Genomic DNA, 72,089 nt, shown 5'->3' with positions numbered 1-72,089 from the left:
TGCTAGGATCAGCAGAGACCAAGTCAGGGGCCTGTAGTGCTCTGTCTATCATATTATGATACAGAATCTGTCTAAATATTTCTAGAGATCTAGGTTAACTATATAATTGTAACTGAATATAAATGATTTCTTGAGAGTTCTTTGTTGTTTTTGTAGTGGTAATGATAACCATCTCAATTAGAAAACTGTCTTTGTTGGATTTTGAATTGTTCCCTTTCCATAAATGTACCTACTGTGTTTGATAATGATTGAAGATATAAATGATAATTTTATTATTATGCATAATTATATAATCAAATGGACATAGAGAAGCATACTGTTTAGACCAAGCAGTTGGTTTATTCGTTCCTTCAGTGTACTAGTTCAATTCTGAGTGTCAGCAAACCTGGCAGCTGTCATCCTCTTACAGATTTTATTTAGTGCTCACAAGGACCAGACTTCTTGGACTCTTAACAGACATTTGCCTATGTAAAGCTTGTGCACTCTCAGCAGCTAAGTAAGGATGGCAGGCTTGATCTTCAGATGTTATTCTAATATTACTCAGTAGTGCTATTGAAAGTGTGTTCTATTCACAGACATCTTTGGAGCTTTGCTACCATTAGGAATGAGGAGAGGCAGGGGGTGAGGACTCACTCTTGCATTTGTATATTAAAAGCCCTGTGAACTCAGAAACTCATGTTGCTTGGATTTCTTTTGTGTGGGTTTTTGTTGTTTTTTTCTTCTGCTGGAAATTTATTTAGAGCATTTCCTGTATCTGGGGGAGAATGGTAGATTAGGGGAGTAGAACAGTGTCAGCTCATGGAAATTTAAGCTGTGATTGAATGTATGAAAAGAGATAGGCAAAGTTAATGGGGGCACAAGTATCTCTGGAAATGAATGTGAAACTGTCGTATCTTTGGTTCTCATAATCTTTAAAACCTCATCTTCTTCTGTTCATAAATCACGTGGTTGCTAATTTAGGTCTGCAAGGTTGAGACCACTCATCTTTTTTACCTAGTAGGGTGTTAACTTACAGTAAGTCTGCCACTAAGCTGCTGGTTTCTGATGTCATCTTGTGTGGTCTTCAGAACAGATTAGAAAATAGAAGTGTTGATTATCGATGAGAAATTGCTCTGAGAAGCTCATGCCTAAGAATGGGAAATAATTTATACTGTGCCTGTCTTCTCATATGAGCATATTTGTTGCAGCAGATTTTATCAAACATTTGGAATCTAATTTAAATAATCAAAATAGTATCTTCAATAATTAAAAAAAATATATGTTAAAAACACTTTTTTTCTCTCTCTTGAATGGGAAAAAAGCAGTGGAATTAGTCTCTTTACTCATATGTATTTGAATTCTCCCAGAAATTATCTCTCTTTCCTTTGATGGTACCTAAATGCTATTGGTTTTCCAAATATAGGAAGAGATGTAAAACACAGGATTATGTAAATAGGGGGCTGTGTTGGGGAAGGAGTTGGTCAATATTGAAGCTAAGCATATTTTGTTGGATGCTCAACTGTCAGAAAATAAATTTCTTTCATACTGAGAAGCACTTGTTTCATAATTAGTTATCCTTGTTTGTTATTGAGTGATCAAGCTGTATTGTAGTATTTTAACATATCTAAAAGTGGAAGAAGTCACTGATTTCAATAGAACTAACAACAGCCCATTCCCAACAGATCTCATCTGAGACCATGTCTGAGAAAGCATTTAAGCATGCATTTAAGCTCCAGACCGACTAATCTGGAGTGAAACTCTATGTCTACTGGAGTGCCTTTTCTGCATATGCTTCTTTTCTAGATAGGCTCCTCTGCTGCTAGTTTCTCTCACAAGGCAGACTTCAGTAATAAGAATTCAAGGACTTGAGTAGGCAGCATGATTCTGCTTCACTAATCTTTTACAAGGTAATGCTGCTGAATACTTGCAGGTATAGAGTGTGCAGTGGCTGAAAGTAGGTAATTGTTCTTGCATAGCTGCCTTACTCTGACACTGCAGAGGTCTTAACATACAAAGTCTTGGGCAAAATTTGAAATCCTGTTTTCCTCCCTGTAGAATATAGCGTTATTTTTACCTCATTGCCTGTATATGCCAGGTATATTATTCAGGCCCAGACTGAGACAGAAATCAGAACCCATTTCTAAGAGGTCATCTTGTTCTGCTCCTGAGAACTATATGCTCTAAAGGCTGAGTCTTCTGAGATAGCACAGGATTAATTCAAATTTTACTTGCCAGAACTCAGGCAGGCTTTCATCCCCACAGTCCTGTCCAAGGTGGAGCACTGTACAACATATAGAATCCAAAACTTCAGGGCAAAAAAGCGTTTTACAAGAGGAAGAATTTCATTGCCCATACAGAGCATGTGCGTTCTCAGGTATACCAATATGACAGAGTAATTATCTGTCTGTAATGCAAAGAAATGGATTAAAGAAACTCAGACTGAGGAATCCTTTTGTTTCTGCACCTAAATGTGCTAGACCCTAGCAAAGAGTTCCCTGTTCTTCAGGCACTGTAGCATCTGACTTGATACTACCTACAGAAATGTTGCATTAGTTTTTCACCATTTTCCTCAACTAGCCAGAGTGAGACAGAACTGTTACATTCAGAATGACACTGGATGATCATAACATTTTTCTTAACTAATACATAAACTTGTATGGGTTCCATCCCATAGTAGTGGAGCTGTATTTTGAATGGGTTAATGCCTCTGAATCAGAAAAAGTCCCCACCTAGATGAAATCTCAGTTCTATCTTCTTGCTCTTGCTTCTGCTTTTTTCCACAGGTTTCCACTACTGGTAGGGGTGACAGAGGCTTGAATGTTTTGTTTACCATATAAGTCCAATTTCACAATTCACTAAATGATACTAATGTAAAGAAGTAAGGTTTGAAAGTATTTTGGAGCAGATCCTAAATTTTAAGCTTGTAGAGGAAGGCTTTACATTTTTCTTGCACATTTCTAAATGCATTGTAAAATGCTGACTGATAGTGGGATTTTCCTGTGACAAGGATGCTGCGTGTGAGTTTCAGGGAAGAGAAGGAAGCAGACCAAAGAGAATGCAGTAAGATGAAAAAAAAAAAATCAAAACTATAGCAGGATGAAAGAAATGCAGTGAAAAAAAAAAAGAGGAAGGAAATTAAGCATGACATATATGGTAAGAGTGAGATAACCCTGGATGATAAATTGTCTTGAAGATTTTTCACTAGATTGATAAGGATATTTTTGTTTTCTGAAGGTTTTTAGAATCAGTTATATTCTGAAGAAAGAATAGAAGTCTGGGGTTGTCTTTACTTTTCTTTCCTGTGTATTTACAGACTGAATCAGTCACCACTTTGAGTGTCAGTACCAGTCAGTAGGGCAAGTTCTTTTCTCAGTTTCACTTATGAAGTCTTAGTTGGGAGTCCTTCTCTCTGCTCCTGTTTTGCTTTGTTTTTTTGTGTGCACTTCCTTGTCTGTGCTTATGTATTTAGCCCAAGAGTTGGAACAAATATTTTAGGGATAAGAACGAGTAATGTGAGAAGTTTTCACTGTGAAAGGTTTGTAATGAGCAGAAAACATGAAATAAGATGTTCAGCATCAAAGCTTTCAGTAAAGATCCCTGTGGTTTAGAGTGTCTCCCTCCTCACCCATCGTTATTCCTCTATGGCAAAACTACTGTTTCTTCTTTACAAGATCAGTTGAAGGAAGTTGTATTAAAAAGTTTTAGTTTGTGTTTTCCTATATTGTGTTTCTAAGTGGTATTTAATTTAAAAAATGAATGCTTGGTCCACTGTGAGCAGTTAAAATCAATACAAGGTATCCCCATTGTTTGAGTGTCCTTTGCTTTCTCTTGGCTCACACCTACTGCCAAGTAAAAAAATCTCCCAAAGCAACTGAAAATAAAGCCAAGCTCTTTTAGAGCTGTTTGTGTCATTGAAACTGCTCAAGACTGTTAATATAGTGATGGGCAGAAATATTTTTCACAATTTTTGACAAGTTGTTGTTGAACCACTTAAAAATTTTACTGCATATCTGAAACAGCAGTAGCAGCATCATAAAAATGAATATTATTTTATGTGATGAACAATGCTTTATCATATGGATATTCCAGCTGAGACATTTTTTGTCTGTCTCTGGAGAATGGGATTTCAGTTGTTTTTTTAACATGATGTTGTTGATCTTTGTGCATTCTGCAGATATATTGCACATCCAAAACACGTTCACAGACTATCTGTACTGGAACAGATGGAGCTTTGCACATAAATTGACAGCTGCAAGCAGTAGATTTTTATTGCCATTTCTTTATTAAATGCAAATTACATAAAGGAATGAAATCTGAAAGTTTCAAATACAGGATGGTTAGGAAATTCATGCTTATTGCTTTCTACAATCAAATGCAGTTGAACTGTAACGTTTAGAAGCTTAGCAGTTTCTTACACCTGTGAAATCAGGAGCTCTGCTGGGGATAAACTAGCAAGCTTTTCAGGTGTCTGGAGTTTTACCTAACAGCTCGCTAACTTTCAGGGTTATTTGCTGAAGTCCAGAAACAGAGGGGTGCAGTATACACTCATGATGCAGTGAGGACACGAGGAGCTAGATTAGATCCTTGATCAGAAATATTCATTATGTAGAGCTCAGTCCAAATGTGCAACTAAAGAATGTTGGAAGCCTGAGTCATGAGTACCTGTCAAATTATTTCATGGCAGACAACATAAGCTACAAATCCTGTTGCAGCAGAGCATTGTGTTCTGGTCTGTGAAAATCACATCTGCCCTGAAAAGCGACACGTGTTTTCATCTATAAGGACATCAAGCTGCTAAAATTCAGCAATGGGAATACCTCTTTTACCAGTATAATGAAGCTGATTTTAAAAGCATATTCAAAACAAGATATTGTTATACAAATACAAGGTAGGAAATTACTTGGTCAAACCCCAAAATATTAGGCTCCCCCTATGGTTTTCCGTATCCACTGGAGGTGTTGCTTTGTGAGTCGAGTGTAGACTCCAGGGCCATCAACAGTACCACACTTATTTGCCTTCCCAAAAGAAGTGATGCCCCTCATCACATTATTGCATCTTAAAGGTCCACCAGAATCCCCCTGAAAAAAGGGGAAAAAAAAATGTTATTCACAAATACTAAAAAATGCTTCTTTTAAATAGCATTTGCAGCAGTTGCACAGAGGAAATAAAAATCCAGACAGTGCTGTGGTGGATTTCTTTTTTTTTCCTCCTTGGAAGTGAAGCTTTTAATAAAAAAAAAAAAAAGAAAAATTTTTAAAAATCCTTTTGAATATGGAAAGAAAAGCTGGAAAACTTCCTCTTGAAAAGCAGAATGACTCTAGAAATTGGTACCTTTTTTGTAACTTTGTTAATTCAATATTCAAATCTTTTAAAATGTGGTAGTTGTTACACAGTTGTGCATTTGACTTGGAGCCCAGTAAAAATATACTTACAGAACATGAGTCCTTTCCTCCATTCTTAGCCCCTGCACATATCATGTTGTGTGTTATAACAGGGTTGTTTTTATAGTGGTTGTTGTCATTGCAAATTTGCCTACTAATGACAGTGATGTTGACCTCTCTCAGGGTATCAGAGGACTTTCTCTCACGATTATTAGTTTGTCCCCATCCTGCTACGGTGCAAGTTGTTCCTGGTTTGGGATCATCCTCTGAAGCAGGCAGCGGAATGAGTTGAACAGCTTTATTAATTTTTGCTCTTTTCTGAAGCTGTAGAAGAAATGGAAAATAGTTATTACAGGAGAGGGTCTAACAGAGGCCCCTGCATGTTAACCACTGGATCTTTTTCATTATGGTGATGGGACATTACTGCAACCCCTTTTTGAGAGTCCTCTGTTCTTTGTAACAGGATTTATGTAATCAATGTAAGAATAAGGAAGATAAGTATTCTTTGTCTCATTTAGCTTCTGCTGAAATACTAGCTCTAAAAAAATACCCTATTCTCTGTCTCTCAGACCATTGGGAAGACAAAATAACACTAATTAATGAAGCTGGCAAACTGACAATCAGAGAAGCCAGAGCTGTTTTTCAGGCAGAACGTCGAGGTTTTAAACCAAATTATTTCTATGTGTAATGTGCTTCTTTCAGTGTACAATCTTTATTCTTTTACTGAAAAGCCAGAATTTGAAATGATTTGATCAAGGTTCAGAATTGGCATGCATTACAGGAATTGTTGATTGCCTTAGCTCCCAGTGCATCGCAAGTTCTCCAGTCTGATGTATTAGCAGACCACACTATATCACCCCAGAAAAAAGTCACCAGAAACTCTCTTGGCTCGTATCCCTCACAGAAGGAAGAAACTGGTATATAACAGGCTGTCCATATTCCATAAGTGATATATAAGTCTATACCTGCAGCAGCATAAGGTCATGTTCCTTAGAATTGGAACAGTAGCAAGGGTAGCGAATTTGTTTGGTGATCTTAAAAACCTGTTTTTCACTTTCTCTTTTTTTCTGTGAATGAGCTCCAAGAATAACTTTGCCTCCATTCCTGAGAAGAGAAATGACATAGTTAGTGGGATTAACTTGCTGTAACTCTGTAATTCTTTGCTGTTAACTGTGGTGGTGCTATCATGTCCACCTGCTACCTGCTGCCCATCTTTTTTCCTGCCTGTATAGCAACAATAATTTAGAAAAATATAAAAGATTACCCTGTTTTTACAAGTAGTTAAAAAAAAAAAAAAAGATTAAGTGAATAAAAATCCATTTTATCCTATTTTCATCTTCCCAGGAGCATAGACAGTGTTCAGGTACTTGACTCTGAAACTACCCCTGTTGTTTCTCCTTGAGAACTGAATGAGGGATGGATGCATCAGTTTTATTGTTGGTAGTGGTCTCACCAACTATGCCCTCTGCAATTTGTGCTGAAAACTTAGGAGGATAGCCCATAGCACTGTTAGTTCAGAGATCATCATGACTGGACAGAATTGCACTGTTTCTTTCTCCTACCAGGAATTCAACACCATTTTCTGAGTCCATGTGAGATGTAGCTCATTCCCTTTCTCTAACTTGTTCTACAACTTTGTGTACTTACTAGGTACTGAAGTGGTGACAGTTGTGCCTGGTCAGGCTCTCTGGTATAGAAACCAGGAGTCTAGCACACCTTTGTCAAGGAGTCCAGGCAGACCTTTATTTCAGACCATGGGTATAGCTGTGGGAGGACAATGTACATTACAGCTGAAGGGGAGAATATTCTCTGAACAGGTGTTTAGGTTGGCCCTTGTTTGCAACTTTCTGCAGCAAACAAAGCCCTGAGGAAGAGGTTGGTCCTTTCCTTCAGTTATTAAGAGCTGTCTAACTGTTGGCTGAGCATCATTAGCTTAATTATTTGTCGTATTTTCTCTTAAATGTGATCTCATTTGGAAACACTCTATACTAATACTAACGCTTTTGGGCCCTGCATTTCCTTTGTGGTAGGGCCTGTATATCTGCCTCTGTTCACGGAGACAGGAGGGATGGATACATTTCTTTGATGTCTGCAAATCCAGTGAATCACTGGTCTGGAGCAGGGCATTGACAGAGCCTGTGTGAGGTCTGGCTCAGAAGCAGCTCCAGTCCTCCCCACAAAGGAGAGGGGTAGGATGGGTCATTTAAAACTCACATCTTCCCTCACTGAGGGACTCTGAGAGGCTACAGAGCCATTTGCATCTTGAGTTGGAGAGGAACAAGAAAGGCTGGCTGACAGACCAGCATATACAGTAGAGCAGTGATCTCTCACTGTCTCTTTTCACTTGTCTGGGGGATTTTCTCTCGTGTGACTGCATGCTGGTTCTGTTTGTGGTGAAAGGCATATCTGTTACAAAATAAAATGCTAAGATTCTATTTCTGGTTTCTAAGTAGCTATTTAGACTTGACAGTCCTTGGGCCATGGGCACTAGTTGACTGAGAAAACAGGGATAAACCTTTCCCCAAAATTCACTGCCTCAGTGTTGCTATTATGTGCTTGTGTGCAACTAGAAGCTTGTAAAGTATCTCTTCAGAAACAGTGAAGGTAGGTATACCTTGTTACATTGTTTTTTCCTTGCTGAAGAACATTTGTCAGTATAAATTATAAAACACAGTAGTCAGAACATAGTCATGCTAAATACACAAAAGCACCAGGAATATTCACTTTATAAAGGACAATCTCTGAATCAGAGAAGGAACTTACACATCACAGTGGGCTGCTGTTAGGACCCAGTTTTCCTTGATCAATGCTCCTCCACAAAGAGTTTTTCGTTTACCTCCCTCGATTAGGGCCATAAATGGCCTTGAGTGAGGTGCTACTTCATTTCCTCCAATGATATCCACACACAAACCTAAAATTAGAAATAAGCCACAATACACACAGTTGGGCTAATAAACACTGCAAGACACTTGAAGTCTCTTAGAAAAAAACAGTGAATGTAATTACAAAGTGTGCAGACACACAAGTATGTCATGATCCTGGTCTTCTGGGTGGGCTTTTAAAATTGCTCAGCAGTACTATTTCTGTGTTTTTTGATGGGACCTAAATTAGATCAGCGGGGTGAGCTTTTACAAGAAAAGCACCAAAGTATTGTTGCTTTTGTACAGCTTTCTCTGCCTCATGTTCCCTGTTATGGTCTATTTCTTAGCTTTCACCCTGAAATAACAGCGTCAGATGTGCCACATGATAAATGTACACCTGGAAACAGGTACATGAACCTCTTTTTCAGAAAAACAAAAAATTGAGTTATTAATATATGTGTATGGCTCCAGAGAAAAAGGTCAGAAAATCACGATGTTAAATCCTCTGAACTCCTCCAAATAGCCTGTCCTCTGTGCAGCTTTTATTAATGCTAACTGTTCAGAAACGATTTTGTTTCTACAAAAGATTGAACACATGCAGACAGTGGAAGAGAGCTAATAGTAACTCTAACTACTACAATTTATTCTTTTACATTAATACATGTTGGCTTAATTGGAACTTTTTATGCTAGCATTTATCTTCAAAAAGGATCAAACTGAGCACTTACTTACCTCCATGAATTAAGAGAAGAATGGCAGCAGCAGAGGTGGACAAAGTGAAGAAAGCTCCCATGATTTCTGTCTGGTGTTCCTCCTTACTCACTCTTTAATATTTATATGTAAATGAAAAGGATGTGGGTTTTGTTTTTCCTCTTAAGGAACTGTGTAACTGACAAAAGCAAGAAGCCTCCTCAACTAAATAGCCCACATCAGAGGTGTTAGTGAGAAATTGCATCGTCTGTTGTGGTGTGAAGACAGTATCTGCCCCCCTTCATGTTCTCTCTGTAGCATTTGCAGAGAGCTAATATGAGTACTGGGGTGAAACTTTGCAAGCCACTACGTGTCCAGTTACACAGTGGGACTCAACTCACGTAAATTTAGGCTTGATCCAGTTTCTTGCATGATGATGTACAGTTTCATTTTAGACACCCCAAGTGACTTCCAGGTCAGAGATTAAACCCAGAACTTTTCCCATTAGAAAGTTATCTGTGCTGTTGAGGAGCCTCTCAGGGCCAAGGAATCTGATGTTGTCACCTTTCAGCATGTGATCCTACCTCATTAGCTTTGCACTGGATGAGCATCTGTATAGCACTTAGTGTGGCTTAATGGCCTAGAAGTAAGTGTATAATGACGTTTGAAGTGTCTTAAGGTTTCTTCAATATGGCTTCTGGTGCAGAAGGCCATGGGTCTTCTGCAGGTGCTATGTCAGATTTATCAGCCCAGTGCCCACATCTGGGAAATCCAGGGTATACCAAATGTCGCCAAATGCCCAGTTTTAGGCAACTGAATTGGGCCCTGAAAAGGGAATTCGTCTTACTAGAGCCTCATAAAGACACAGTTTCTCACTTCCAAATAATAGAAATAGCTTTCATCAATATGAAATAATTTGGAATATCAAATACTTTATTAACTAACTAGGTACACTCAGTGAAGTGTCATTACCACACAGCTTGGGAAGTTTCTTGAAGACTTGAGCCTTACTACAGTCAGCCTACAGAAAGCTTCTGCGTTCTGGCTGTCACATCTTTGAGCTTGGCTGGCCCAGCCTGATGGCAGTTTTACCCATCCAGGACCCTGGACAGACAGATAGTTCAAATCTGCCTTCATCCTCCCTCCTGGGACAGAGGGTAATTCCTGATTTCTCTGAAGAAGGCAGATGTGGAACTTTTTTCAGAGACAGCAGAGCTCTTTGTCACTGCTGTGGCTCGTTGGAAACCCTGTCACCTATGTGACATGGTGACAGCTTCATGCACTGCAAAACCACACCAAGCATTTAATTTTCTTTCATTTTTCTCCTCATTACCTGCACATGCCCTGTAATTGTCAGCAGTTTTTAGCACTGGTGTTCTTTATTTTTTTCAATAGTCTTCCGAACACAGTATGTCCAGGTATCACAGGTATCATTCTTTTATTTATCACTTATAAATAGTTGCCAAAGTCTGATTTTATGACATTTTAATTAGTAGGTTTAGCATATTGAAACTATTTCCTCTCTGAACTGTGCGTGGATGAGCACTTGTGGGCAAAAATCCTGTATTCTGAGAACTGCTTGAACTCATTGTACTACCAAGATTCATCCTCGGATATTCCCATATGAGGTGCAATGTCCAGTGAAAAGAGGTTAGGTATGTATCATCCCATGATTATCTGTCTATTTTTAAGAAAAACCCATTTGGGAGACTACAAAACATTAGCAAATGTTCCTAGATGTTTTGCAGGCAACTGAGATAAATCTATACCCACCATTTAAAACCAAATATTTTATAGCCTGTTTATATTTTTTCAATATCTAAATGCACTGTTATTTACTTCAAAATCTTATATACCTCTGAAGATATTTTTCTGTAGCTCCATAAGATTAGCATAGCCATGCCTTTTTTAAAATCCACTCTAATCCTGAGAGATCCCATTTACATTGACAATTATGATTATACAGTCAAAAATACTGTTTGATAACATGGATTGCTTTCTGTGCAAGCTCCGTCCGAGAAACAGCTGTGACAATCACATGATCCTAAGATTGATTGCACAGGTATAAAAAGTCAGATTGATATGCACATAATCAGCCTTGATTTTGTACCTAAATGCTTTTGTCAAGAGTGTCCTTTTCAGCTGCTAACTAGTGTAGATGAAGCTGAAAAACTGACAAAATTTCAGTGTGTGCAACATGTTGGCTGGGCTCCTTTGGTTATGGTAATAGTTAATTTATGGTCAAGTTTAGATTTTATTGGCCTTTTGCAGATATATGGAAACCTCAAAGCAAAACTTCCCTCTCTGTGTGAGCACACTGTCAAATTATTTTATTAGCACCTCTTCTGCACAATCAATTGGTCTTCATGAGGACTGACATATATATAAGCAAAATGCTCCATCCTTTCTCCTGCAGGGCCCAGGAGGCATAGCCACTCAGCAGAAACCACTGCCTGTGTAAAAGAACAAGTCTACCCAGCTTCTGTGTCTAGCCTTTGCCTCTGAGGAAATTTCCCATGGGCATGGAGCCTATGGGTCAGTGGATCTCTTTTCAGCTCTGCTCTGTACTGTGTTGACTGCTTCTGTCCTGTATCTCATACCCAGTTTTTTGATAATTTTCCTTTCCCAGTGACTCTGCTCCTTTTTGCCTCGTGTTACTTTCTGCGGTACCTGGGGCTGGGGCAGGAGAGGGGTACAGAGTGGGTGGCTGCTAGGAGCACAGCAAAGAAGAGCTGGGGTGCCATCCCAGTGTCCAGTGCCTGGACACATCCCTCAGTCACTGCGGACACACTCCCGGGACTCTCTGGGGAACAGGCAGGACATATGTGGGGGATGTCTGCTTTGCTTTCTTCTCTGATACCAGTGTTTGGTGATATTTGCCAGTTGTTTTTTCTGTCTTAGCTACTTGTTCAGCTTCCCTGTTTTCACCTATTTACTGTGTGATATCAAAGAAAAATGTAGTAGCACAGAAATACAAGTAGATGTAATTAGCTCAGAGAATCCTTAAAACCTTGTGGTGAGTCATCTTTACTTCTATGAAGTTGAATGTACTTGGCAGAAAGAATCCAGCACTAGATATTATGCTCTCGAAACTGAAGCCTTCTTCTGTCTGGCCAGAACATGGGTCTATTGCCCACTTTGTCTCTTTTGCTGCTTTATAAGCTAGCCACCTAGTGGGAGGGCAAAGCCATAAAGGACTAGAATGTAATTATGCCTTTAGGATCCTCTTTGCAGAGATAACCTCCATTGGGTGAATAAACCTGGGATTAGCTAGAGGATGGAGAGTGACTTTTGGGTAAATAGAGCTGGATCTTTTATGAGCTGATGAATTCTAAGCCACGTGTTTTCTTTTAAAAGAGCTTTGGAAGAGTCTTCTGAAATATAAAATGTCTTACATTATGTTATAACTAGTAAGATTCTGTGCCATGGAAAGAAGCATTTCAATGCTATAACTTCATGCAACAGTATTGAGCTGCTTTTCTTTAGAATAATGTTGAGAGCTAGCTATATTGGGCAAATTACATTTCTTATTCTTTCTAAAGATACCTCAGATTGTAGCGGACACTTAAAGTTCTTCACACAAGGTCATGCTGGTGTTTTTTTGGTAGTTGTTTACCAGCAAGGTGTGCAAGACATGGGTGCAGACACAGAGGTTTACAATACAGAAGTATCTCTCTCACTACTGTGTATTTTTATCTTTTTATTGTGAGCACTGATTAGGTATTTTGTTCTCATTTGACACTTGCATGCTCTAGGGTTTTCTGCATCAGAGTCTTGCACCCTCAAATACTATTGCTAAGAAAATGCAAATTGCTCTGCCTTCTACATGTGTAGGCTTGTCTTTTGTGTCAGAAGTTCATAAACTTATCAGACACCAGATGCCTGCCAATTTGTAGTGGCTTTCATAAACTTAATATATAAATATTTTTTAATCTTTCAATGGCAAGTGTTTCCTGGACAGTATAATTCTGCAAAGAGTTTGCTGGCTGTTGCTGTGTCTTGGTCCACAATTTGGGAATGATTTCTCTACATACCCTGAGTTTTCCCTCTTGCTGGTGTTCCAAGATGCCTTTTCTGGTGGCCCTTGTATTCACCTGCTTGAAGATGGCCAGAAACGGCCAGTTGAATTCTTCTCATAAAACTCCCTCTTTCCCCCCCCCCCGCTAAAGTTGAAAGAACATTGAATTCCCAGAGGCACTTAGGTTTTATTGTACATTCATCCCATGCAATGCTCAGGATTTTTCTTTTGTGCTTGGTTTCTAACATAAAACCATGGTGAAGGGCTGCTGAAATTTCTGTAAGACTTGAACCAACTAATATTAACGTAAGAAACTGACAAGTTTTATAGAAACCTGAATAAAGAAATTAAAGAGGGCAAGTTGCAGTTAAAATAATACAATATGAGTGATGTAAAGGAAAACTTCAAGAGAGTGAGCTATAAATAAAACATTTCAACCACCATTTCCTGCAGGGACTTCTAAATAGAAAAGAGTGTGTCGTAATTTACGGTGTTCTTGTCAGTAAATAGCAGCTGCAATGACAAGCCACCTGTTAGCAGTCCTGCTCTCTCTAATTGCTGTTATCCTAGTCCCAAGATGTAAGTACTTCTCTAAGGATAAAAATACCCTGATTCCCACTTCTTCTGGGTAACATGTAACCTAATTGCTCTTCTCTTGCATTTCAGATAGCTGCACTGACCTTATCGGAGGACAAGTGCGCCCTCACTCCTGGCCGTCTATGGCTGAGCTCCAGACAGAGGTTAACTGTGTGTGGAGGAGCTCTCGTGGAAAAGCAATGGGTTTTGAGAGCAGTGCAATGCAAGTAAGTACCTTACACTGGGGCAATTCTGACTCTTCGCTGAGGTGGTGAATGGCATGCAAGCCTTTAAGTAAAGTGGTTATTGGTTTCTTAAGATTTGTTCAAAGCTGCAGTTCTGTCACTAAAATGGTCTCAGAATTTGTCATTTTGTTTTGTTTTGTAAATTACTGATCTGCATTGTGTACACTTACTTTCATTAGTCAGATCCTGCCAATGTTACAGCATACAGACTGTGCTTATAAAGGACCCAACTCATTATTCATGCATGAGAAACAGCAATGTCTTAGAGACAGGGAGATACTCTAAGGTGGTTTAACCCTATCTTACCTGTGTGCCTGGGACTCAGCTTCAAAACACCCTGAGAGATGAAAATGAATTAGATTTCAATTTCTCCCATTTTAAGTGACCTTGGCTCACAAAAACTGAATGTCAGTCGTGAGTATGACAGAATACTCATGTATAAACCTTGGGCTTTTTACAAGTCAAATGTGAGCACAAGCACCCCTTCCCCACATGGAACAGCCCAAGGCTGGCACAGCTTTTGAACAGCTAGCTCAGGAAAGAAGGACATCTACTACTTAGTTAGGAAGTGAGATGCTCCTATTTTTACTAAAATATTCTCTAAATTGTATTTTATTTATCAAATCTTTTTCCCTTGTATTTTGTGTAACAAAAAGAAAATTAATTACAATAAGCCTGTGCAGACCTGCCCTCCTCAAGCACAGTGTGGGCAGCTTGACCAGCCTTTTCCCATCAGTTAGTCTGAAATAGTAGATACAGCTCCTTCTTTTTAAGTCAGTTTGACTGCCACACTTCTTCAGCCGAATCAGGTTTGGTTGTATTCTTTGTAATGGCAGAACCTTGCATTCACATCCAGAATGTGCTGCCTTGGACATTTACAAAACAAATGCCAAGTCTCCATTTCAGAAACCAGGGATTTTTTGATGATAGATAAGAGTCTCTCTCTCTTTAATCAATGGGTTAGTGACATCCAGTTTAGTTATGGTTACAAAAATTCATATTTGGAAGCTATTCAGTGGAAAGGGCACTCATTGTCTCTGGTCCTGTGCAGAGGACAGCTCTGGAGGCCTTTTTGTTTTTGTGAAAAGCACATAGGTTTGGACTGACTTTGAGTCTTTGTCACTGGGCAAAATGAAACAATATCTGTCTTGTTTTCTTCTCCTGAGCTGTATGGTGATGCCCATGCAGAATCCACCCAGCTCTATCCTATATCTAGACTTTTCTTAGCAGGTGCAATTACAGTGTATGTAAGCTTTCAAAAACCAATAAATATTATGTGATAATCACTTCTGAAATATTTTTTGTCTTAGACAAAATAGCATGAATCCAGCAATGTGAATTTCTGTGGGGCCTGCAAACAACTTGTGAGAGACCTAGATGAGGTTGCAGTGGGTTTGGGGTTTTTCTTTTTGTTTATTTGTGGGTTTTTTTTCCTAAGCTCTGTATGCACAGTGACTGGTTGTATGGGCTTTCTGCAAATCCAGCAGTTGCACCTCTGTTGAGGAAGATACATGAAACAGTCCCAGGGATGGAGTTTTGTATTATATCATTCTCACTGTGTAAGCATGCTTTGTGGACAAAAAGAGAAGTTTTTAGGATCCAGCACTGCCTTTGCAGCTATTTTCATAAGCAAACTTTTGCATACAAATACATGAATTGTATCTTTCAGTGAGACATGCAGCTGGAATTAATTCCCCCCTCTCCCCCATTTGGGTTGAGAAAATTGCCATTCTGGTTTGAGTGAGTTGTCTTACATGTAGTGAGATTTTCTTCTGAAGATGGAGCACAGGGAATGAGCAGTATGCCTTTTGCCAATGTCGTCTTACTGGGCTGCATTATGTTTAGCAGGGCAAAATGAAGAACGACAAACTCTAATGAATACATATAACCCTCTCTGGGTTTTAGCAGTTTACCTATTAATATTCACTATAGGGGTGTCTTGAGTTAGGAAGAAGGATGGGTGTTGCCTTAATGGGCTGAATGCTGTATTTAGTGAAGTAAAAAATTCTTACTAATATTAAAGATGTCCACTTTAGCAGAGCACTTACCTGTTTGTGTAATGCTCAGAATGATTTTTTAATATCAATGTGTGTAATAACATTCCACTGATGTCAGCAAGACAACCTACGTGCTGTTAATCAGGTGAGTTTTAGTCCTTTGCAAGATTAGGTCGTAAGCCCGAAGGAGAACTTAAAAAAGATTTATGGAAGTCATCAGTGCCAGAAGTTCTTGTGCAAGGGGCTTTCCTTAAAAAGCCAGTAAGCTTTTTAATGAAATTAATTCCAAGCTCTGGAAATCCCTGAAGGTCTGCTCTAACACCACTATTTCATCAAACTAGGTTTACAGTAAAGCGGTGTTACTTTGTAGAGGAAAGTACAGGCGCATGTCAAAACATCAACATGAACAATGTCTTCCCTATATTTTAATCACAGTTTCATTTTACAATTACATGATTATTATGTCTTTTGATTATTTTGAGAGATGTTGCTCAGTTCCAGTAGTGACCTTCTCTCCTTGTACTTTCTTTAAATTACAGATTAAACAAATCAAAAGTTAGAGTTGTGCTTGGAGCCCATCAGCCATCCATCGCTGAAAAAGGACAGCAGATATTTAAGGTTATGGACTATTTTCCTAATCCTCAGTTTGGCAAGTCTTCCAGGGAAAATGATATAATGCTTCTCAATCCTGTTAATTACTGTTGTGTTATTATTAAAGGAATTTTGTGGATTATTGTTTTGACTATTCTTTGATATCAAAGAATACAATGTTTAGATAGCTGAACAGTATCACAGAACACCCTGCTTTCGGTTGTACTAATTTAGATAAGGTTACAGGATCACTGGCACTCTGGGCAGTGCATTCTGTGCTCTGAAACTCCCTTTAACCCACTCACTGCAGCAACCCCTCCAAAACCCTAAAACACATTCTTAGTAATTTTTCAAAGGCAGTACTCAGGTGATGTATACAATGGAGTCTGGGTCACAGCTGGGTCCCAAAGGGTTACCTTATGCTGGACTAAGCAAAAATGGGGATGAAACTTACTGTTAATTATTTGAGGTAACCGCATAAAGTAAAAGTATAGATAATACAGGACATAGATGAATTCAGCTCTAGGGGCACAGAATGGTCACTCAGTGAAGAGGGCTCAGGACACTGCAGAATGAAGCACAGAAGGGTGTCCTCTCTTGGGTGCCACAGTGGGACAGGGCTGTAAGAATTTCCTGCATACCAGCCCTTGCTCAGCCTGGCTCCTGCCTCTCGTGTCCCTGCACTGAAAACTCAGATAATCCAGCACTGAGATTGACAAGGAGGCAGCCATGGGTGTTTTGAACAGGGAGAGAGGGCAGACTATGCAGGAAATCTGTAGATGCGTATAAAGCATCAAAAGAGACAAAATGGCACTGCCTTCCTGGTACCAGCAGGTTCAGTGCTGATTCAAAGATCCTGAGAAAGATAAGACTCATACATCATCTTGCCTGTTCCTTTAGAAGCATCATGACTTCAGTACAATGCCCAAGAAATTGTGGATGCATCTTTATTCAAGCAACATTTGAATGTTACACCTGTGACAATGAAGAAATAGTTTATGTGAAAGTTCAATATGTATATTTAAAATAAATGACCAGGTACAGTATATTATGAATATCACCACAATTCTGAAATAATTAGTGGAATTATATGGAAAAGGGAGAGATTAATTGAACCTGATTTTTAATACTTAGATGCTATCACCTGTTTGATATGACAATGACACAGGGAGGAAACTGGCAATGTCCTTTTCTGGAACTAGTGGGTGCCTTTACAGGCATCTTTGCCCCCAGTGACTTAACACTGTCTAAGTGTGAGAAGCTCCATCCCACAGATGTTAGTGAGCATTCTCCAACTGTTTCATTGCAAAGAAAGGTTCATTTCACTGGCTTCTCCTGTGGCCATCAGCAGCTTATCAGGAACAATAGGTTATTTGTGAACATAGTATCAAAATGGATCACTAGGAAGTAGCATTTCTAGAGCTGAAAGTTAAAACTGTGTTCCAGAATTATTAGATACCCTGAAATCCTTTGTCTGAAATTGACACAGGAGCAGGGATTAGGATTAGCACCAGGGCTCACCTCCCATCTCTACAGTTCTGCTCTAAGGGAGTACTAAGTTACTTGAGATAAGCTTTCTATCTAGAAATTCCTGCCATCACTGGCGATAATAAAACTTGGGACATTTTTTTATAAGCTTGTGATTTGTTGGAGTGCCTTTTTAAACCGTATAAAGCCAGAATCATTTAAATGACAACCATTCAGCAACACACATAACCACCTGAGAAATGAATCATGAAGCAGTGATGCAAAACAGAAAATGTCTGTGCAGTAGCTGTGTGCCCTTACCAAGCATGCTGAATGTATGTATTAATGTTTTGCCATGTTTTCATTGACAGGTTTAAATTTGCCTTCAGGGTGAATCTTTCAGGTAAAGGCCAACACAGACAGTTGGGATCATTTAAGCCCTTTTGAATCTCTCAGAGCAAAAGCTTGGCAGTCTGATGGTTTCAAGACCTCACTTGTCCCCAGTCATGTTGCTGGTGTCATGTCTAATTGGTTATAGCTTTTGCTTTCATCTTTGTTACTGGGTATGTTGCACCATACTTTGGGACTTTTCTGTGTGTCAGTCAAATGCAAGTCTGATTTCAACACAAAAGTGGCAAGTCAGGTTCTGGAATAGGACATAGATCCAACAGTCTAACTCCTGTGCAGGTTTTTAATTCAGAATCACAGAATCCTAGGGGTTGGAAGGGACCTTGAAAGATCATCTAGTCCAACCCGCCTGCCAGAGCAGGGTCACCTACAGCACATCACACAGGAACACGTCCAGGCGGGTTTTGAATGTCTCCAGCGAAGGAGACTCCACAACCTCTCTGGGCAGCCTGTTCAGTGCTCTGTCACTCTCGCAGGAAAGACGTTTTTTCTGATGTTTACGTGGAACCTCCTGTGTTCCAGTTTGCACCCATTGCCCCTTGTCCTATCACTAGAAATGACTGAAAAATTCCCTACTGTAATCAAGAAGAAACTGGGCTTGAACTCATTACTGCTGCCATAGATAGGAAATCGCTATACAGAGAGCACAGAAATTCTTTTGGCTTTGCAAAGGGGCAGTTAAGCTAAAGATCGGTTCCTAAATACAGAAAAGTGATTTATAAGGAAAGTGTTGGTAAAGTGAGACTAAATGCCAGTTGAAACTAATTATATTTGCCTTCCTTTTTGCATGAGAAAGCTTTTTTTTTTTCTTCCCCCAGCTGAATGATACTGCAAAGCTGAAAAAATATGTGCATCTGCCTGACTATTATGAAGATATCAAATGTGGCACAACATGCAAGGTGGCTGGCTGGGGCATCACATCTTCAGGAAAGCCATAAAAATGTCTTCAGAAAGCAACAGTTAAAATTGTTGGTAGAAAAAGCTGTGAGAACAAATACAGAAAATACATAAAAATAACGAGCAACATGTTGTATGCTTGAAGGACCAATATAGTTTTTAAGAGAGATGCTTGCAAGGTAAGATGAAAAGTTACAAAGAGGAGGGTATGTTTTTTAAACAGTTATTCCCTTTTCACTCGGAACAAAGCAGCACTAGACTTAATGAGGCTGATCTGATTCACAGTGATTTTAACTACATTTATGAGAGACTTTATTGTTGTGGAAAATAAGTGTTAACGCTTCGAGTAGTTAGGTCAATGAACACAATGAGACCAAGAGTATGGGAATTTGAGGTCTGGAATTATCTCAGTTACCTTGAGGTGCATTTCTTTAACTAAAGTGCTGTCCATAATGACCGCCTCTTATTATTGAAGAAAAAGAAGAACTTTCACAGGCTGAATCATCTGATCCTTTCCAGATGTGACAGGGTGCACTCAAATGTGCTGTTTGGATCTTGCTTTTGGTGTCTTCAGTGCTGAGTCCAGAAGGCCAATTGCTAAAGGAGTGAGAATACATTTATACAGACAAAAAAACCCAACAACCTATTTTGAAATAGAATTATGACAGTATTGTGCTGGTCAACAACATTTACATCAAAGACTCCCTCAGGCTTTACAAGCAGCCTCTCCTTATACCTCATGCAGCTCTCATGAAGTGATGTAAACCAGCTGATCCATTTCATGGTTTGGAACAGATTAGAAGCAGCATTTGCAAACACGCTTATGCACTGCAGGTGGCACTGTATGCTTCTCTGGAGAGCAACAAACACTGATCGTTACTTCTGTTTTGTATTCCAGGGAGATTCAGGTGGACCGTTAATCTGTGCTGGTCGATACAGCGGGATTGTTTCTTTTGGAAAAGGGTGTGGAGGAAGAGACAGGCCTGGAGTTTATACACGACTGACTGAAAAATATATTAACTGAATAAGAGAAGTAGTTTCCCTTCACAGAGATCCATGAGACAGCAAAGACAGTTTTAATTAGTGCTGTGCATTAGAACTAGGTGCTGCTGCTTTAGTATGCCACCCTTAGGAAGTATCTCTCAACTTTACAGCTTTACTAACACCACCACAGCTTTATAAGAACAGTCTGAAATATTCCCCTTTATACAGATAATGTCTTTACTCACCTTTAGTAGGAAAATGCTTGTTTGATAAAGCAATTTGTTCTGGGCTCTGCCCTGCTTTTTAGCATGATGGGTAAGTACTGCTCACCTTATTCATTGTGCCTGGGGTGAGGCAACATTTTTTGAATGTGTCCTACAAGAAAATTAAATTTCAGACTGATAAAGAATGAGATGTCTGCTGAATAAGAATAAACAGAGTGAATGCATTTAGTGTTTAAATATTTATCTGTGACTTTATTCAAACCCGAATACTTCAGTTCTTCACTACTAAATAGGTATTTAACTAAATTAGTTTTCAAAGAGTTAAAGTATTATACAGATAAACATTTCACCAATTACTCTTCCATTATTTGAGACAAAACATATTTTGCTGGATTATGATCTCAATTTCTTTTTATTTCTTTTTTTTTTTTTGGTGATCAAATCAACAAAATCATCTCTTCTCACAGCTTGGTTTGTGATATCAGCCTTTCAGTGAATGTTTGGCTGAAAGCAGCATAAATTCTGATTGCAAAGGGAGCAATTATACTTCTCAATATACTTCTCTAACACAATGACTATCTAACATCTGTCAAACCATCAGGAATTCGCTAAGGATTTCAAGACCTCTACTAACAGAAGGACCTGCTGTGTGTCAGAAGAAGCCTGTGGTTAGCTTGGTGTAGGCCCTTATCTTCTGAATGTTCTTGAGGTCTTTTTTTGCCAACAGTTTAGAAGTGACCCTCTGCAGATTCTCTCTGCTTCTTTCATGAATGCATTATTATGTGCCAAATAACGAAAACTTTAGAATGTTGCAGAAGCATGAATAAATACTCCAGTACCTAACATACTGTCCTTGATTATTGACCAGTCACCTTGTTACTGTGCTGAACAGAGCAAGCCCTGTCTCATAATGTCTATACAGATAAAGAAGCAAATGGATACTGCAAATCTGGATTGGTTGTTGGCCATGGTGCAAGAAAACCTGCTAATGTGGTGTGCAAGGGCTTGGTCCAGTTCTCACTGAAGTACACGGGAAGATCTGAAGAGGTGTCAGTGAGAGTTGGCTCAGGCCTGGAACACAAACAGAAACAGGGAAAAAGGGAGGAAAAAATGGGGAAGCAACATAGAAGTGGGAAAAATAATATACAGCTGGTAACACTTTTCAGGGGTTGTCAGAGGATGCTGCAAACACAGATTACTAGTTTTTACGTTTGTAGTGTAAATACCAGCAAGGATATCCTTCTGCCCATCCCACAGGAGACTTTTCACGACCCTCAGCCCATTAACAACTAATTGGTGTTTAACATTTCAGAGGGAAAGTTTTCACTGTCTCTACTCATGTGAATAGTGCCTTTATCTCAGTCACTGTTGGTAAATAATGAGTGATAGAGTAAGGAAACCATAGCCCATCAGGTTAGTCCCATTTCAGGTACTGGTCTCTGTGTGTGTGATCTCCTGTCATGACTTCATCGTTTATTTCTTTTATGAGCAATGTAGCAGGTGGAAAGGCATTACTGCCAGGGTGCCAAAAGGCTAGACTGCCCCTGCCCAACCCCAAGGCTCCCCTGCCCACCCACACACAGCCCAAGACTTGTCAACACCTCAGGTCATCAGCCCCTGCCCCAGGAATGCCAGCAAAGCACCTGTCTCCAGCTCCCTGCAGCCTGGCCATGTCCTGCCATGGGCCTTGCTGAGCTGAGCTTGTCCACAGGCTGATGTCCTGGCCTCTCCTTGGAAGGTGCAGGAGCAGTGACCCAAGCAGTAACCTTGCCTCCTTTTCTGTCCCCACTGAGGCAAGCAGACTCCTTAGTCCCTCCACATGCAAGAGGAGGGAAGCTTTCTTAGTGTCAGAAACCCATGTCTTAAGAGAGAGTGGCTGCTCATCCACCCCTCTGGGTGAGAGACAGTCTGGGCCAGGGAGCGTGGCAGGAGTTTTGCAGTGGGGCTGCAAATTGGTCCACAATTCTGCATTTTGCTAGCATACATGAAAGCATACAGTGAAAGGATGACTGGTTCTGCAGCTGGAGGTAGCAAAGCTCAAGGAAAGGGTGTGTTGGCTAAATGCGTTGATCACTGGTGTCACTCAATGCTGAGACCACTGCTGGGCTGGTTCTCAGAACTGAGCTGAAAACAGGAAAACACAGCAGTTCCAGGTATGTTACAGTTATACACTGACAGACACCCACAAACCCTGTCAAAATTACGAATGAAATGCATTCTTGCTGGACTGAGAGGAGCTCACATTCAGCAGTTACTGGTGGAGTCTGCTACAGATTCCAGTTGTTTCCAGCACAGCATTTGTGATTCCACTTGCCTTCAGTAAGAAAAATCTAGTCTTGTCTCTTTTAAGGTATCACACCTCAGTGCTAATGTCTAGGTTCCTGTGAGGTATCCCCTTGTACATTACCTCCCAGTTTCCAACTACGGTCTTATTGTACCAGACCAACTTTCCTATCTGTTTTTATCTCTACTGGATGTTTTTGGGTGGATTAAAGGAGTCCTGCCCCAGGAATCCTGCCCGTGGCCAAGGCTGGGCTCCCATCTATGCTTGCACTTCACAGCATGGTCACTGCCGGGTTGACTTCTCTGTCAGACTTTGGCATCTTTTTTATTGGGGTCTTCCAGGTAAGTGGTATTTCTTAAGGACTATTTGCTGAGAAGTCTGACTTGCTCATCACCTGTCACAGTCACATTTGGGCAGGGAGAGCAACCCCTAAGGTTGACCAGGGGGTCATACGAAGACATGACAGAAGGCTGGCAGCTCTCTATCCAGCAGAGGGGGCTGACAACTCGTATTCACGTCACAAAGGGATGCAGATGCTGATTAACTTTAGTTCTTGAGTTCTTTCTGCCTTTCTGCTGGTTGGTAGTGGCTGATGTTTTACACTTGTTTTGGCTGTACATCTAATGCACTGTACGCTCAATGTGGGAATTTTTTTTTTTTTTCTTTTAAAATAAACTTCTAGTTCTCGGTACAGAAGGTTACATTATCTATTGACAGCAACTGCTATTTCCTGAAAGTGCAGTGGTATGTTTGGAGCATGGATTGCCTCCTCAGCTTCAAGTCAAAGTCTTTATTTTATCTTCTGACTACAGAACTACTTGCTATCTAGTGAGCTGTAAATGGACCCTTCCTTTTGGGCAACTCAATCGGGCATCAGGAAGAAATATTTAGAACACAGAGTTGAAAAATAATCAGATTTGCAAGATAATTTTGTTGGATACTTGCCAAAGATAAATAAAGATAAACTCCTAAGTCTGAATAGGTCAGTTCACCTCTGTCAGACAAATTACAGCAAGACATTTTATTATGTCTCTTACATCTTTTAATTATCATTTACTAGTGTCCAAAATTTATCCTCATCTCATTAGTGATCTGGCAGATGGTTCATCCCACTAGGTTTATAATCCCACAATCTTCTGATGAAGGTCTTTTTTAGTTGACTAATAATATTTAATAATCAACATCTAGCAGGTTGCATGTAGGTTACATTTAACTGCTACTCATGTCAAGGTGGCACAGATTGCTTCAAAGCCACTGAAATTAGCTCTGAAATTGCACTGAAAGTCACTGACTAATTTCTCAAAAATTCATGAAGTCTAAAAGCTGTACCAAGAAACCATAGAAAGATGAACAAAAAGTTGTTATTTTAATGAAAGACAGAACAGAAACTTACATGTCTTAGCTACTTCCAAATGCACAGATTAGATTCAACAGAGAAACAATGGAGTTTCACAAGATCCATTCTTATGTACATATGCTTATAAAAACCAAGGATCTTTGCCCTATTAACATGCTCTCACAAAACCTTTATTATGTTAAAACATCAAACCCCACTGCAACCAGATAGAAAATTAAGATAAGTCATAATTAAAACAGTAACAAAAACAGTAAATGAAAAAACCCCACAACTTACTTTAATAACTCTTAATCACTGCAGTCATAAAAAAATACTAGTCAAGAGTATTTAATGATCCATTTCCACTTAAAGAAATAAATGGCACATGGTTGTTGGTTTAGGTTATCTTGAAACCATATATAGGATATTACCTATCAGGATGTAGTGTCCAGGTTTCTTGAAACATCCCTATCTCAAGCTGTTATGACCAAAGCCCCGTTACACGTCCTTTCATGGAATAATGGAATTGTCAGAGTTGGAAGGGACCTCAAGAGATCATCTAGTCCAACTCCCCCACTAAAGCAGGATTGCCCAGAGCACATCACTCAGGGTTGCATCCAGGTGGGTCTTGAATATCTCCAGAGAAGGGGACTCCACAACCCCCCTGGGCAGCCTGTTCTTATGCTCTGTCACACTCACCATAAGGAAGTTTTTCTGCATATTTAAATGGGTCTTCCTATGTTCCAACTTGTGCCCATTGCCCCTCATTCTGTCCCTGGGAACCACTGAAAAGAGTCTGGCTCCATCCTCCTTGCACCCACCCTTTAGATACTTACAGGCATTAATAAGGTCTCCCCTCAGCCTTCGTTTCTCCAGGCTAGAGTCCCAGCTCTCTCAGCCTTTCCTCATAAGGGATGTGCTCCAATCCCCCAGTCATCTTTGTTGCCCTGTGCTGGAATCTTTCCAGAAGCCCCCTGTCTCTCTTCAACTGAGGAGTCCAAAACTGGACACAGTATTCCAGATGTGACCTCACCAGGGAAGAGTAGAGGGGGAGAATGACCTCTCACTTGTACTGGCCACACTCTTCCTTATGCACCCCAGGATTCCATCGTCCTTCTTGGCAACAAGGGCACACTGCTGGCTCATGGACAGTTTACTATCTACCAGGACTCCCAAATCCTTCTCCTGGGAACTGCTTTCCAGCAGATCTGCCCCTAACCTATATTGGTGCTTGGGGTTCTTCCTTCCCAGGTGCAGGACCCTACACTTGCCCTTGTTGAACCTCACTAGGATCTTCTCTGCCCAACTCTCCAGCCTGTCCAGGTCACGCTGGATGACAGCACAGCCCTCTGGAGTGTCAGCCACCCCTCTCAGTTTGGTATCATCATTGACCTTGCTGAGGATACACTCTGTCCCCTTTTCCAGGTCATTGATGAACGTGCTGCACAAGACCAGACTGAGTATTGGCATCTGGGGGACACCACTGGTTACAGGCTCCAACTCAACCCTGATCCATTGATCTGGTACCCCCTTGGTACCAGATAAAAGCAGATGCATGAAGAGAAGGGGGAGCTCTGGACTAGCATGTTTTCAAAACCTGTTACATTTACAAATGGCAATGCACTACAATGACAATGATGTGGGTTTCACTGATAAAACTCTGGGGCATGCACTTCCTGTGCCAAAAGCCACAGTCTTGTCCTAGCCCTTGTCTTAACATAATTCAAGTAACAAATAGTAACACTGACCACACAGTTTTCTCTGGGCTGAGACTTTGGGCATGCTGATGAAATGTTGTGGAGAAACTTGCACTGCTTCTATTCATTGGGGATCAGGAGAGTTCCCATCTTCCAAGGGGGTTCCAGCCAGATTTTTTCAATTAATTTCTGCTATCTACAATCTGCATCATAATGCAAAGAATAATGAGGGGGCAGCAACCATACTTGCAGCAGTAAGGATCTCACACACAATAGAGACAGAAAATAAGTTTGCTGCTATTGCTGTATAGTTAACTTATGTCCTGTAGTATTTCAAATAGATGAGTTCTAACTGCAAGTTTCCTTCAGGATGCCACTGCACTAAAATATGAGTATGCAACAACATGAGTGTGCTGAAAAGTGTGATAGAAGGGGCTGTGCTGCTCAGGATTCAAGGCACACAAACCTAGAAGCTTTCAGATCCAAAGCTGGAGGGCAGTGGTGTTTGTGCTCCTCCAGGAGTGGAGGCTGGTGCTTCCAGCTAACTTGCTGTCCTGTGAATTAATTTGTTGAGCTGTGAAATGAGACTCTGCTGCAGCAGCAATCAGCCAGGCAGTGCCATTATGAGATTTGATGGGGATTACAAATCAGAGCCCTGAATTATTAAAGTCAGTTGGTGTATTCTGTCTTACAAACAACGGTGTTGATCTTACCGGGGGGGTCTCACCATCATTATGCTGAGAATATGGACAGTATCTGCATGGGGTAAGAGTACAGATGGTGATAATACAGCGCAAGGACTATATTATTTGTCACCAAGAAGGCCAGTGGAATCCTGGGGTGCATAGGGATACTTTAAGTGTTTCTCTTTCAGGAGTCTTTTCCTCCCCTTGTTTGTCCTGCAACCAGTTACTAAAGTCAAGGTCAGAGTAACAGTTGCCAGTTTAGATATTCATATTTGGGACAGTGGTTTCTGGAGGAGTTTGTTATTTCACAAGCTCAGCCGGGTTGTGTTTTTCCCTTTTCGTGGTGTTTGGGCAGCACTCAGCTGCCTAGCCAAACACTGCTGGTGATTCTGGGTGGGTTTCAGTGGGCACAGCCAGTGGTTCCTGAGTTCTGTTTCAAGCATTTATCTTAGGCAATAGTCAAACAAAAAAATCCTTTCCCTCTATGTTGGTTGTAGGAACAGACCTATTTGTTTACTATCAATGCTTTATAAAAAGAAAAAAAAAAAAAATAAATAAATTGTGAAACAGAAAAAAACACTAAAGCCAGAACTGAAGATCTTATTACCCAGTTCTGGCCCATCTGGCCTCCTGGGATTCACATGAGGAATTTTCTTGTGTACCACAGCTTTGGGGGCTGTTTCCTACCATCAGCCACCATCTGTAGCTGACCTTCCTCTTGGTCTGCTTTGCAGCTTCTTGAAAGGCAGGATGAGAGACTCACCCAGCACCTGGCAGTGTATTACAGGCCAGCCCCTGGTGCAGTAAAGAGGATCCATGATACAGCATGGTGGGTAATAAGAACACATGATTGGGGGCTGAGAATTAACAATCTGGTTTTAATTAAATAATGTAAGAACATATATCTGATTGTGATCTATTTGCTTAAGTAGCTTATTCTATCAGGGAGAAATCATCTAGAATAATCCATGGCCAGACTATGACAATTGAGAAGATAAAGTGAAAGAGAAGATCACTATATCAGTATGGATAAATCACATGTTCAGTCTGTCAGCTTTATAATTCGTGAAGATAGCTGCGGCTTTGAATAATATAATCCATTTTTTTCACACACTTGTCTTAAAGGATTATATTTCTTGGCACTTGGTTAAATGGCTAAAAACTATAATCAAGTTTTAAAAATGAAATAATTAATGTTGATCTAGAAATAATAATAATAAAAAAGCAGCAGTGCAACTCACCTTATGTTATTTCCTTTTCTAAAATATATGGAATGGATATAAATACCTGTAAGTTATCGCATTTCTGAGTAAGAACACTAGCTTGTGTTCTCCACTAGTAGCATTGCCTAGGTATAAGACTGCCTTTCTTCTAGCAATATGTTAAGAAAGATGAGAAGAATGAGATGTGAGAAAAAAATAGATTTAGAAGTGATTAAGCTGGTTTTAGGTTTATGGCTTATAATTCTAAGCTTTCTGGCAGTTAATGAAACACAAACTTATCATAAGTAATTTGCAACTTACCCCTCATTCCTGTCTAATTAGAGGTTGATTGCAAACGTTTATTTCCTTACTTTGAGTAAAACACACACCCAAAGTCTTTGAACCGGCTTTGGATTCTTTACAGCAGAGAAAATTATAACACATTGAGTGTGTTGTGTGAAATCCTGGTTCCACTGAAATGAGTGGCAGCACATTTATGTGCACCCCAGGGGGAAAAAAAAATAAAATAAAAAGTACCCAACTATTTGAAAATACAGCCATATGATCGATGAGGTGAAGCACAAAGGATGTAGGAAGCATGTGCACGCATGAAAATCCTGCTGATGCCCTGGGGAAATAAATGGACCTGTGCTAGGTGCCTTCAAGTGCATTGTTCTAGGAGACCTTGACTGGTGTCTCTTTTCATGGAAACCAAGATATTGATTCTATTCATACCCAAACCTGTTCACTGAAGTAGATACCAATTGCATATAGCATGGAAAAGCCTGAAGACCAACCGTCAGAAATCTCCTTGAAGACTTTGCACCAAATACCCCAAACTCTCAAAGAGGCTTCAGTCGGGATAAATAAGATGGACAGACTGTGAGGACTGTGAATGAGACCAAGCAATAAAGATGGGGTGAAGGGATACTGTCTTGTTCCAGTCTTGTTAGGGTGTGTTTGATGTGTAGCCTAAGCAGACTTGAGAAGAATAAAGTTGCATATAAATCTGAGAGAGATGATATTTAAATGAAAAGATGAGAATGTCAGCAGTGACGAAAGACAGCTTAATGAGGTCTAAGGGTGAGCTGGAGAGATGTGTGGCAGAGAGAAGCCAGGATGAAACAACCACTCATCCTAAGAAATGAAAGTGTGTGTAACACTGTGGAAAATTCTTTAATAGTTGCCACTGGTGCTTTCCCTCATTTTGGCCTTTGGCTGGCTCTTCCCTGAAGTTTTATTACCTAGGAGATGCTGAAGTCCTCCTATGGCATTTCTGTGTCATCTAATTATTCTGGAAAGTGTTTATGCTTCACAGGTGGGTTCTTAAGAAAAGAAAGAGAAAATTCTTCTTTAAGAAAAATGATGATTGATACAAATCTGATAATTTTGCTTATCTAAATGTATTAGTTCAAATTTTTTTTTCTCTGCCAATGGAAAGGTTATTATCCTGGCAATATTGCAAAGAATACATGGAAATATTAGCTCATGAGGATGCCTAACCCAAACTCAAACAACTCAACATTTCACACATATGACCACAGATTTTCTTGTTAGCAACACATGGAGTACAACAAGAGCCGAGCTTTTAATGGCTTTGTCATTCATTACAGGAAATAGCTACTTAGTCAAGTTTAAACTATATATAAAGCATAGCTGAATCTTTTGCAGAAATGGTGAATGACAATAGCACCACCTCATTGCAACAAGGTTTTTAAAAAATTTATTAGTACAGAAAGCAGAAATCACAGTAATACCTAAGATATGGTTCTGTTCTCATGTCTATAGATGTCATCTTTTTGATCTCACATACCAAAGGTCAGAAGCAGCTTGAGTTGGAAGTAAGAAGACACTCCCCGCCAATCCTAAAATACTTCATTCTAAAATTTATACCTAGGATTTGAAAACCAAACAGTACACTTTGAGATTCTGCATAGGAACCAAGAACAAACATTTCTCAAATGGGAATTCGACTTCATTATCAGGGACTGATAGAATCAATTACCATTTGCACTGAGTGGAGAAAGGATATAATTCACAATATTTGTCATATTATTTACTGTTGTGCTACTGTTTATGTCACAAAAAAACTGATGAAAATGCTTGTTCCAGTGTAACATATTTGATTTTAGTTCTGCAGAGAACTACTGAAAGCACAGGCTGTATGGCAAAAGAGAAATGACTCTGTATTCGTATGTCAGTTAATTATGTCAAATAGTAAGAGAAAAAGTATACACTATATGTTCACATTATATCAGCATTAAAGCTGAGTACTATACAGGTAGAATATATACATCTAAGCACCTAAGCAGAACATGAAAGAACCATAATTCACATCTTGTTTTCTTTTATTGATAAAATTTTATTGATAATTTTATTTATTTTTATTTTTATTTTATTATTACCATTGATAAAAAAATACATGTAATGGAAGAAAAAAAAGTGATTTTTTTGTATAATATGAAGCCTATCAAATATATATAAAATATGTATTTTATTGATAATTCTCACCTCTGTGCCCAGAAAGATCATGGAGCAGATCCTCCCGGAAAGTCTGCTAAGGAACATGGAAAATAAAGAGCTGATTGGTGACAGCCAGCATGGCTTCACTAAGGGCAAGTCATGCCTGACCAATCTGGTGGCCTTCTACAACAAGGCTACAGAGATGGTAGATGGTGGCAGAGCAACTGACATCATCTACCTGGATTTGTGCAAGGTGTTTGACACTGTCCCACATGGCATCCTGGTCTCCAAACTGACAAGGCATGGATTTGACAGATGGACCACTGGGTGGATAAGAGATTGGCTGGATGGCCACACCCAGAGAGTTGTAGTCAATAGCTCAATGTCCAAATGGAGGCAGGTGATGAGTGGTGTCCTTCAGGGGTCAGTATTGGGACCAGTGCTGTTTAACATCTTTGTTGGAGACATGGACAGTGGGATTGACTGTATCCTCAGCAAGTTTGCTGATGATACCAAGCTATGTGGTGTGGTTGACACCTTAGAGGGAAGGGACACCATCCAGAGGGACCTTGACAGGCTGGAGAGGTGGGTCAGTGCCAACCTCATGAAGTTCAACAAGGCCAAGTGCAAGGTCCTGTGCCTGGGTCGGCACAAGCCCAGGCATAAATACAGGCTGGGGGAAGAATGGCTGGAGAGCAGTCCTGAGGAGAAGGACTTGGGGCTGGTAGTAGATGAGAAGCTCGACATGAGCTGCCAGTGTGTGCTGGAGCCCAGAGAGCCAAACACATCCTGGGCTGCATGAAAAGAAGTGTGGCCAGCAGGGCCAGGGAGGTGATTCTGCCCCTCTGCTCTGCTCTGGTCAGACCCCACCTGGAATTCTGTGTACAGTTCTGGTGTCCTCAGCACAAGAAAGATATGGAGCTTTTGGAGAGGGCCCAGAGAAGGGCCACCAAGATGATCCAAGGCCTGGAGCACCTCTGCTATGAAGGCGGGCTGAGAGACTTGGGGCTGTTCAGCCCAGAGAAGAGAAGGCTCTGGGGAGACCTTGTAGCACCTTCCAGTACTTGAAGGGGCTACAGGAAAGCTGGGGAGGGGCTTTTCATCAGAGAAGACAGTGATAGGACAAGGGGTAATGGTTTTAAACTGAGAGGGGAGATTTAGGTTAGATATTAGGAAGAAATTCTTCACTGTAAGGGTGGTGAGGAACTGGAATGGGTTGCCCAGGGAGGTTGTTGATGCCCCATCCCTGGAGGTTTTTAAGGCCAGGTTGGACGAGGTTTTGTGCAACCTGGTCTAGTGGTATGATTCTTCTTCTATGATTCTATAAAGAAACCATAAACTTGAAGATAATTTCTGAAATAGGTAGGTGTGTTTGTTTGTTTGTTTCCCCCCCTGTGGTTGAAAATCAATAACTATGAAAAACAGTGGAGATATTTTCCTATGTGGAAAGGCTTTTTTATTTTCCCCTAGGTGATTTAGATTTCCTAGGACTAATAGGTCTTGTAAAAGAAATAGCTACTGACAAAATGCTGATAATGGACAGAGGGGTGAGTGTGTGGGTGAAGGCAGAACATTGTTTTAGGCTGCTAGTGTTCAGTTAAGTTTATACAAGTAAATATTCTGAAGTACAGAGAAGGTATGTGTCTTTTTATTACTTTTAAAAAACTCTCTGATATAGATCTTGAGGTCCTGGGTACAGAAACTCCTTTCTTCGTATGGAAATATAGATGATTTGAAAGTAGTTAAGAGGAAAACCTTCAGCACAACAGAATCACAACCTATTTTTTCATCATTTCCCCCTGCTTTTATCAATGACCTGTTTGTTGCGTGTGACAAAACCAAACATGTTGGCCTTGGAGAAAACTGATCCCTATTGCCACGTAGTAGAGCTTCTCCATTGCTCCTTGATGCTTTTTGTCTCTTGAACATGTTCTCCAAGTACAGTGGCATTATTATCATTAATTAATTAATTGAGGGAAAGTCAGTGATTTCCGTTACGTAGATGATCACTATGCTTGCAAAATCACTGGGAATAGCCACACTGTGCAGGGACGATGCAGTGCAGATGTCCTTCACGTAGAGTCAGGTCATGACTGCAACCCATTGAGGAACAGGACTGTGCCATGTGGACTCAGTAGCACAGACCTGAGAGGTGCCCAGCACTGTTTGTATGGCCACAGGTCTGATGGAGGGAACTCAGAGCAGAAGTTATGTGCAGTCAGTATGGCATCCAGCTCCCGGTCTGGACATGCTATGTATTGGTAAACAGATATGCTCTGGACAAGCTATGGCTGTAGTTCCTGAGGTTTCCTGCAGATAACATCACTATACCCAGGCCTTTCTGTAGTAGCTACTGAAGGCAGGCAGCTTACCCAGTCCTCTGTGTAGCACCTTAGCTGCCTGGAGAAAGGATGTAAACACCTCTTGCCTTCAGCAAGTAGGAAATATCCCAAAGTATCTATTTTTACCTGAGTGAAGCTGAGTTGCCATGTTACAGTAGAAACAAAGAGTAATTAGCAATTCATTGAAAAGATACAAGAAAAGAAATCATACAAAGGGGAGTCCTTGCCGCTATCTCACTTTCCTGATTCTTATCTTTTACTTCCTATTTCTGGCTTTTCATTTTGGACTTTGCAGCTCAGTTTCCTTTTGGTGTTTCCCTTTGAATCTTTACTTCTCGTATAGCATTGTGCTTATGGCTTTTTGAAAGGAAGCCTGGGAAAAGGTTGGACAGTTCAGGAATGTACGGTAACATATTTTTAGTTTAGGGACTGCCTTTTGGAAGGGAGCAACAAGGGTCATGTGTTAAACCTTTTCCTATGTTTAAAGAGGTGTTAATGCTTCCTGCTTATCCCAGTTTCACATGTTCAAAAGACTGGATCAGAATGCTTAAGTTCAGAAGAACTTAAGTGAATGATACTCTATTTTAAGACTAAAATGGTTAAAGCCTTAGAGCACTGGCCTAATTAATGGACTGTTGCCATGTATCAGCACAGATTAATCATGCATAATTTGGCATGTAATTTCATGGGGATCTTTAACAGGTTGGATCAAACTTTCAGAGGGCATAAATACAACCTCAAGGCTCCCCTCCCCCAGATTGTTTCTGCTTGTGAAATGGATTATTTGCAAAATAACTAGAAAATTTGTGCTTTGAAATATCCAGCTGGAAACACAGTTCACAGTTCACTCATACTAAGCCAGTGATTGCTTGGTTCCCAGTAAAGTGTTGAACCTGTGGGTTGAAACATTTTCTGCTTCTAGAAGGAATGCCAAACTTTATATGTGATGATGTAGTTATGATGTAAACTGGCATAAAGACTATTTATACTGTAAATTTGGAAAAAAATGATTAGCACTGATCTGATCTGATCCAGAAAATCTTTCACATTTAAAGTGTATTTATACCACAAGTTAAACAACGGTGCCAGATTTTATGCTGTTGTTAACTAGGGAAGCTTCATAAATTCCCATTGCAGCAGTTTTTAAGGAAGAGCTTAGTTCAGGGCTTTACAGAATCAAGCTTTTCATTGGAAAGAAAGGTTTAATGGATTTAACAGGTAAAACAACAGAAAAATATGAAACCCAGAGCGAATGACATTGGACTTATTTCACTAATTAATCAGTGGGCAGTGTGGGAGATCATAGTACATTATTTCCTCAGCGATACTCACATAAAGACAGACCTCTATCTTTTCATATTTTTTTCTTCCATTACATGTATTTTTTGATAGATGGTAATAATTTACTTTGGCTTCCAGCTCCAAGTACAGAATACAGTTTCCTTCTTATTCCAAATAATATTGGCTAGTTGCTAGGGGAGTGTGCTGATTTCTTTTATGATTTCTTTTCCTCAACACATCTGTGTATGTTTTCTTATTTATCATCTCCCTAGGACATTTTTCCTGTGAGAGACCCAAACGTGAAATGCAGCCCTTTTAGTTCTTGTTTGGTGTTTTATAGAAGGAGCAATTCCTAGATATATTTACAGAATTATGCCAGCTGTTGTTTACTGCTGGGCATAAATGCTTAACTGCATGTGTGGATAGGTCTGCACACTCCCCTGTCTCCTCAGAGTGAGCAAGCAGGTATGAATTTAAAGGCAGGTGTTAATTTAAGGGAGACTTAAGGGAGGAACTTTAGGGTGAGGCTTCCTCTTCCTTACTGCTACAGACCTGTGAAGTCCCATGTACTAAGTATGCAACCTGCTTCTTTGGGCTGTTTCTCCCTTGAGAGCAGGTTCAGTCAGGGGAATGAAAAGGCTACTGCTCCTAGCTGTGCTCCCTGGCTCTCTGATCATACTTAGTCACCCTCTCCTACTGAGGGACTGTCCAAGGGGATTTACTTAGCCTCCTCAGCCTTACAGGTTACAGCCTGACCTGTTAGTATAAACCAATGTCAGTTTTAGTTGATGCAAATGCTGGCAGAAATGGGCAGTGTTTAACATTACTTTGCTGGCCTGTGAACTGTGGGGGAGATGTTGGGCTGTTGTTTCTTTTGTTTTGTTTTGTTTTGTTGTGTGTGTTGGAACAGGCTTTTGCCATGTTGAAGTTTTTGCCATGTAGTGATGAGATGAGGGATAGCACATCCATTTCTAATTCATCTTTTTTATAAACCTTGCACTTTTGTTCCTCCCCAGTTCTTAGTTGCAGTCTTTACTTCCACATTTGAAGCATACTTTTCACTTCTCATGGGACAGTAGTGTTGGATTTTAAGGACTACATTGTCTGCTGCTGCTAATATTGTCACCTCATGGTTGCTAATAGAACTTTGTCGGTTTATATGAGATTTCAACATAATGCTTTAATTTTTACATTTTAAATTCATTAATCTGTCCAAGATTACATGTGAAAACAGACATGTGCTAGTATGTGTAAATACCTGCCAGCTGGCAACTGTGATAAGAACTGTATTTTGACTAGTTACACTGTATGATGGATGCCTGCAAATATTTGTCTGAGTGTAGTCTCCCTTTGACATATGTTACACATAAGAGGTCATCCTCCCCTCTCCCTCTTCCCTCCCCTTCTCTTCCTCTTCTCTCCCTTGTCTCATCTCATCTTCTCTTGTCTTTCTTGTCTTCTCTTCCTTATTTTTAACTCTGAGCTTCTATTGCTATGCTATGCCATGGTGTGCTATGCCATGCCATGCCATGCCATGCCACGCCACGCCACACTATGCTGTGCTATGCCATGCCATGTTATGCTATGCTATGCTATGCTGTGCTATGCTGTGCTATGCTGTGCTATGCTATGTTATCCTATTCAAATTCTTATACGCACATATGTCAGATGTATATGAACAACCTACCCAAATGCAACACACAATCTGTTGGTTTTGTTATGAAGTTAAGCATTTATATTTTGGATCTATCAATTCACAGTAGCACTCATGAAGAAGAGGCTTTCTTGCTCTTCTGTATTTCCAGTGTAGCCTTCATTTTATTTGGCAGCTGACTGACATTGTCCTCAGCCCATTGAAGACACAGGACTCCCAGGTGGTGAGCTGGTCACATACCAGTTTAGATTGATTCAGTTCCACTAATTTCAGTGGCAGCAACTTTTGATATTCAGAGATTTATTTATAGCTATATTCTTCCTAATTTCCTTTCCTGTAGGTTTTCTTCAGCACAGAAATTTCCATCTCTCTGGTGGCTCATGTCTTTCACTGAACTCTTTGGTTGTTTGCTGTTTCATGTCAAGGCTCTGGCAATGTGAAAAAAGTCTAAGAGGGAGGACCAGGGGAAACTGAGACCTATTTTCTGTTTATTTACACTGATTTAATTGAAGATAACATCAGGGCATCCCAAAGAGTTTTATCAGGATAGAAGTGGTGTAAAGAGGAGGAAAATCATTGCCTATCTTTGCCCCCCTCCATGTTAAGACTGTGAAGACAGTACTGGTGATGGATGGGGATTTCCCCCTTTGGTTATAATGTCAGGGCAGTTCATTTATCATTATCCTGATCTTCCTGCAGAAGACCCCACAAAATGCTGGTTTTTGTCTTATGTGTTTTTAATTCTAGCAGTAATCGTTGACTGAAATGTTCAATTCATGTCCACCTGAATATTGCTTAAAAAGTACCATTTTAATGCAGGCAGGAAAAATACTATTGAAACATCTGAGCTCGGCTGTTAAATGGCATGATCTCACTTTGTTCCTTACAGTAACTCTCCACATTCCCTCGAAGGGGAAGGCAAAGATTTTTTCTTTTAAAGATTTTTCATTCAGCAGTGAGATGATTCAGTGTGATTTTCTTCTGGCTGCATGAGGTGAGTTAGTGAGGCAGAGCTTTCCTGTCAGCAGTGTGCCCAGTGTCAGAGAAATCCCTGTCCTGCAGGAAGGTATGCAACCTATTCAGGGTTGGTGTTTTGTTTTTGTTTTTTTTTTTTTTTTTTTTTTTTTTTTTTTTTGTTAAGTTGTGTGGGTTTTTCTTTTTTCTTTTGGCAGACGTCCTTGAGCATTTGAGACGGATGTGAGAGAGTTTTTAGTCCTCATGCAAAACAACCAACTAAACATAACAGATTACATCAGCTCAGGCTTTTCAATTCCTGGATGGCAGCAGAGTGCTAATCCAACCTTCATCCTGGATTTCGTAAACTGAAACAAGGGAGGCTGGCAGGAGCAGCGCTGCCGGATTGAGGAAGCTGACGACGGTGCAGCATGTGGGCAACACACTGTATAAAGCTCATAAACTTGTAGGCTGATGTGTGCAGCTACCACTTTGGATTCTGTACCGCTGCTTCCCTCCGCACAAGGCACCAGCAGGCTGAGCATTAAAGCCTGCTCTTTGGGATGGAGCATTTACCCCTGCAAGACATGAAGGGCTTCTTGTTTCTCTCACTCCTCCTGATGCCCGTGCACGCTGGAACTGCTTGGAGTGCGAAGTACGCAGTAGATTGTCCCGAGCCTTGTGACAGTCACGCGTGCAAAAGCACCTTGCGCTGTAAGCGAACAGTGCTGGATGACTGTGGCTGTTGCAGAGTGTGTGCAGCTGCTCTGGGGGAGACTTGCTATCGTACAGTCTCGGGTATGGATGGTGTCAAGTGTGGTCCTGGGCTGAAGTGCCAGTTCTACACTGAGGAGGATGACTTTGGTGATGAATTTGGTATCTGCAAAGGTAACAATATTCACTTTGCATGCACCCACTGTGGCAATTTGACAGCAACCTACATATAGAGCTTGTCTCCTGCTTGAATGATCTAAAGGGGGATTTTTTCAGCTCAGCCCTTAGCCAAGAAAAAGGTGAAAAATACCTGCTGGTATTAAAAGGGGTTACATCTAGGCCGGACAGGTTTATTAATGTGAAAATACTGTTTAGACCTGGGGACATGTATAAGGAAATGTGAATAGATTATGCTAGGAGGTGAGATTTTTGACTGGGACTTGGGAGACCCAGGCTCTAGTTCTGATCCTTCCACTGGGTAGGTGGCTTTCTAAAAATTGCAGAGACTTTAATCCTATGAGTCCAGCCTTGTCACAGGGTCCCTGCCCCTGCTGTGCTCTCCCTGGGGTGAGGTTCCCCTGGGCACTGCCAGCTGCCTGGCCAGGAACCACGTCCTTTCTCTGGGGTCTGGAATATGGAAATAGCAGCACTGCCTAAGCACCTGAGGACTTTGTTGTGTTTCATTCAGTTCTGCCTTTGAGGTGCTCAGGTATGGTTAGGATATGGTTAGAGGTGGCAAACAGAGAGTCCCCTGCCTGAAAGATGGGACTAGCAAAACTGGAGCTGACTGCGAGATGAGAAGCCAGACTGCTCTCAGTGTATCCCAGGTATGTTGCATGCTGATTTCTTTAGTCATAGACAACAATGGCATTTTTCATTGAAGAGCTATTCTCATCCCATTTAAAAAAAGATAATCTTTTAAGGTGAAGATGTATTAGATTGCTAAGAAGATGGATGAAAGTTTTTAAAATGCACATTTTTTTTAAAAGGCTTTGCAAAGTATGGATGCATTGAGTTTTCCTGTGCTCATGTACCACTTCAGTAAGTAGATACAGATATGCCTTTGAATAACTTCCTTTAAAATGGAGATGTCTTGGCAGTTAAAAATCAGGGGTATTAATAGCTTCCATTAAAGTAAAGTTAGGACCAGATGCTGCAAAAATAATTCAGGCTAACTCATATAAAGCACACACTTTACATTATTATTTTAAAACAAATTTATGTACACACTTGAGGGCGAAACCCCAAATGTTACTTTTTTGTCTAAAGACTAGAATTTATGCATAAAGTACATATATTTGGTGCATCTGTGAGAAAAGTACTTTACTGAGGTAGCTGGCTGATCTTCAGTTATTAAAAGTTTATTAAAAATTGCTGCAATGCAAAACACCACCTATAATTTTTTAAACAGTTCTTCTGAAATGTCCTCATAGGAATTTCTTTGCAATAACACATTTCAAATGGGAAAAAAAAGATACTTGGAGAGACAGGAGATATGAATCCGTGTAGCTGAATCTTGGAAGCTCTGTAAAAAAAGTAATTTTTATTTGCCCCCCCACAATCCCCCTAAAGAGTCAGTGGAAAAACTCTGATCATTTCAATAAATCCATATCTTGACTTAGAGCTGGAAATGTGTATTAAAGGCTTATATTCTTCATGTATTTATTTGCACTAAATAGTAAAGATGCTATTTCTTATTTTCTTTCTCTTTCTTTCTTTCTTTCTTTCTTTCTTTCTTTCTTTCTTTCTTTCTTTCTTTCTTTCTTTCTTTCTTTCTTTCTTTCTTTCTTTCTTTCTTTCTTTCTTTCTTTCTTTCTTTCTTTCTTTCTTTCCTTCTTTCTTTCTTTCTTTCCTTCTTTCTTTCCTTCTTTCTTTCCTTTCTTTTTTCATCTCAGCTTTGAAATAGTATCATCTCTTTCTGTATTCACGTGAATTTTATCAGGCAAAGTATGGTTCCTGATTAAACAAACAAACAAACAAAACCACTGTTATTTTATACATCAAATTTATGCATTCATTTGTAGATATGATACCAGATAAATCACTCACTTTAATAACTTCAATGTTTGTAATAATTCACAGAGTCAGCATGGCTAAATTCTGTCTGGTTGCCTATGACTGGTTTGCTTTGAAGTTGTGGAAAAATGACCTGAAATATCTGTTTTTCTAACTTTTGATTTCTAAAATGGGTAAAACACAGCTAATATATGTTTCAGGGCAATTTTTTAGTACTTCTAGTATAAGAGTGCATCATAATACATCAATTGTAATGTTGTAATTTTTCAAAACAGATTAAGAAATATTGTTTCTCTGTATGTCTATTAGTAAATACCCTCTAAAGCTGAGATGTAACCTGGAGGTCAAGAACCTGCTCTTGCTTCCCTTACATCCCTGGGAACTACTGCCAATTTATTTAGGAGCAGGCTCCTGCTGAACAAAAATCTTCTAACAGCAAAATTGACTCAGGTCTCAGTCCTGTCAAATCTGAAGAGCAGCATCAGTGCCAGTACTGTTCCAGAGGGAGCCACGTGCTTTGGGCTCAGGCTTGTTCCCATGCTGTTGTGCACAGCTCTGCATCCCACCTCTCTGGGCTGCACGGCTGAGCCCCTGCAGTGGGCAGACTGCTGCTTTGTGTGGTGTGTGCTCTCAGCTTGTGCCTCAGGGAGGACTGTGCACACAAAAAGTGTTTTGCATTGGCAGAATTTTCTTTTCTTTTTTTTTTTTCTTTTTTTTTTTTTTTATGTAGGTGAACAGCAGATCAGAGTGTCCTTGCTTGGGAAGGGGAGTATGGTGAAGCTCAGTGAGGCCCTCCAAGCTGGAGGGATTCACTGGGTTGTCCCTAGCAAGGATTTGGTTGATTTTCCTGTGCATTTCATTTATGACCATACAGAGAACTTTAAAATGTTGTTTAATTTGGGGGCATTAGTTGATATTCACATAGCCTAGGCTGTATTGTGAAACTAAATATTTGCATTGATTCAGGAGGAGACTGGACAAACTGAGAAGGATAACCCTGTTGTGGGGTGCAATATTCACAGAAACTATGTCTGGTTCAGGAGGTCCCAGAGATGAAAATGGAGGAGAATATGAGAGGGGAAGTATCATTTGTGCTTACTGTGGTCATCTTCTTTATTAAGCATTTTGTGGGATCCTGGGCTGAATGGATGGTTGGTCCAGCCCGGAATGGTCGTTCATCTGCCCCTAGGAGTTGAGCTGGAAACTCTCCAGAACTTGCCATTTAGGGTGACCATGCACCTTGGCTGTGGCAAGGACAGCCTGAGCATAAAGGCCTTTCTCCTGGGACTTCGCAAACTTCTCTTGGAATGATCTCTTGTTTGGGGGTTTGGAAAAGGGATGCTTGAGCTGGATTTTCCTTGTCTCCATCTTTTCAGATATGGCCTTGGAAAAAGGACTGTTTTGTCCTGTTCAGAAGCAAGGCAGAGGAAGACAAGGGCTGTGACCCCAGCTTTAAACCCTCTGGAAAACTATGTGATCCAGTGTGTGATACATGACAGCTACGGGACTGGGCAAATCCTCTGCACCTGACTTCATTTTTTAAATTATTTTTAATTTTTTTTATTTTTATTTTTATTTTTAAAACGTTTGGTCCCGTCCTAGCAGCTGCCCTCTGGTGCTCCTCCACGAGCGGGTTCCGGGCTGGGAGCTTTGCACAGGGGCAGCAGGTGAGCAGGCGCGGGGTAACCAGGCAGCCACCCCCGGGCCAGCCACCCCCGGAGGCACAGGCTTCAGGCTGGGGGTGGAGGCGGGCTCCTCGGTGTCTGCCGCGGGCAGGGAGCCCGTTCCCGCCTGGGAAGCTGTCGCTCAGCGGAAGGCGCTTCCCTGAAAGCCGGGAGCGTCTCCAGGCGGAGCCCGCGGTTGCTGGATAGCTCCTGGGGATCGGGCCCGCCGCCCGCCCTGCCGGCCCCGCGGCCCCGCACCCGCGGCCCCGCACCCGGAGCACCCGGAGCACCGCACCCGCGGCCCCGCACCCACAGCACCGCACCCGCGGCATCCGCACCCGCGGCCCCGCACCCGGAGCACCGCACCCGGAGCACCGCACCCGCGGCACCCGCACCCGCGGCCCCGCACCCGCGGCCCCGCACCCGCGGCAGGCTGAAGCTCCCCGTGATGACAGTCAGGTCATGGCCAAACAGGGAATCCAAGAGCTTTCTGGCGCCTTCTTTTCTAAATCCAGTGCTAATCCTTCAGCTACACCCGCTATGGATACATACATATTCATGTTGCCTTCGGTTTGCGTTTTAATGCTGAGTGTCTCAGGGAGGGATCACTGCTAGCACGTAGTACGTAAGTTGCAGGAAAATAAATTATGAATATAACGTGTGTCAGTTTTGATGAAACTGGAAAATACTTGTGACAAGTAGTGGGCATCTTGTAGTTAAGGTTTAGCTGACCTCCACTCAAAGGCTTTCCAGTTTAAGGCCGTAAGCAGACCAGTTACTAGGAGTGCAGGCAGCTGCCTTGAGTCACTAAGGACTGCTTTGCTATATTTTTTTTCAGAGTGTCCCTATGGTACCTATGGAATGGAATGCAGGAAAAGCTGCAACTGTCCCTCTGGCATCTGTGACAGAGTAACTGGGAAGTGTTTGAAGTTCCCGTTTTTTCAACTATCTGCTTCAAAGCCTCCAAATCGATGGAAAATAGTTTCGCACACAGGTAAGACTTTGTGGGACAGTTAATTTTAGCAGAAATAACCTTGTGTGTGATCTGCTACCTCACTGTGTACACAGTGTGCGAGTGACGTGTACTTCAGTGGAGCTGTGCAAACAGCTAACAACACAGGGTACATTTATGTTTCTTATTAGCAACTCCCTTAACATAAGGCAAGGAATCAGGTGAGCTGGAACACATGCTAAAAACATTTTGAAATCCTAACATGGGTGAAATACTTCACAGTTCTTGTGTACCAGCAAAACATTACCTGTGCAGTGGGAGGCTATGATAGGATTTGCATTAGATCAGATGTGATAGACATAGCTGCTTTCAGCAGACAAGGATTTCACTAGGCTGCATTTGGTGTTGGCTACTAGATGGTAAAAGAAACATTTTTTTTTTCCCCCATGAAGGCAGAGCTTTATACATTTTCAGATGTCAGCGAACTGTTTTCTTAGATGTTTTATTATAGCAATTTATCACAGTACCTCTGGAACAAGTTCTTACCTTTAAGATTATGTCTGAAGCCTGCAACAGACCTTTTCAGAGTTAAAAAAAAAAAGCAAGAAAGAAACTGAAGTGTTTTTGAAGCAGAAAGGAGAGACCACTGAAGGTTTTAAAACTGGGATTAAGATTTCTTCCCTGTTTATTCTTCACTTGACGATACTGAGGTATATTTAACTGAAAAATGTTTACTCTAAATTTAAGCACCAATCAAAAGCAATATAAATGTAAAATTTAAAATAAATATAAGAGATTTAATCATAGACCTATAGGGAGCTTTTCTAGGATTTCACCCAATGATCTTTAAATTTTCTTTCATCTCCATCTGCATTTTGTGTGGCTTATATTTTGATTTTCTCTTGTTTTATTAAGTATCTAGAGTTTGCTGCCTTAATGCATGCATTGTCTCTTCTCCACTCTCTATTTAGATAAAGTTAGACAGAAACAAACTTCTTCAGTTTATGCTTATACCACACTTAAAATTATATTTTTAAGAAAACAAACAACTTTGTGAGATGGATCAGTTCTGATCTTTCTGGTTTTTTTTCACAAGCACATGACTGTGGCCTTTTGCCTTTCTAGGATTTATTTATTACCAAGGGTGCTGAAATGATATGAAAAAAAAAAATCCCTGTCTCACTTTTTTCTGTGTCTAGCCTACATTCCAAATCTTCCCAGATAGCCTCTTTTCATCAGTTCCTTCTTCCCTTTCCTCTCCTTTCCTTGCCTTTGGTCCAAAATCTTCCACTGCCACCATGTTTAGCAGCTTGCCTGTTCCCAGCCAGGGTGAGACTGACCCTACAGAAACCAATGGTATTTTTCATCCATGCAAAGACTTCACGCTGATTTCTGTCCTCAGAGATCTGTCACTGGAAGCAGGCCAGGGACACTGTGCATAGTACTGCATGGGATATTCACATGTGGTTTCATTTCATAGTGGTCTTCAGAGGTAGCTATAGCATCTAGGACAGATGCTAGGTGAATAGCTCCAGACATGTTTAATTTATGGATGTAGCTATTGAGCAAGTGCTGCTTGGTCCCATGTCCCACTGGAGTGTTACAGTGAGAAGTGGAAACTGCACTCCAATCACCTGCCTTATGCTTAAACTCTTAGAAAACTTAGGGCTTTTGGCAAAAATTTTGAAACTATGCAATTGGAGGCATTCAGGAGAATCCTACAAGATTTGGCAACTTAGGTTTTTCTGAAGTCTTCCCAAAACCAGGGGCATTGCTGCAGGACAATATTTTAACTCTCATTTTAATGAAACCAACCTTTATTTTTGTGTATTTTCAGAGAATGACATGGCATCAGGGGATGGCAATTCCGTAAAAGAGGAATTTGTTAAGGAGAAAACTGTTCTCTCTCCAGTAATGAAATGGCTAAATCCTCGCTGATACTTACTTACACCCATAAGACACTCAAGTGAATGCATTTCTCACAGATTATTGAATATGCAACAACACACTTTAAGAACAAAGTAGATCTATATTATATGAAAATGTAACTTCTGAAGGCCAATTGTGAATCTGTTTTTCATGAGAAAAATTGTTTACTTAAAAATAGACTGTACAGTGTATATGACTTTTAATATTTGTTTTGATAAGTATTGAACAGAGCAATGTATTGTGGATACCTGAATATATAGTAATATTAAAAAACCAACGTGATTCAACCATCTTCATTTAAATAATGCCAGAAGCTGACTCTTGAAGGCTGAGGCTGGGAAAGCTCTCGCTGAATTCAGTGGACAGTTTGGGTGACTGAAATTATTGGTGTGGAGCCAGTCTGAAAGAAACACAAATCAACAAATCCCAGGATAGAAAGGAACATCCTGAGTCACAAGAATAATAACAACATAGGAGCACAACATTGTGAATTAAATAAACCATTGTTAGTCATTAGTAATTTTCTAGGGTCTGGAACTTCGGTGACAATTCCTCAGAGAAAAATAGGCCTTTCTTCAGTAAAAAAAACCAACACCCAGCATTTACATTTATATATTGTGAACAACTTAGCAAGAATATTACAGACATATATTGTATTAAGGTGTATTTCTAAAGGTAAATTATGCACAGTGAAATGGCAGTTTGGTAAATTTTACAGATTTGTAGAGGGGGACCTGAAAGAAAAGAAGCTACCTAGCATTATTTAAATATATGCATTTCTATAAAGCAGCTGCTTTGGTGCCATTAAGGCAATGTCTGCATTTCTTGGAGAAGAGCGGGTCCAATGCCAGAGGCCAGCGAGTGGATCTGCATACTGTCCATCTTCACTGCTGGCTGCAGCTCAGCTGCAGCTCACAGTGAGTTCATCTGATTCAATGTAGGGCAGACTTGGACCTTCAGGGAATGGTAGTGCAGCCACAGACTACACTGCTTTGGGGCACAGTCCTTAATTTCTTACTTGTCTGAGCAAGCAGTCCCATTTCAGCCAGGGGAATAACTTAGATATGTTAGAGCATTGTAGGAACTGGCAGCCTGTTCAGTCCAAATTGGATTATATATTTGCAACATAAAAATCCACACTGAGATGGGCTTGCTGATACGTCTGGAAACAACCAGATCCTCAGATAATTGAAGCTGATGTAGAGTTGTTACAGTGAACCTGGATTGTGTGAGTTTAGGAGCTGTCTCGTAATGCTGAGCACTCTCAGTTGAAATGTGAATTGAATGTTTCCTTTGAAAGCAATGTGAGCTTTGACAGTGACTTCAACCAAAGTTTCATGCAGGATCTAAACTCATACTTTTAAAAGAAATTCCAAAGCCTTTAAAGAGTCCAAATCCTGACCCAAAGTCAACATCAGTGGAAGCGAACTGCTTTCACCTGGGAAGACAGCACTGGACAACACTGCTCTGGAACTAGAGTTTGATGACAGCAGCAGGCATTGTCAGGACAGCAGTGCAGGGTCTCTTCCTGCCATAGTAAGAGACATATAAACATAAATCTCAAACTAGCATATAGCACATTTTAACCTGTATTGAATGTCTAGGTCTGAGAGGAAGCAATGTTATCTTGGGCTATTTACAAGCAAGTGTATTGATTCTCATCTACTGATCTCAAAAGCATTTTTTTCATTATTTCAGTGACAGCAGGATCAAACCCATGGTCCTTCAGCAGACGGAGAGGATTTATTTAAAGAATGTAGTAAATATTTGCATACATTATTACTATTTTGCAACAGTGTCATAAATGACATGAGATTTTGAATGTAAATCTAATAAGCTGGTTGGTTTTTAAAATTATATTATTAATATTGTTCAATAAAAACAACTGAAAGCATCCCTGACTATTGTGTCTATCCATTAATTACAGAATAAGACTGCAGCTGATGCTCTGCATGCAGACTAAGCACAATTTTGCTCCCAAATCCACAGAAAGAGTTTCACAATGGCTGCATCTGTTTCAGCGACTTTGCTGTGAACCATTCTCCATTGCTGAAGTTCAGTGCTGGCCTGTGTCCAGAATGGTCTGTAAGCATATCATTCAACACTCTTCACCTCCAAAGCAAGGTGGCTGGATCCAGGTTCCCTACTGGGGTTGCCACCTCCATAGCTAACCCCAGTGCAGGAGGGGTCTGGGAATACTCCTGCAGGCCAGGCCACCATCATCCCAGAGACTGAGTAGCCCTGGGGCAGTGACTGCAGCTCCTTGGTGCTGTTTGTTTTACCATGTAGGAGTAACTGGTGGATTCACACCCGGCAAGTCAGAAAAAACAAGAAGAGGGATGCCTGCAAATTTTGGGGATTTTTTTTTTTTTTTCTGTTTTCCATCAAACTTACAAAATGCTTTTCCTCAGCTGCTATGGTGACAGATGGCTTAACATGGGATAGGTTCCAACATGAAATCATAAGCAAATTTGATCCATTATCATTTGAAACATCTACCTGTTGCTACTAGTGGCAACGTGACTACGCTGGTAGCATGTACAATGCAAATGATTAAGTGACGTTTATGGAACCAAGGGCTTTTCACCTGCCCTTCTTTATTTTCCGCCCTTTCCTTTCACAGTCTCTCCTGGCTGCCCAATGCACAATCCAATATCTGGATTTTCCTTAAGGCTTTCACTGTTTCTTCACCCAACTCCCTGTTCCAGGCATCCTCTTTTCAGCTGACCTTTCCTTCCTGCACAAGCCTGAAGTTAGCTACAAATGTTTGTCTCTCTTGGGGTAAAAGTAATGAGATGGTTCATCACACAATGTTCTCCTGCCATCTAGTTCCTAGATTTGTTTGTAGTGGGATCATATATTATTCTCAGCAGGAATATGTTTAGAAAATAGGCCTAATTTCTAGAAGGGAGACATTATTTTCGCAGATACTAAACAGAAAGTTAGTAATATATGCACTGCCTCTAATTTCATATTGAATGTGCAAGGACACTGTACTGCAATATTATAGTTTCTATTACAGCCTATATTACAGGGTGTTGCAGAAACTTACAGTTTAAAGAATGTATCATCATGTGTTTTAGAGTGATGCATGGAATATATATAATAGAAAACCCTGAAATATATTCAGATGTATTCCATTTATCATTTAAATACTATAAAACAAATATCTTGCCAGTGCAGACCAACTTTTAATGAAAAACAGCTTTTTGGGTTCAACTGTGCAATATATCATTAATGTGCTTCAGTGTACGATTTTGTAATATAAATACATTTACACAATTATTGTGAGACATTTCACTGCCTAATCACCATAGTGTGATTAACAATATAAATGTGATCTTCTGTCTGATATAAATGTCTGATCTTCTGGGACATACATATTAGAGCAAACACACCAAAGCATGTATTTTAAATGAAAATATATTTATTATCAGCTCTGTACATACTTGCTATCTATTTAAATGGACTGTCAGGTCACAGCAGTGCTTTAAAAGTATTTCCTGACACCTGCAAAGTTGGTAAATATTTCCTGTTTTTGTTGTGTCTGCTGAAAATAGGAATTTTACAAGTTGGACGGATAACTTGACAGGCACCATCATCTTCAGTTTAGTAGGTCTTAATGTGGTTTCCACTGGGGTTTGTGACTGTCAAGGCAACTTGAAATGACAAACTGGTGTGTTCTGGCTTTCTTGCTCTCCCAAAATAGGCACCAGCAGTATTCAAGTGTAGTTAATTGTCCATCTATATTCTAGGTGGCCACAGGCCACACACAACCTGGCTGTGTGGCTTAATTTTTGCAGAATGAGTCAGAATAAGCAATTAAATAGGTGTTAATACAGCAACAACTCTGAAAGCTGAGGGATTCCTTGCTGTCTACTGAAGTAGCAGCAGCCAGTGACAGGGGTGCATGTGTTGGGTGCCCCAGTTGTGGTTGGGTAGTTGTCTTGCACCCATGCCTGGAGAACCTGTTTTTTCTGCAGGCACAGGCTGGAATCTGGCTGCAGCCCCAGAAGCCCTGTCTCTCCCTCTCTGCCTTCCTGCAGGATTCTCAGGGCAGGCAAAATGCTCAGTGTAAACAAACAAACCTGTGTTTGGATGAACAAAAACGAAGAGATTTCCTTAACTTTCTTAGTACACAAAGCTCCTGATCCTCCCTGATGCCCTCCCACCTGCTGAGCTTCCAAAGTGGCTGCAAATCAGATTCATGTGCTAGCTCTCTTCTTATTTTGAAAGCTGTTGAGTAAATATTCAACTGAAATTAAGAGCAACAGTTGATTATGCATGAGCTGATCTTCACCATTCTAATGAGACACAAATTTTTCTCGAGATGACATAACTGATGCAAACTTTCTGCTGCTCAAGTGCCAAGCCTATAAAAGTGGTATATGATAAGCTGGGACAACTGAAATCGTATTAACATTACTTGAAAACATCTTTCTTCTTCACAAGAGAAACATCTATTTTTGAAGAACAAATAATGGATTGGAATGCTATTGAAATCCAAACACAATATTAGTATGTTCCTGAAAAAAAAAGGTACAATGCTAGGGGAGAATGCACCAGAGCCCTTGCAGCTGTGTCACACTTTCCTGTTTGTTATTTTTAGTTTTCCATTCCTGCTTTTTATTTTGGGCTTTGCTTCGCTTCCTATGCAGTTTCCCTTTAATTCCTGTATAGCTCCATGTCACATATTTCAGGCATCTGACTATTTTTTAAATTTTTTTTTTTCAAAGGAAACCTGAGTAATGCTGTCCAGTTTCAGGAACTCATGTTTCTCTTGGCAGTGGTTGAGTTCTTGGTTTTCTAAAGGCATTTAGGAAATTTACATTGCTAGCTTTCAGCTTTGAAAATGCTCAGGCTTTATAAGTATATGAAAACAGCAGCACACAAGTAGAACCCATCTGCTCTTCAGTATGTCCTGGTCTTTCTACCTGGGAAACTGCCAGTATCCAGTTCTACGTGATAGTTCCAGGATGGCCTTTAATAAAAAAAGGAACAAAATGGGCTTTGGTGAAAAACTGTATTACAAGGAAGGTTTTCTTCCCCCTCTTATTTATATATTGAAGTATTTGTAATCTTGTACAGACACATAGCTGCTCTATATAACAGTAAATGTTATGATGTTCTAAAAATTGTATTCCAAATGCAGTAACCTAGGGCCTGTCTTCACTGAATTATTTAGGAATCTCAACTGATGTTTATAAAAAGAGAAAGTTTTTTTTGAGAAACATTCTATTTCCCCCACAATAAACCTCATTGCAAGGACATGCACTTCATTGCCAGTGTGCACCCAGAGACTCTGCAGCCACATGTCCAGTCCAAAAGGTGTTATGAAAACCAAATCACACTAAAACCTCTAAAATTTTGAAGCTGATGCCATGATTTCCTTGGACTTGGTTCCCAATTGAGACTGAAATCTCAGGGCTGGCAGTATTGACACTGCTCAACTGCAAGTACAAAACCGGAGCACACAGTGAAGGAGGGCGAACAGTGAAAGCATCTGTTTCCCTTCCCTTATTCTCTCATCTCCCTATTTCAGAAAAGCCTCCTCAAACTGCTGAAATTTGGCTGGTACCATGCAAAGCAACAACAGCTGTCTCCTTCGGCCAGTGTGTGTGCAGGCATACCCAGCACTGCCAAGCACAGCAGCTTATCACGACCACCACACCTTACTTAACATAGATAAGATGATGCTTGAAGAAAACTGCACAGATGTGCTGGGCACAAAATTAAATAATAACCGAGGCAGCATCTGCTATACCTGGGTCCAGATCTTTCCCAGGTTCTTAGGGTATTCAAGTCTATAGCTAGCTTGGCTCTGTCCCAATAAGTAGATGATCTAGTCAGATTTGTGTCTATTTCCAAGATGGACCAAAAGTAGAAGGTGGGACCAGACTCATTTGACTCAAAGGGCCAAATACTGGGACACCAGGAACCTGATGACTTCACACAGGAAGTAAATGGTAGTGATTCTCAAGTCTAACACTGGTAAGGTAGAGCCATCTTGCAGTGCTGCTGCTCACCTCAGTGAAAATCATAATAAAAAAAAGGAGTAAGAATAGTCATATTGGGTAGGACTGAAGATTCTCCTACCCCAATATCCTCTTCATAATGACCATTAGCTCCCTAAAAGTCATTCAATCTGCCAGTCTTTTTCTCAGGACCTCCACAGGATCTGTCCCCTCTTCCCAGTGACCAAGTCTATTATAACCAATGGGCAGGGGACTGTCCTGAGAAGCACATACCAGTGCAGGTGACAGTGGTGCTTGTGTTGTGCTGCTGAGTAGTTCTAAAATACTCCTTTGTGAAAGGAAGAGTTGGGCAGACCCCAGTCTAGTAAATTAATGAACTGGTGGCCCACCTGCATTTTCTCACACCTCTTGATCCAAGATAGGATGACTTCCTTAAAACTCATTGTGTTCTATTTTCTTACATGACTCTTGAAGAAGCACCATCCAACCTGGCCTCATGGTATTGATTCTCTGATGTGAGCCCCATAAGCCTCCCAGCTGCCCACAACACTTTAGCAAATTCAACTGTGATGTTTACATCTGCTCTTTCCCCCCTTGCCCTAAGTTTGGGCATAGCTCAGCTGAGCAGTACCCACCGTGCAGGACCCTGGATGCCTTTACTTGGTGGTGGGTACTCAAAGCTCTTCCAGTTACTTAATTTTTTAAAAAAATAATTTAAAATGTAATTTAGTTTTTAATATTTTAAAAATTTTATTCCTTTGGCTTTTAACTTTACAGTAGTCTCAGTAATGGAAAGAAAAGAGCAGGTTTAAAGGCTGTTGAAAGGCTGCATTTCAGAGACAAGCTGTACTGTTGAAGCTGTGTGACGTGGCAGTGGCTGGAATTAACAGGAGAGGCTAAAGACCTTAATTCTCCAATTAAGTCTGAGACTATAATCAGCTCACTGGCCACACACTGGCCTCTGTTACTGTACACTGGATAAGAACTCTTTCTCAGGGCACTTAATTTCCTGGGATCAAAATAAAATGCCAAAAATACTTCTTCCCTCAGCTGATGGAGGTGAACTACGTGGTTCATGCAAGAGTTTCTACCTGCTCCATGTACTCCTGTTCCACAAACTATTGCATTATCAAAGTCTTAAATTGGCTCATTTTCTTTACTTATGTCTTTAAATATCAGCATGGAGACAATAGTTCCTGACTTTGTGGTATTTTCCCTCCCATCATATGTCGAGGTGAGGAGATGCTGAAGAACTAAAGAACAGCAGAGAAAGGAGAGAACCATATCATGTCATACTGAGGGACTCTTTCGTTCCACCAGGACAGAAAGTGCTTTTATACTACATGGAGAATTTGGTGGAAGAAAAAAATAGATGCAACACATAATATATCCACAGAAACAGACATTGTAATTTATACAGAATCTGCCGTTTTCCTTTTCTGTTTGAGTTTGCAGGTCCCTAGAACTTTTGACCCATTTGGGCTTCCAGTGGAGGAAACAGGAAAATTCCAGTGACTAGAAAAGAAAAAAAATGGGAACAGTAGCACTGCCTGAGGGGTATGAAATTGTGCAGGACTTAATATGCTGTTCAGCAGAGGAGCAGGAGCTGCCGCAAAAAATACAAACATAAACACAGTGAAGAGAAATGCCCTTGATTTAATCTGTATTTATTAGGTTTTATTACTTGGGTGTTCTTTACCTTTCTGCATGCATGTGAATACCCTTTCTTTTCTTTCCTAGTTTTTCAGCTGGCTCTGTTCTCGGGAAGTCCTTGGATTTGCAGTCAGGACTCTGTTGTAAGTGAGAAGTAAGATCTGTCCAGTATATGGAGAAGAGAGGGGGTTTTTTATGAATTAAAAAATGTGCTCTCTATTTAGAAAAAAAAACAATATAGACTCACTCCATGTAAACAACCTGACCTTCAGGTGGAATGCAGCCAAAGGGTCTATAAATAGTGTCCTTAATAAGGAAGGAGACAGAAGCATTTAGAGTTCAACTGGCAGCGCTCACACAGGGAGAAACAGCAAATGAGGTACCTGCAGCCCTTGTGCTGTGAAAGGCACAGATGCAATTTATATAGGAACTCAGCTGAACCTGGGCTGGGCTGGTAAGAATATTTTTCTTCTGAGGACAACAACTGGGAGCCCTGTGTATTACCAAAACCTTTCACCACCTTGTGGCACTTCCTCCACCACTTCATGAGCATCTTGCAGTTGTTAGTTTGTTCCCCATTTCTCCACTCATACACAGAAAGGCACTACAGCTTGCAGACAGCAGACTGGAAAGAGGAGGACAAGTGTCCCAACCAGGACCACACTAGTATCCTGTGCCAAAGCAAGGGCTCCAGTCAGATGTTGCAGGTACCAGTTTAGTGACCTACATATCGGATCATCCTCTTTCACGAAGTGCTTTCAAAATGTTCGCAAAGAAAACCTCCTGGCATCCAGTGGCTTAATAAAAAGAAGGATGTCCATTAGTTTGACTTCTGGTTGCTCTAATTTGGTATGGGAGGAGACTTGATTGCAGTGCAGGGTGTGCACTTTCTCTGTATCTTAGAGCCTTGTAATTTTAATGAAGAATCTCTGAGCACGAGATGGATTCATCACAGCTCAGCAAGTTTGCAAAACAGTGATGAATGTTTCTTCCATTTATGGACTTGCTTCTATCAAGCTTGTGCATCTTCACAACTGTTTCTCCTGGAAGACTCATGTGAAATATTCTTGTTCATACACATATTTTGGGAACCAGTATTTTTTCATGCAAGAATGTTTGTATGTCAGAAGGTGCACATGATGAATATGCTGACTGTCATCTGCAATTAAATTTTATTGATTTATCAGGGAACATAAACTAAATTACAGAAGGATCCTCTCCACACCCCCTGCCCACATATCTCTCTGAACATACTGGGACTATAGAAGCAGAAAAGCCCAGAAGGACAGATAGTAACACCAATATCAGTTCCTGTTGTATTCCTTGGACATGCTGTAAAAGTCATGCTATGTCCTAGGTTTTATTTTATTTCCCAAACTCATTGCTGTGGCATTGAAGCCTGGAAGTCCCACTTCCCTCCTCAAAACCAGGTTTGCTTCTCCTGTAATGCAAACAACATCCTCCACATCAGAACAAAAACTGCATAGACAGACCATCAAAGCCATGTAAAAGCACCAGCTGCCCGGACACATACCAGGACAGCAAAGCTATTTACCCGAGAAGCCTTTCAGATGATTCAGGTCAATTCTATTGTACATGGAGTTGACTCACGTAACTTGCAAGACCTCATTGTCCCTTTCCCTCTCTGCTTCCCTCCTTCTGCTTCATGCCATTGTTTCTAGGTAGACATTAAAATGCTTTGGGACAAAGACCATGTCTTCCTGTGAGCTTTCACGGAGTGAAGTACAAAGAAGTCCCAGTCCCGTGTGGGCCCGTGCTTGCTGTCCATGCTGCTCTGAGAAAAGTACACACATACAAGCCTCAGCAGCTAAGCATGCACATATGTAAGTATGTTTACTTGAAGTGTTGGCGGTAATTAATATGCATAGGGATGCATCACATCTGTATCTCATAATCATGGTTCAGTATCCCTGATATTCCCTGGGATTGCAAAGCATGACTTACACAGAAGGAGAATCAGACTGGAAGTATAACCTCATATGTGGACAACATGATATACACTCCTGCTGTCTGTATCAGAGTAGCTATTTGAGCTTTGATTTAGTGTTTTCTCTTGCCTCTCACTGGACTAAAGTAAATTCAGCCTCTCTACCATGCTAATTTGTTTATTCCTCTCTGCATTTTTTCCCCTAGTTTTTGTTACAAATGTTATTTTATATATTTTTTTTTATCACAACAGATGCTTTTCCAAGGTGTAGTGAAAGTTATGTCAGCAGACAAATCATGTCTCATTCTCCTCCAACTCTGTAAGATAGAACAATATCTCATTCTAAAACTGGTTATCTATTCCCGCTCCCATGCCATGGGCTAAAACTATTTTTTAAACTAAATTTAAAATGTTTACTTCTTTATACTACTTCTGCCTGGTTCTTCCCCTGGTAAGAGTAAGTTTCTTTCCATGATCTGGATCATGCAATAAAGAAAACAGAAAAAAACAGAAGAAACATTGAGCCAGTGTTTGAAGCTGTGAGCTGTTAACACCATCCTGGAATGACTACGCTCGACACTTGTAAGAAAAAACCACTATCCATATTTACCTTTCATAGAACGATAGCATCTTTATCTCTAAAGCCCATTTCCCTTTCCTGTTTAAAGAGGAAGAAAGTGAGACCCAAAGCACTGATGTAACATAGGTGGGTTTATAGCAAATACAGGGTGGGCAGAGAATGGATTCAGATCATCCCTGAGCAAAAGGACTTTGGGAGTTTTGGCTGATGAGAAGCTCATCATAAGCCAGCAAAGTGCACTTGCAGCCCAGAAAGCCAACTGTGCCCTGGGCTGCATCAGAAGAAGTGTGGCCAGCAGGGCCAGGGAGGTGATTCTCCCCTTCTGCTCTCACGAGAAAACACCTGGAGTGCTGTGTCCATTTCTGGAGCTCCCAACACAAGAAGGACATGGACCTGCTGAAGCGAGTCCAGAGGAGGGACACATAGACGGTCAGAGGGCTGAAGCACCTCTCCTATGAAGGCAGGCTGAGAAAGTGGGGGTTGTTCAGCCTGGGGAACAGAAGGCTCTGAGGAGACCTTAGAAGGGCCTCCAGTACCTGAAGGGGTGTACAGGAAAGCTGGGGAGGGACCATTTACAAGGGCATGTAGTGACAGAACAAAGCTTAATAGATTTGAACTGGAAGAGGGGAGATTTAGATTAAGTATTAGGAAGAAATTATTTCCTGTGAGGGTGTTGAGACACTAGAACAGGTTGCCCTGAGGAGTTGTGGGTGTGCTGTCCTGGAAGTGTTTAAGGCCAGACTGGATGGGGGTCTGAGAAACATAGTCTAGCGTGAGGTGTCCCTGCCTATGGCAAGGGGATTGGAACTAGATGGCCTTTAAGTTCTCTTCCAACTCAAACCATGATCCTGTGAAATAAAAACAAGCGAGCACATAAATAAAAAGTGAAGAGAAACCCATAAAGCTACACCCAGCAATGCTTACTGAGGGGAAGCTGCTCATCTTTACATATCAGATTGTGTCCTTCTCAGGTCCTGTCTGTCACATTACTTCATCTAACCTTGATTTCCTTTTATCCTTCAGTTCCCCAAGATGTCCCTGCTTTTCTAGTGCTTTGGTCGGCTCCGAAGCTGTGCCTCCCTCCTCCCAGGCATGCTGCTTGCTGAGCACCCAATGCTTCCCAAGCCCTGTCCAGGGTCACCCCTTGCATTCACAGCCCGCCTGAAAATGCTTTGAGTGGAGCTACATGGGCTGTGCAGAGGCTACCCGCCAGGCCTGGCAATGTGAACCTGCAATCAGGGCCCTGCCTGGGGTGGAGTTGCCACCTCTGTGGGGTGACATGAACACAAACATCAATACTCTTGTACACGTGGATTAAGGGATTAATGACACATGGAAGCAACCTGGCAGGGAGCTGACAAGTGGGTCCTTCTGAAGCCTGTTCCTCTTGCTGCCAATCTGAAACCATTTCTTCAGACAAAACAGGCACTGGGGGACTGGCTGGGCTACGTGCACCACCAAGGCTCACCCATCACCTCTGCACTCATGCTGCTGGGCTCTCTGCATGCAAAAAGCTTTCTGTTGTAGCAACACTGGCAGTGCCGCTTCACCTGAGCAAGAGAGGACTTTTGTTGGCGTCGCTCAGACCCGTTCACAGTGGAATAAGCTCTGCTGACAGGAGACTCTTTTTCCGGAATAACTGCATACCCACTAAGGCTTTTTTTGGCAATTTTCTCCAGGCTCACAGCCAATGTTAGCATGATGCACTAGCCCACTGAGGGGGGTGGCAAGTAGTTCGGATCATAACAACAAAGAAGTCCATTTCCAAGGGAGAGAGCCAAGCGCTCAGCTCCCTTCTTGTCAAGAAAAATGAAATAATTCCTCTCCCTGTGTAAACTTGGAGACTGTACATGGAACTGTACTCGTATTCTACCACCTTGACTGAAATGTGTTGCTTAGCATATGTTGATTTAAATCTCTTATTTAAATAGGATTTTTACTGGGTGGAATCTGGGGAGCTGAAAGTGCAATGGAGGAAAGCAGGTGTGATCAAATAAAAAAATCAACAAGCAATGCAACCTGGAAAATTTAAAGATTTTTTTTTTTTTTTTTTTTTTTCTTCAAAAGCAAGAAACAAAGTGCTCTGGGAACATTGCAGGTTTGGATTCTGCTGAACATTTTTTTTTCTATTGCGGTTTCCTGAATTTTATGTGAAATCCAGAGAAAACATAATGAAAAACATACATCTTTGTACCATGCCATAATTCACTCTAAGTGCAAATAGGCATGTTGTCCTGTAGAATGAAGTTCTATAAATAAAATCAGTGCCTATTGCTATGATAACATACTAAGTTTTTTTTTAACTAACAACTATTTAGTGGCATCTATGCTGCTCTTAATTTTCCCCACAGTATTATTGGCAACATTCATGAGTGATTTGCGGTTATCATAACAATGGGTAACTATTTACTTCTGAGGAAGAAGAAAAAGACAACAGATGAAGGTTTTTCCGTTTCTCTTCTTATTTGTTTGTTTTGTGTGGAGAGGAAGAGTTTAATATATTGTAGTCTGAGCCAAAATAATTGTAAAATGACATTGGCACCAATATCTGAAAAATGTCAGAGAAAAACAAATCTTAGGAAAATCAAGAATAAATATTTTGCAAGAGAAAAGATAGTGGGTTTTTCGTTGTTTTATAAATGTACTCTCTGTGGTAGATCTCAGTGCATGGGACCTCAGTTCTCCAGTGGGTTCAGCTCTCTGACTGGTGTGTTTAAATTAAAGCATATAAGTAATATTGTAAACTGTACTCACCTGTGCAACTTTAGAAGTACTTGGAAATTTCCCTGCACAAGATGAAAGACATTTCACAGGTGTTGGACACTGTAAACACCTTTGGAATAAATGGTGGGGGTGTCTGCACTCCGATATTCCTATTTCTGTGTCAGTCTCCTGATCGCTGTGACTCAGCTCTCATTAGCTGAGTAAGTCAGGAGAGGACATCACCACAGCTGAAATGTCTTCAGGACTTCAAATAGACTTCAGGACTTCAGGACTCAAATAGACTCGTGTTACGCTTTCTCAGCTAACACTGAAGCTGTTTGGAAATGCTGGATTTCAGCATTCAAACAGGTCTTTTCTTGGGAGCTGTGATACTGCCACAGGAACTCCGAAACAGAGCAGAGTGATTCTATGGTTTCTTTAACTGTTGGGTTTCAATGGTGTCTCAAAGAGACTAGGCTGTCTCCAGGGCAACATTTGCCAACAGCTTTGAGCACCCTGCCCTGCAAGACTAACTCTGGGATTTATAGTTGGCTTTCAGGTCCAACTTCAGCCTGCATTTATCTTCAAATCAGTTAGATTTGCATAGTAAGGGACACTGCTCTCTGTAGGCAAACAAAACAGCAGATAAGAGGGCTTCACATTTCACCAAGGAGCACTTGCATATCTAAAATCCCATCTATGTAACTGACCTCTCAGGTAGACAATAATTTTTAACTGCAAAGCTGAGATCTTTCTTATGAACCTAAGACAGTGCACAGATCCATCTAAGGCTGACCTGCTGTTTGCACCCTGGATCTCAAAGGTTATATCTGTGGTTCCATGTAACTGTGGATGAGCCCTCAGAGCACTCGTTTCAGAACCCAGTGATGATCCGCAGATTTGCACTGCCTGAGCTCATGGTTAAATCACACTGATGTGATGAACAATATCAAAAACCCCAGCAAGAGTGAAAAGCTGCCACGGCAAGGAAGTGATGCACATGCAGTGCTAGGGTTCTGAGCAGGGCTGACTATATCTGAGACATGGTGCAGAGACTGAGAACTGGACTAAGAGTTTAACAGTGTGGCCAGCTAGTGTGTGTTAGTGCCAGGGCTATACAGAGCTTCACAAAGCTATGGTTGACCTGATCTGATGATGGTGAGTCTTGCTTGGAGGGGCAGGTTGGGATCAAGCCCTCCAGGTGTCCCCTCCAACCACCACTTCTGCAATGCTGTGTTTAAAGTGATCATACATCTGTAGCTGCAGATTAATTTGTGTTCCTGCTAAACCTCTACATTCTGAAACCCAGGTCAGCTGTGAGAATTTCACACATTCCTCTGACCTACTCTTTTTGTCCTCTAGAAGGTAAGAGGAATTAAAATAACTTCTTTTCCTCTGTAGATTATGTAGGGGAACTAGGGAGAATAGATCAGCAGTAGGTGTCCACACTGCAGGTTTTTGAGTTAGGTCAGGAGAATACTACTCCAGGCTGGGATAAACACCTATCTGTTGTCTGTTCTCTTGAACATTTGTCCTCTTAAGTGTCACAAATATGAAGGCAATCGGTCAAATATAAAACCAACCAAACTGTCCATGAATATCTATGCAGAGGGAAAGGTATCCTGATTTGGTGCCATGATTCTGTAATGATCATAAATGACATCTTGGCTTTCCCAAGGCACTTAATAAATATAGAAATAACTTTTTACTGTGGCATGAAGGAATAAAAAGAAAAATCCTCTAGAGAGATACTAAAATATCAAAATCACAAACCAAGGTTTCAGAGGGATATAATAAGTATAAGCTGCTCTCACCATCTTGGTTGGAACAGCTCTTTAGGTTGTTAGCAGAGAGAAAGAACTACAGAGGAACAACAGCAACAAAAAGGTTAAGGACTCAAAGAAACAATAGACACTTTCTCTTCCTTTCTGCTGAGGACTGATCGCAAACACCAAACCAGGAGGAATGAAGAGCCTGAAACAATTTGGATGAAATGCAATTCTGACTTCCTTCCATCCTGTTGGGTACTTAAATAGAAGATCCCGATCCCTATCTCAAACCCTTACCAAGGAAGGAAGAACTGTGTTAAAACTCTGAATGTTCATATGGTGAGTAACTCTGGATATGACAAGGAAATCAGGCATTTAATTAATTCCTAAAACATTTTAACTGTGTCCATCTTCACCAGGTCAATTGGCTCTGGTGGCAGGTGAAAAGATACATCAGCTGTAAGAATGAAATACGAACCCACAACTTCATTCAGCCCACACAATTGCTCAGGCATAGCCAGGGCACAGTTCATGGGTACACAAATCAAAGCTGATATCCCAGCAGCTGCTGCTAAAAAGGCAGTGTGTTGAACAAAAACATAAAAGGAGACCCTAATTTAGAGGTCTGTGTGTGGGGAAAGAGCCAAGCACCCAAGGTCTTCAAAGTATTTTATCAGAGAGAGGGAGATGTGCTTGTGACTTCATCTCTTAGGCTTGAGCTTCACATGGAATCAAAGAACTTCACTAGGGGGAATGCACCGTTTTATGGTTTGAGAGATGAAAGTGCTTGGAGAACAAAATCAGATAGGAAGCTTTGTTATGTTCTGCTTAATAAACCATCTGTTTTTTGTTGTTTGGTTGGTTTTTTGTTGTTGTTTTCCAGTGGGATTTCTAGAAAAAAAAAAAAAAAGCTATTTTGCTCAGGTTGTGAAGTCTTAAACTGATGCTACAGGGAGGGAATATATCTGATTCAGTAATGGAACCAACACATTGTTTTCAGGGCCTGGAAGTCCAGAGGATGAAATGTTGCAACTAGAGCAACCTAACAACGTGAGATTTCTTAGAATTTCCTCATCTGAAAAGCAGCCAGATCTCAGTTGGCTGAGCTTACAGATGAGAACAATTCACAGAAATCCAGTGGGAGCAGGACAGTGCATGGACATAGAGAAACTTCTATAATCTTTTGGATAACATAATCTGCTAGAAAGATAATAAATGAGCATTTTAAGAATTCAAATAAAATCTCAATGTTACCCAGAAGTTAAATACTCTAAAAGGAGAAGGCAATTAAAAATTTTTGCATGAACTTATAGAACATGGATTTTTATGCATATTATATCACATACATCTTTTGTCGGTTTGTTCTTAGTATGCTAAGAACTGCTAGCAGCATCAATGAAGGAAAACAACGGTGTCACACACCAAAGCAGAACACTAAGTACTAGATATAAGAACTCCACAGGCATTAATAGGATGTAGACATTAGGTCTGATGCCAAGACTTTGCTACAAATCTTACAACGTGGTTTCTAAGAAGGATGCTACTTAGCAATACATGAAACAAAAATACGAATCCAAATACAAGAATTTGGTAGTGAAGTTGAACAGCTTCTATATTACTAGTGAGCTTACTTTAGTGGTTTGTTTTAGCCAACAGGTGGTCTTCCAGATGTGGGTTCTCTGGGTCATGCTGCCATTTTGCCATTTACCACAATATTTTTACAATGCCTTGGAAGGAAAAACATCTAACCCCCTTCCTCCAAAATCTAACTTGACATTAAATTTCTTGGTTGTTCTGCTACAGCTTCTTATTGCAAAGTCAAGATATTACGCAAAGGTCACTGGCTAGGCGTGTAGCACAGGTCCACAGAGACTGAAATAAAAGTAGGATAGCCACAACCACTGACAAAGATTTGGGATCTATGTGTTAGATAACTATGCTGGTAGTTACACTGGTGAATACATATTACACACTACCTTTCTGCAGAAACAATAGGGGCTTCATTTATCAATAAAGAAAGTAAGTTGGCAAACCATCTTGAAGAAAATATTTTTGGGTGTATTTGCTGAAAGGACTCTGGATTTTTTAATCAATTCTGTACCTCTATGTGATCCGTGTTTTCTCTCACATGGAAGCTTAGCCCAATTACGCAAACCTACGTGCACAGATGCAAACTATTCAAGGCTGTCTTAATAAACTTTTGAACCCTTCTTGCTTCTAAAAAGGAACACGATCACTAAAGAATTTTTAAGAGTTATTGGAATAATTTATCAGAACAGCAGGGTAAGTACTAATAAACAATAACCTGTCATTGATGTTTTCTAAAGATCCAAACCTAGTTCACCATTTCACATCAAAAGTATTTGTGAGGCTTCCAATATGATACCCAAGGACTGTGATTAATGTCATGTGCCTGTTTATTTTTCCCCTGAGAACCTGAAAGAGTAAAAAAAAGATCACAACTAAACAAAAGCATATCAATAACAGGAAACTGTTGGTGAGAAATACCCCGATCTTCCTGTAAATTCACGTCACCACATTCCCCAGGGACAAAGGTGCGTGAACAGCATGGTAAATAATTATGATTTAATATGAGGCCTTGCAATGCTGTTTACAGTTTAACAACAAAAAGGAATTGTTTCTCAAGGCGCAAAATAAGCAAATAATAGAAACACATATCAATATAATCAGGAAATGATGATGTTATGTCTGGGTCAGCTGCTGAAAACAGATTGCAATCTATCACAGTATCAACCTGATATCTCTATGCAGCCCACAGAGAAATGTCAGTGATAGGAGAGTGTCTTTCCCTGGACTACATGCCAGTCATCTCACTTTGATCATTTTATGAAAGTGTTGGGGACAGGGGTCTTGCAGAAGACTCTTCACAGCTATTTTTGCTTGCTGATATTTAGAGAATTTTACACTTGTATATGATGAAAGAATCTATAAGGATTTCTTGCATTTTGCACTACAAAAACTGAAAATAAAACCCTGGGGGAGGAGAGAAAGGAAGGAATGGTAGCAGCTGGTCTCTTTCAGGAAGGTTATGCTGTTGAAGCTAGCCAGCAAATCAGGAATAATGACAAATACAAAAATAGTTGCAGAACCATAGTGGTGAATTTCAACAGACACCAGTGAAGCTTCTTAGTTCCTTATTAAAGATATATTTTTAGTGAGAAATATAAAAAACATATAGGATGTCAGTTTTCAGCAATTTTTTTGATACAGAAATATATTTTAGGGATGCCAAGGCAAAACCAGCTATGTAAAAGCCAAACAGAACAATGTATCTTTGAACAGAGGACTAATATTGACAGTAGAAGGCCTGAAGCATTTAAATATGTGCTCAATGCTTGGCTACATAAAAATAAATCCAAACCATGCATGTCAGATTTTAAAGTTAAGCAGGGTCATGTCAGGTCACAGCTTGAATGAGAAAACATCAAGATTTTTCCTAGTGTTGCCTGAAATAGCACCAATGACTGAGAAGACTTTTCTCCATCTCTCAGGACTGAAATAAAGCATCAACACTTGAAGTCTGTCAATTACCAGCTTCTAGGACTGCAAACATTCCCTAAAGTTCCCAGGAACAAACTACTATTTCAAGAACTTTTCTTGTCTTTAGCCATGCTATTGCCCTCAAAAGCACTTTGGAGCATAGCATCTGTGCAAGTGTCAGTGCCTGCTGAACGAATCAGCCTGTGCTCCACTATCATGCATACGAAGTACAGGGAGCAAGCAGCAAGCTTTGCATGGTCTCCTTGAATTAAAGCATATGCTTTGTCATACCCACTGTAAATTGAAGCTGCTGCTAATTTGATTTGGCTGTGCCTGCCATCCCAAGGCAGACAGCTTCTACACTTTTGTCAGGATAATGCCAATCATCTTAACAGATGCTTGTGCTTTTATCTGTGCTCTGCATCACATTCCTTGAAGAGAAGGCTGCCAGAAACAAACAGGTTTTCTGAAAGTACATAAGGGAACAATGGACAATGGGAGCTGTTCTATACTGCTGGGTATAAACAACAACAAAACTCAGTTCACATGGAATGAAAAACACCGTTTATCAAGATGTAAGTCAGTGGCTGGCAGGTTGCAGATGACATTTGGGAGCTGACAAAGCACTAGAGCAGGCTGCAGGCTTCCAGTTTGTTAAAAAACGGCACTGCTGGGGCTGGATGAAGCTATTGGTACAATTCACATTGATTCTGTAAACAGCTTCAGAGTGAAAAAAAGGAGAGAATATATTTATTTTTAGAAAATTCAAGATGTGCAATTAAAAAAAAATCCAAATAAACAATTTCAAGTGTTCTTTTAAAATTAAATTCTAGGACTGTAAATTGCTATTCTAGTTTCCCAAATACTTGATTAGGAAAAGGATACCAGTTTAAAAGACATTATCATTGGTTGGCAGATGAGGTGTCTTTTCTCTCTAAGGCAGGCAGGATGCTTAGAGCAAGAGAAAACTACTCTGTCCTCTCCATACCTAAAATGCTTTTATGTCCTCTCTCGCCAGCTGCCTTCCTCTACTTTCAGACCTCAACCTCTGCTGGTGTTGGAGGACATGGCTGGATAAGAGGATAGAGGAAGGGAAATACTTGCAAGAGCTGGATGGGCAGGGGAGGTGGTGTTGGCAATAGAATTGCATTTTTGGCTCACAAGCTCTTAAAAATATTCTTTCAATTGATTATTTTTTGTGATTAAAAACCAAAGCTAAAAGATGTGCTTAAAATTAAGTTCAGCTAAATGCAATTAGAAAAGTTTTGAAGTTGCCTCTTCTCCCTGCTGCTCCTGACAAAGAAGAAATCAGTGCTGTTGTGGTAAAGTGAGCAAACTCATCTGCTTGTTATTCAGGAGAAATACTTCAACATCCTCATGGCTATAAGCAAGCAAATTGATTCACCATGTTTGCTTCCCAGTACTGTTGAAACTTAAATATATGTTTGATTTATGGATCTAATAAACATTTATTTTTACCACATTTTTGACCATTTCTTTTTTCAAGGTCCCAAAATATTTCCTTCCAATTTCTTTTGGTTTAGCCCCTTGATAGAAAATCAAGTAATTCACACTGTTCCACAAGCATATGACTAAGAAACAAGTACTTTAGAATTAACTACTTCTTTATCTGTTCTCACTGTTTTCAGAAAACTGTGAACAAAGAAAGATAACAGATAATGTTAATCTAAGCATTATTCTCTATTGTTGTATGAACAATGTGACTGTCTTGCATGATCCCTAAGAATTACTTCAAACACTCAGTGAACTTTACCTAGGTACCAAAACAGCCCTGAGAATTACACAAGGACTGCATATAATTTGCAATTTACATTTGTAGAAGCCAAGATGAGAAGAGGGAATGAGTCATCAGAAAAATGAAGAATAAATCACATTCACACTGGAAAGTTATTGGTATATAATACTCTTAGACTTTGATCCTTTGACAAGAACAGTAGGTAATATTTCCTGGAATTAACCAAAATATTTGCAGACAAATAAACATAGCAGCTTGCTGTGTCACTATGTCAACAAGTCCAAGTTTGTAAAAGCTATTCATAAAAAAATGTATCCATACTTCTGTGTCTTTCTCACATTAATCTTGCTGTTACTTATAACATTAATGAGATAAACCGAGGAACTCTTTTTTCTATACAAAGGCTCCACAATCTGATACAGTACTACTAAGAAAATAGAAGTATATTTTAACTCCAGCATGTTATGTTATTAATTTAGCTCAATGGGGTATACTTTTCTCACCATGGTTACATGCAGCAACACCAACTCAGATTCTCAGATGGTGTAAATCAGCATCACAGCACACACTGAAGCAAGACTGAGGCATTTTCTGTTTCAGTTGGACTTTAGGTCTGATTAGTCTGATATAAATGTTCACAGGTTCTCCATGGAAACACAACTGTTAACTGGAAACTGTAGTGTTCATATTCCAGCAATTCATTAATGGACATTTATTAATAGCCTCAATGGTTTCCAAACCATCTCATTTCACACTTCAAAAGTTTTCTTTACCTGATATTGCTGTGGTGTCTGTCACAGTGGTGCTGGCATTTGTCTATCCTCACTAGTCAGCGCATGTGAGATTCCAGTTAGTGTCTGATTTCACAAATGGAAATAATGAGTGACTTTGTAGTTTCTTCGGCAAATGCTCACCTTTTACTGCAGGTCTTTCCACTGAAAATTAACACAATGAGGGAAGTGTTAAACAGTCGACATAACATAATTGCTTAGTCATCCAAAACAACAGCAACTGGTGAGTATTACATTTCAAGATAAAGACATTAAGTCCATTGGTTAAGATGTGTACAATTCCTAACTCTGTTTTCTAGGCAGGTGAACAAGTTTTTGAAAACAATCGTCCATGCTATTTGTCTTGGAGCTGAAAGGAGATGCTGGATGCTCAGCACTTTGGAGGAAAAGTACTGGATGCACAAAGAAAATCCTTCCTTCTGCTGGAGGATGGGGAGCTCAGCCATGCACACCCTGCATGGTGATAGCATCCAAGGAGGAGAATAACAGAACAAGTAAATTTCTCCCTTGGTTATTACTGTCGCCTGGAGGACTGCTAAACAGATAGGGGGATATTCTATAAAGAAGAAGGGAAATTAATGCTCTCAGTGAGTCTATTTCTGAAGTCATGCTGCATTCACAGAATTCAGAGCAGTAGCAAAATACAGCTCTGAAGCTGTCCATATGGGCAAAATCCCTGTTTGTTTGTCAGGTGGAGGATTAGAACTCTGTGAGCAAAGCCAAATGGTAAGGACATTTGTACAATAGGTAGAGTCTGATGATCAAACCAGCAGGTACTTCTGTAGTCAAAGAGACTTGGATAACTAACATCCACAGAGAATCACTTTCTTCTGATTATTTTCATTGGATCACATGGCTGAAAGCTGCTGCTTACTTGAAAAAAAAAAAAAGCCTCCACATAGTATTTAGGGGAAAAATGACTGCAACCCAACACTATTCAGCTATCAAATGACTAATGCTGTATTTTCCATATGAAAACCCATGTTTGCACAAAGAAAGGCAACCAATTGCTTTATTTCAAAACTCTACACTCTTCAAGAACTACAAAAAAGCACAAACCTCTCTTGATCTATCAGGCATTATATTTTATGTGTGTCAATTTTACAGCCCTTAAACAGAGTCAGGATTGGGTTGGAAAAAATTAGAGACCTGTAAAGCACGAACCATTGGGCAGCTCTGCTCTTCTTGTCAGCAGTTTTCAAACACTGGAGTTCAACTGGATTTGGTGGTGACACCTCAGGAGGAGTGTGGAGGAAGTCAGGCTCTCTGCTGGCAGACTGCTCCTCAGGAAACACCCACGCAAGTAGTTAGGCCTGAGATCTCATCACAGGAATTATATTGGATTTGGCTGACCTCTGCCAGTGTTAACAAGAAAATTGAGACAATACTAGAAAAGAAAAAGTTTTTGTAGTTGTAGGGTGTTTTGGTCAATGTCTACCTCAAAGAGTTCCCACTGGCAGCATGAGATCAACCCTGCCAGGAGAAGCAAGAGTGTCTCCAGAAAATGGCACAGATTGGTGTGCTGTGAATACTGAGCTGTGTAGAGCGCAATGGAGATGCATGTCTATTTTCTTCATATGCTGGGTAAAGAGAGTAAGTTAGCCAAAATAAACGAGACATGCTGTGCTTAAAAGCTGAAGTGTTTGAAGAAGAAGCATGGCCAGGGTAACAATAAAAAGTATTATTCTTCTCTGCACTCTAGGGCCTTGGAAAATCACTCTTCATTGCAAGCATAAAGAAGAGGGGAGAGAAGCTCCCCTCTTTTGAAAGGGAACAGGGCTGCAACTGGAAGCTTGAAATAATTGTAAACTCTCTGTTTCACCCTGGCTTTAGCGAAAAAGCTGTCTGACTGCAACAATAAATGATCAGTAAAAACTGTTCCCTAATTCATTAGGATACTTATTCTTCTTTCTGATAATATATATCCTGGCCACATATACAGAGATATACCTACCACTACCTACCACCTTCCTGGCAGACAGCAAGGCAGGTTAGATTAAGGAAGAAACTCTTACCCTTTTATTTCCCTTCTGCTCTTTTTTCCTTTACACATTTTTTATTTTCCTTGTCTCTCAACATTTCTTTCTATTCTTTATCCACTCCCCACAATCCTTTCTATGTCTTTGTGATTCGTGATAGAAATTGGATCAACCATCAGCATTCAGGCTCTCTCTGTTTAGAAACAAATCACCTCTGCTTGCTTTTGACTCCAGTGATGCTGCTGTGAAGTTCTGCTTTGAAATTGCCCTGAAGAGTGGGCATATCTCTAAAGCAGACTGGGGAAGCCTGGATATAGTTTGGGAAGCAATCCTGACACTCTGGATACCCGGCTCTATTTCTCCTCTCCATGCTAACTCAGAGCCACTAGTAGGATGCAATGGTTCAGTGAAGGTGGGTCTCCAGGCCCAGCTGCTGTTTTCAACCACCGTATGAATAGACTCCCCTGGACGGGAGGATTGTATCTACTGCTTAGAGTGCCACTGCAAGTTTAGAGGCCTGATCTTGAACAAGTTTTACTAGTACTGATAGTGCTGCTGCCAGGTTAGGGACTGTGGGAAAGCATGGGGAAAACCTGCTCAGATGAGAACTGTCATTCCTAAACTGCTGAAGGGAAAATCCACTCCCATCCCAGCAGAACCTTGAAGCAGTTGCTCAAGAGCAACAGCAGTATGTGGATCTGAGATGAATGTTAAAAGCTGGAAGGAGAAACCAGCTCTCACTATATTTGTCAGAGATTTTGCACTGAAAGACATTGCAGATGAGCCCTGACATCACTTGTGATTTGTCAGGGCCTGAACTTGTATTTCTTGCACTACAAGCAGTATTTCACAAACATGAGCTTTCAAGGGAGAAGCTTGATGTTTCTCAGATAATGTTACAGTCTGTGGCTTTTGTACTGAGTTCTTGTAGCTCAATAACAGCAAAGAAACAAGCTTCCATCAGTGATCAGTCTAACAAAGATACACAGGAATGGCATGTGGTTGGACAGCTGGAAAAAAAACAGAGAGCAAAAGCATTACTGATTTTGGAGTCCCTGACTGAACGGGTGGCTGGGGAGGCATGCAATGAGATGTGGGGCTATGTGCACTGACAGTGGGTGGGCAATGGTTGGGTTTACAGACTGCTTACACACGAAGTATGGAAGGGAGTCAGAGTCCAGTGCTTCCCCCATGGTAGTCTACAGGTTTACTATCTGGAATAGTGAAGACATTCCATAAAATGGAGTAGATATCATTGACACAATTTACAGATGAGGAAGTCTGTATCTCATGTTGGTTTTAGAGCAAGTCTTTCTCCCTCCCAGCTCCCACAGGGCCACCCAAACCACTGAAACATTCCTTGGTAGTAACACTGCACAGTGAACTGGCTCCAGTTCAGTTGGTCTGGACAGTGGAGTGGGATACAATAACCAGGCTGCTTCCAAAATGTAATCTCAGGGTTGAAATACCACACACCAGAACAAAGTATTCACATGGGGTTTATTAGGACACTGAGGGATCTGCGAGACAGGATGAATCAAACATGCCTGAAGTGCTAAGAGGTAGCTTTTCAAACTGACATGCTCCTTCTTAGGGAAATAAACGGACCAAAATTTAAGACAATCTTGTTTCTCTTATTGTAAGGAAATGTCTTGGCTTGGGAAACTTTGGGAAACCTTGCCAGGTTTCCAAGCAACAAAAAGAGAATATATGTAAGGACTTGTCCCCTTACAATATAGCCATTAGGAATCAGTTTTTACCAGTGACCAAATCACCTTGAGACATGCCATGTCTCCACCATGTCTCCATGTTTCTATGTGTGCTAAATGGTTGACATCTTAGACTAAATCCCAGCCTTTTCCACCTCAATGCAAATGCTTTTGCTGGTGTTAGTAGGCCCTTAGATTTGTACTGTTACTTGCCCTTCCATACAAGGTCAAACATCACTGGGTTTCTAGCACCTGTTTCATTGAGGACACTAGTTTTGATATTCTTTTTGATATTCCCTGTATGTCCTCTTCATTCAAAATCCCTCCTGTACCTTCCTAAGTCCTGTCACCCAACGCAACGCTCCCCAGTCACCAGCCTAGTCCTAAAATACCATTCTTCCAAAACCTGTGGCAAACCTATGTAATATAGAAAGCATTTACCATATTAACCATGACAGAAACATATCTCCAAAATATTCAAAACCTAGAGGCAGTTCTGCATAATGTCCATTTGCAGCCCACCTCACCACACCTTAGTTCCATCTACCATTTTACTCTTTCCACACTATTCATCAGACACATTTCCTACAGTATTTGGCTGCCCTTGTTCTGAACTAGCTATGCAGTGAGAAGTGCAGCACTTTTATTACCCATGGCAAAAAAAAAATTATAATGATGATGTGACAGATGAAAACTGCCAGGTAGTCTTCTAGAAAATGCTGCGATGAGGCAACTTGTTCAGATAGGGGAAAAGCAAGACAACAAAGCTTCTAAGTGTGTGTTAATCCAATCATGTCCAAATTCTAAGGAATAAAGAGCCACAATAGTGAAAGTATTATACTGGGCACTAAACAGCCTCCAGGTTGCCACAAGAGTGGCACAAGGCCCGTGCCAGTCCCACCTCTGCTCCACATGTTTGGGGTGGGGAAGCGTAGGTGCTACTTCACCAGTTTCTTGTCAGTCTGAGCCACCACTGAGAGGTCACTGTTAGAGAGCACAAAGAGAAGAAGCTGGGGCATCTGGAGAGCAGCATAATGACAACTATCTTGTGTGCCAGCTGTTGTAGCTGTTTCATCTTTTGCCAGGTTTGAGGTGAGTGGGTCTCCCTTAGATCTGACAATCCAATCCATGGACTAAGGCAGAGACAGAACTTCTGAAGGAAAAAGGGGAAGGCATGAGACAAAGCCTATCTGTGACCAGATCTACATATTATTCTGGTCACCTGTGGTTCTGAAAGGTGGTTTCAAACTAAAAAGGGAGCAAGAAAATTATAAGAAGAATAGTGAGAGTGTTGAGAACCTAATTTTTTGCAAAGAGGCTAGATAGATAACCTAGGCTTGTTTAGCCAGGTGTGAGGGGAAAAATGTGTTGAGGAAGGCTTTGGTAACTGTTTAGACTAAAAAGCAATGTTGTCACAAGTGAGATGTCAGCTGCCATAAAGATCTTCAGCTGAATATCAGAAGTTTCCAAACCATTAGAATAATCACATTCAGGGGCAGTTTTGCAAAAGGGGAATCAGGTACAGGACAGGGATGAGATCAAGCCAACTGAGTGTTTTAAAGATAGAGTTCAATAAATGAATAACAGTGATTATTATATGAGGTAATGTCTGCAGCAGCTGGGAGGGGGGTTTTAATGATTCGGGTGGTCCCTTCCATCTTATTATTCGGCACTCATGGCCAACAGAAAAAAGAGAGGCTCAAAATTGTGAAGGCTGTGAAAATAGCTAGCATGAGACAGAGATAATTTAGCAAGCACAGAAGCATCTATGTAAAATTGATGCAAGACAGGAACCCAAACCAGATGTGAAAGCAACTGTCAACTGAGGGTACTGATTTACAGGAAGAGGCAGCTTTCTGCACAGCAATGCTGTGAACTTACTACAGTTGCAATTTTCTAAGTAAGCTCAAAAGCAAAGCCATATAAAATGTGTTTGCAAATGCACCTTTTAATATAGGCAGCAGGAATAACAGCCATGTGAGTATGAAAGCAGGAGGACTGTAAAGACATCACTCATTCCTACTGATGTTAAAGGCAGCACATGAAAAAACACTAGATGCTCACCCAGAGTAATAACAATGACACTGAGGACAGTTCTCACTAATTATTAACTTGGTGAAAGAAAGATGTATTACCATTATTGGAAGAATCTGAACTGTTTGCAGAGGCATATGAGAAAAACAGAGCAGTGTGGATGAACAGAAATTATTTTCCTAGATAGCAAGTGTCTAACCAAAGGAGTTACAAAAAATCATGAAGTTATTGATCAGCAGGAGTGGCATAAAAAGCCTGCTGAATCCAAAAAGGACAAGCAGAACTGCATAAATCAGTTAAGCAAAGGGCATCAGAAAAACAAAACTCAACACTGTATGAAGTTTTTTTTCTGTTCACTACTTATATTCAGCATTCTTACACACATTGCTTGTGAATCTGCAGATGCAGTATCTGATCCCTAGACAGTCTCTAAATCAGCCATGTCATGGAATGAGATGTTTAGTTTTTTCACTAAAACGTAAGAACATAAATTCTGCAAATGTCTTGAGGTACACCACATGCTATTGTGCTGTAAGTGAAGTCTGCTCTAGGGAGCTGTTTTTCTCTTTCAGTGTGCTGAAACCAGGGGCATGAAAGCATTTTCTTTAGCACCATCCATTTCAGTTCTTCTGCCTCCTTTGACCTGTACAAAAGCCAAACTCTACTCTCCTCCTTGTGCTAAGATAGCTTACATAGTTTTGCTGTAGATGTCTTTCTGTACTTTCTTTACTGGACTTTTGGCTGGCTGACCGTTGTTTTGCTTTGGCAGATAGGGGTGAAGATCTGGTTCAAGATTCCCAGTTCTGACAGATTATCTCTTACAAAGCTTCTGGAGCTGGAAGTTTTAAACAGGTTCCCTTGAAAGAAATGGCCTGAAACTTACGTACAGATTTGCAGAAGAGAGGACTGTGACACTTAACACTGAACTCAAATATTTCTCTTATAAGGATGAATACGAATATTTCTCTTATGGCCAGTGTGACAGTTCAGACTCTTGCATGTATGTATATCAGAAAATACCAGGGACAAAGAAACACATCTCCACATACTGAAATTGAACAAACAAGCAAAAATAATACAAACTAAAGCTACTGCATATTTTGTTGCGCTTCTACATTTGTTCCATAAAACCAGAGTTTGATTTTAATAACACTATGCAAACTAACACACTCATTATAAAATTATATAAATTATAGATTTATAATTTATTGTTGTTATAAATTACTTATTGTTATTATTATTGTTGTTGTTTCTATACATTATAATATTTATAATATTATTGTGTTGCTGAGAACTGTGTTGCTAAGAAATGAGGAGAGGTTGATCTGTGACTAGAACAGACCACAGGGAGATCATCCTGTGTTTGCTAGCAGTATCCTATAGGGAATAAAGGCAGAGTCTACACCATGGCAACATCATAATATATACTCATGCTTCTTCATGGCACGTCTTTTCTAAAACTGTAATTCTTTGGTAGAAAAAGCAGCCTTCATTAGTGTAATTGAACAGCCATGATAGTTAAGGCATGAACTTGAGTACAGCAGGTGACAACAGCAGGTCCTTCACTGCACAAACTGTAGATGTGAGAACAGCTGCAAACTGATCTAATGGGCCTTACCACTTACAGGGAATAAAAAGAGGAGAAGGAGCATGCTTAAGTCTTCAACCCCATAGATAGCTTCAGGGAGAAAATGCAGTATGTGGGCTGCTTACGTGACTAAGTTTTTCCTCTTGCCCTAGTAATATGACTACACTGAGTATTAATCCACGTGACCAGGCCATTAAGGCCTACCACTTGGCAGCTTCTTTGCTAAGTGAAGGTGCAGGACACTATTATCCACCAGTGTCATCCCACCAATTTCTTTTCTGGGTCCTCCAACAGTCAAGACTCTTCCTCCTGGTAGCAGTTGCACCCTTTGTGCTGAGTCCCTCAGCTTGTCTCGCTCTGGCTGAAAAAGCAGAAGATTTTGGTTTCTTGGATGACCTGTTTCTGAATGCAATCTCAGAGCTCTCTGATGGAGTTCACCCAACATCCAGGGAAGAGCAAGAGCTGAGCACTCTTTTGTGATATCCTGGAAGGGATAGAGTTAGTGTGGTGAATACCATTCAAAGGTATGGTTTTATTAGGTAGGCTAAGAGGTCTTGCTTTGAGGCATGGATCATCAAGGGGATGACAGGAAGCATTTGGATCCCTAGTGA

General features: G+C 40.5%; 2 protein-coding genes and 1 pseudogene across 2 annotated transcripts; 2 read left to right on the top strand and 1 right to left on the bottom strand.

The window, feature by feature from the left end:
* Positions 1-4,898: 4,898 nt before the first annotated feature.
* On the bottom strand, positions 4,899-9,014 carry LOC127395674 (granzyme A-like). The gene is made up of 5 exons (XM_051642921.1): positions 8,954-9,014; positions 8,124-8,271; positions 6,326-6,464; positions 5,412-5,684; positions 4,899-5,057 (listed from the first exon to the last, which is right to left on the bottom strand). The coding sequence occupies exons 1-5, from the start codon at positions 9,012-9,014 to the stop codon at positions 4,899-4,901; spliced, it is 780 nt and encodes a 259-aa protein (XP_051498881.1).
* A 4,433-nt stretch (positions 9,015-13,447) lies between these two features.
* On the top strand, positions 13,448-20,170 carry LOC127395628 (granzyme A-like; annotated as a pseudogene).
* Positions 20,171-36,760: 16,590 nt separating this feature from the next.
* On the top strand, positions 36,761-45,327 carry ESM1 (endothelial cell specific molecule 1). The gene is made up of 3 exons (XM_051642657.1): positions 36,761-37,105; positions 41,450-41,605; positions 43,401-45,327. Exons 1-3 carry the CDS (start codon positions 36,781-36,783, stop codon positions 43,499-43,501), a joined length of 582 nt encoding a protein of 193 aa, XP_051498617.1. The 5' UTR covers positions 36,761-36,780; the 3' UTR covers positions 43,502-45,327.
* Positions 45,328-72,089: the final 26,762 nt, after the last annotated feature.

The sequence above is a fragment of the Apus apus genome, chromosome Z (genome assembly GCF_020740795.1).
Source record: "Apus apus isolate bApuApu2 chromosome Z, bApuApu2.pri.cur, whole genome shotgun sequence".
Lineage (NCBI taxonomy): Eukaryota > Metazoa > Chordata > Aves > Apodiformes > Apodidae > Apus > Apus apus.
This window is presented reverse-complemented; position numbering and strand designations above follow the sequence as displayed.

Coding starts and splice junctions, on each gene's coding strand:
- LOC127395674 (XM_051642921.1), bottom strand. CDS start 9,014: ATGGGAGCTTTCTTCACTTTGTCCACCTCTGCTGCTGCCATTCTTCTC. Junction 5,685..6,325: donor ATGACCTTATGCTGCTGCAG/GTATAGACTTAT, acceptor TTTCTTCTACAG/CTTCAGAAAAGAGCAAAAAT. Junction 5,058..5,411: donor GAGGAAAGGACTCATGTTCT/GTAAGTATATTT, acceptor CCCTTTTTTCAG/GGGGATTCTGGTGGACCTTT.
- ESM1 (XM_051642657.1), top strand. CDS start 36,781: ATGGAGCATTTACCCCTGCAAGACATGAAGGGCTTCTTGTTTCTCTCA. Junction 37,106..41,449: donor TGAATTTGGTATCTGCAAAG/GTAACAATATTC, acceptor ATTTTTTTTCAG/AGTGTCCCTATGGTACCTAT. Junction 41,606..43,400: donor GAAAATAGTTTCGCACACAG/GTAAGACTTTGT, acceptor GTGTATTTTCAG/AGAATGACATGGCATCAGGG.